Source organism: Hordeum vulgare, chromosome 6H (assembly GCF_904849725.1).
Source record: "Hordeum vulgare subsp. vulgare chromosome 6H, MorexV3_pseudomolecules_assembly, whole genome shotgun sequence".
NCBI classification, from domain to species: Eukaryota; Viridiplantae; Streptophyta; class Magnoliopsida; order Poales; family Poaceae; genus Hordeum; species Hordeum vulgare.
In genome coordinates this window covers 383695095-383767183 of record NC_058523.1, presented here as the reverse complement: position 1 = coordinate 383767183, position 72089 = coordinate 383695095, and positions in this window count along the sequence as shown.

The following is a 72089-nucleotide window of genomic DNA, read 5'->3' as shown; positions in this document are numbered from 1 at the left end:
ATTGCCTTGCAACTACCACCATGATATGTGCCACCATGTCTACATTGCCTTTGCACGATAGTAAGATAGCTAGCATAATGTTTCCATTGATGTCTATGCCATGCTAGATCATTGCCACGATACACTAGCGAAGGCATTCCATATAGAGTCATAGTTTCTCTAAGTTTTTAGTTGAAAGTGTGGTGATCATCATTATTGGAGCATTGTCCCATGTGAGGAAATAAAAGAGGCAAAAGAAGCCCATAAAAAAGAGGCCAAAGAGTCCACCAAAATAATAATAATAATAATATGAGAGAAAAAGAGAGAAGGGACAATGCTACCACTTTTTCCACACTTGTGCATTTTGAGCACCATAGCTAGTGGGAAATTCTCATTATATAACTTGGCTTGTATATTCCAATGATAGGATTCCTCAAAATTGGCTTAGGTCTTCGTGAGCAAGCAAGTTGGATGCACACCCACTAGTTTTCTTTAAGAGCTTTCACATACTTGTAGCTCTAGTGCATCATTTGTATGGCAATCCCTACTCATTCACATTGATATCTATTGATGAGCATCTCCATAGCTCATTGATATGCCTAGTTAATGTGACTATCTTCTCCTTTTTGTCTTGCAACCTCACTACATTCCACACCATCTATAGTGCTATAACCATGGCTCACGCTCATGTATTGCGTGAGAGTTGAAAATGTTTGAGAAAGTAAAGGTGTGAAACAATTACTTGGCCAATACCGGGGTTGTGCATGATTTAAATTCGTTGTGCAATGATGATAGAGCATAGCCAGACTATATGCTTTTGTAGGGATAACTTTCTTTTGGCCTTGTTAGTTTGAAAGGTCATGATTAGTTTGCTTGTTTGCTTGAATTATTATTGTTCCCACGTCAATAGCAAACTATTGTTTTGAATCTAATGGATCTGAACATTCACGTCACATAAGAGGAATTACAAAGGACACCTATGCTAGGTAGCATGAAAGCATCAAAAATTCATTCTTTATCACTTCCCTACTCGAGGACGAGCAGGAGTTAAGCTTGGGGATGCTTGATACGTGTCAAACGTATCTATAATTTTTGATGGTTTCACGCTGTTATCTTGCCTTCTTTGTATGTTTTATGTACCTTTTTATATCTTTTTGGGACTAACTTATTAATTCAGTGCCAAGTGCCAGTTCCTGTTTTTTCCGTGTTTTTGACTCTTTTCAGATCTGATTTTGGAACGGAGTCCAAACAGAAGAAAAACCCCGAAAAGATTTTTTCCCGAACGAAAGAAGACCAGGGGGCTTTTGGGCCAAGCCAGGTGGGCTCCAGGGAGACCACAAGCCCCCACTCCGCCACCAGAGGGAGGCGGCGGTGGGCAGGCTTGTGGCCTCCCTGACCGCCCCCTGACCTAGGTCTTGCACCTATATATTCCCAAATATTCCGCAAAAAATCAGGGGAGCCTCGAAAATACTTTTCCGCCGCCGCAAGCTTCCGTTTCCAGGAGATCTCATCTGGAGACCCTTCCCGGCGCCCTGCCGGAGGGGACTTTGGAGTTGGAGGGCTTCTTCATCATCATCATCGCCCCTCCAATGACTCGTGAGTAGTTCACTTCAGACCTACGGGTCCGTGGTTAGTAGCTAGATGGCTTCTTCTCTCTCTTGGATCTTCAATACAAAGTTCTCCATGATCTTCATGGAGATCTATCCGATGTAATCTTCTTTGTCGGTGTGTTTGTCGAGATCCGATGAATTGTGGACTTGTGATCAGATTATCTATGATATATATTTGAGTCTTTGCTAATTTCTTATATGCATGATTTGATATCCTTGTAAGTCTCTCCGAGTCTTGGGTTTTGTTTGGCCAACTAGATCTATGATTCTTGCAATGGGAGAAGTGCTTGGTTTTGGGTTCTGCCATGTGGTGACCTTTCCCAGTGACAGTAGGGACAACAAGGCACACATCAAGCAGTTGCCATCAAGGGTAAAAAGATGGGGTTTTTATCATTGGTTTGAGATTATCCCTCTACATCATGTCATCTTGCTTAAGGCGTTACTCTGTTCTTATGGACTTAATACACTAGATGCATGCTGGATAGCGGTCGACGTGTGGAGTAATAGTAGTAGATGCAGAAAGTATCGGTCTACTTGTTTCAGACGTGATGCCTATAGAAATAAGCATTGCATAGATATCGTCACGACTCTGAACAGTTCTATCAATTGCTCGATAGTAATTTGTTCACCCACCGTCTACTTGCTTTCATGAGAGAAGCCACTAGTAAACACTACGGCCCCCGGGTCTATTCACATCCATCGTTTACATCTCCACTTTTACTTTGCTTTGTTACTTTGTTGCTTTCAGTTCTCACTTGGCAAACAATCTATAAGGGATTGACAACCCCTTCATAGGGTTGGGTGCTAGCTTTTGTGTTTGTGCAGGATCTTGAGATACTCTTCCGCCGGATTGATACCTTGGTTCTCAAACTGAGGGAAATACTTACCGTCGCTGTGCTACATCACCCTTTCCGCTTCGAGGGAACACCAACGCAAGGCTCCAAGGCCACGAGGGAAATCCTTTGCATACTTGCCTAGGAAGTCCCTTAAGGCGTAGCCGTTGCTGAAGGATTCGTGGTACTGTCGACACAACTATTTCTGGCGCCATTGCAAGGGATACACATCAACCATCAGGGCCCGCCATCGCTTCTTCATAGTTCGAAGGTTCACTGTTGTCTAATAACATGAGTTCCATGACAGGGTTGTTGTACCACTCTGGTGCAGAACGTACCCTTGTCGACCTTCGAGGTTCAATAGCAACTTGATGTGAAGTTTCATGATCATCATCATTAACTTCATCTCTAGCCGGTGCAGGCGCCTCAGAAACATTTTCTTGTGCTGCCCTACTCTCCGGTTTGATAGGAGGTACAATTACTTCATCAAGTTCTATTTTCCTCCCACTTACTACTTTTGAGAGAAACTCTTTCTCTAGAAAGGATCTGTTCTTGGCCACAAAGATTTTGCCTTCGGATCTAAGATAGAAGGTGTACCCAATAGTTTCCTTAGGGTATCCTATGAAGACACATTTTTCTGCTTTGGGTTCGAGCTTCTCTGGTTGAAGTTTCTTCACATAAGCATCGCATCCCCAAACTTTAAGAAACGACAGCTTAGGTTTCTTGCAAAACCATAATTCATACGGTGTCGTCTCAACGGATTTAGACGGTGCCCTATTTAAAGTGAATGCGGCGGTTTCCAATGCATATCCCCAAAATGATAGCGGTAAATCGGTAAGAGACATCATAGATCGCACCATATCCAATAAAGTGCGATTACGCCGTTCACACACACCGTTATGCCGCGGTGTGCCAGGCGACATGCGTTGTGAAACAATTCCACATTTCCTTAGGTGTGTGCCAAACTCGTGACACAAATATTCTCCTCCACGATCAGATCGTAGAAACTTTATTTTCTTCTCACGTTGATTCTCCACCTCACTCTGAAATTCCTTGAACTTTTCAAAGGTTTCAGACTTGTGCTTCATTAAGTAGACATACCCATATCTACTCAAATCATCAATGAGGGTAAGAACATAACGATAGCCACCGCGAGCTTCAACACTCATTGGGCCGCATACATCAGTGTGTATTATTTCCAATAAGTTGGTTGCTCGCTCCATTGTTCCGGAGAACGGAGTCTTGGTCATCTTGCCCATGAGACACGGTTCGCATGTGTCAAATGATTCAAAATCAAGAGACTCCAAAAGTCCATCTATATGGAGTTTCTTTATGCGCTTTACGCCAATATGACCAAGGCGGCAGTGCCACATGTATGTGGGACTATCATTATCAACCTTACATCTTTTGGTACTCACACTATGAATATGTGTAACATCACGATCGAGATTCATCAGGAATAAACCATTGACCAGCGGGGCATGACCATAAAACATACCACTCATATAAATAGAACAACCATTATTCTCAAATTTAAATGGGTAGCCATCTTGCATCAAGCGAGATCCTGATACAATGTTCATGCTCAAAGCTGGTACTAAATAACAATTATTAAGGTTTAAAACTAATCCCAAAGGTAGATGTAGAGGTAGCGTGCCGACGGCAATCAGATCGACCTTGGAACCATTCCCGACGTGCATCGTCACCTCGTCCTTAGCCAGCCTACACTTGTTCCATAGTTCCTGCTTAGAGTTGCAAATGTGAGCAACAACACCGGTATCAAATACCCAGGAGCTACTACAAGCGCTGGTAAGGTACACATCAATAACAAGTATATCACATATACCTTTGACGTTGCCGGCCTTCTTGTCCGCTAAGTACTTGGGGGCAATTCCGCTTCCGATGACCGGTTCCCTTGTAGTAATAGCACTCAGTCTCAGGCTTGGGTCCTTTCTTTGACTTCTTCCCGACAACTGGCTTACTGGGCACGACAACTGCTTTGCTGTATTTCTTGAAGCTTTTCTTACCCTTGACCTTCTTGAAACTGGTGGTCTTATTGACCATCAACACTTGATGTTCTTTCTTGATTTCTACCTCCGCAGATTTCGGCATTGAATACAACTCGGGAATAGTCTTGTCCATCCCTTGCATGTTGTAATTCATCACAAAGCCTTTATAGCTAGGTGGAAGTGACTGGAGGATTCTGTCAATGACCGCATCATCCGGAAGTTCAACTCCCAACTCCGTCAAGCGGTTGTGCAACCCAGACATTCTGAGTATGTGCTCACTGACAGAACTATTCTTCTCCATCTTACATCTAAAGAACTTGTCGGAAACTTCATATCTCTTGACCCGGGCGTGATCTTGAAAAACAAGTTTTAGCTCCTCGAACATCTGATATGCTCCGTGTTGCTCAAAACGCCTTTGGAGCCCCGGTTCTAAACTGTAAAGCATGCTGCACTGAACGAGAGAGTAGTCATCACTCCGCGACTACCAGGCGTTCCTAACGTCCTGGATCGCCACGGGAACGGGAGGATCACCTAGCGGTGCATTAAGAACATATGCCTTCTTCGAAGCCATGACAATGAGCTTTAAGTTACAAGCCCAGTCCGCATAGTTTCTCCCATCGTCTTTCAGCTTGGTTTTCTCTAGGAATGTGTTGAAGTTGAATGGGACATTTGCGTTGGACATTGGATCTACAATATTTGTAAAGACAATTTTAGACTAAGTTCATCTAATCAAATTACTAATGAACTCCCACTTAGATCGACATCCCTCTAGTCATCCAAGTGTTACATGATCCACGTCGACTAGGCCGTGTCCAATCATCACGTGAGACAGACTAGTCATCAATGGTGAGCATCTCCATGCTGATCGTATCAACCATATGACTCATGTTCGACCTTTCGGTCTCCCGTATTCGAGGCCATGTCTGTGTTGGGGAACGTAGTAATTTCAAAAATTTACTATGTCACACAAGGATCTATCTCTAGAGAAACCAACAACGAGCAAACGGGTAGAGCATCTTCATACCTTTGAAGATCGCTAAGCAGAAGCGTTACTATGAACGCGGTTGATGGAGTCGTACTCGCAGCGATCAGATCGCAGTGGATTCCGATCTATACACCAAACGATGGTGCCTCAGCGTTCAACACACGTGCAACCCGGTGACATCTCCAATGCCTTGATCCAGCAAGGATGGATGACAGGTTGAGGGAGAGCTCCAGCAGCACAATGGCGTGGTGACGGTGGAGCTATGTGGTACTCCGGCAGGGCTTCGCTAAGCACTACGGAGGACGACGAGGAGGAGAAGCATGGATACTCCGTGGAGAGATCAATTGTGTGTCTCAAAAGGGCCAAAACCTCAAGTATATATAGGAGGAGGGAGAGGGAGGGCTGCCTTGGCCCCTCCTCCAAGGAGGAGAGGTTTGGCCGAGCTAAGGGAGGAGTCCACCTCCCACAAGGGAGGTGGATCCCTTCCTTTCAAATCTCCTTTTGACTTATCTCTTTATCCCTAGCTGCATGGGCCTTTAGGGAAGGCCTTGGAAAGCCCAATAATTGCTAGTCCACCTCCTCTAACAGCCCATGAAGTCCTTTGGTCGTCACACCCCTCCCGGGGGTCCTCCGGCACCCTCCCGGCACTCCCGGTACACTATCGATGAGTCTGATACTTTTCGAGTGACCAAAATAGGACTTCCTATATATCAATCTTTACCTCCGGGCCATTCCGGAGCTCCTCGTGACGTCCAGGATCTCATCCGAGACTCCGAACAACCTTCGGTAACCACGTACACTATTTCCCTATAACCCTAGCGTCATCGAACCTTAAGTGTGTAGACCCTACGGGTTCGGGAGACATGCAGACATGACCGAGACACCTCTCCAGTCAATAACCAACAGCGGGGTCTGGATATGCATGCTGGTTCCCACATGTTCCACGATGATAGCATCGGATGAACCACGATGTCAAGGATTCAATCAATCCCGTATGCAATTCCCTTTGTCTATCCGTATGACACTTGCCCGAGATTCAATCGTCGGTATCCCCATACCTTGTTCAATCTCGTTACCGGCAAGCCTCTTTACTCGTTCTGTAACACATCATCCCGTGGCTAACTCCTTAGTCACACTGAGCACAATATGGTAATGGATTACCGAGTGGGCCCAAAGATACCTCTCCGTCACACGAAGTGACAAATCGCAGTCTCGATTCGTACAACCCAACCGACACTTTTGGAGATACCCGTAGTGCACCTTTATAATCACCCAGTTATGTTGTGACGTTTGATACACCCAAAGCACTCCTGCGGTATTGCGGAGTTGCACAATCTCATGGTCCAAGGAAATGATACTTGCGATTAGAAAAGCTTTAGCGGACGAACAACACAATCTAGTGATATCCTTAGGATTGGGTTTTGTCCATCACATCATTCCCCAATGATGTGATCCCATTATCAATGACATCCGTTGTCCATGATTAGGAAACCATGATCATCTATTGATCAACGAGCTAGCCAACTAGAGACTCACTAGGTACATATCGTGATCTATATATTTACACATGTATTACGGTTTTCGGTTAATACAATTATAACATGAATAATAGACAATTATCATGAACAAGGAAATATAATAATAACCAATATATTATTGCCTCTAGGGCATATTTCCAATAGTCTCCCACTTGAACTAGAGTCAATAATCTAGTTCACATCACTATGTGATTGTAATCAATCTAACACCCATACAGTTCTGGGGTTCGATCATGTCTTGTTTCTGAGAGAGGTTTTTAGTCAACGAGTCTGAACCTTTTAGATCTGTGTTTGCTTTACAAATCTCTATGTCTTTCTATAAATGTTGCTACCATGCACCATTTGGAACCATTCCAAATGACTGCTCCACTATATGAATCCGGTTTACTACTCAGAGTTATCCGGATTAGTGTCAAATCTTGCATCGACGTAACACTTTACGACGAACTCTTCAATCACCTCCATAATCGAGAAAAATTTCTTAGTCCACTAGTTACTAAGGACAACTTTGACCGCTGTCCAGTATCCATTCTTGGATCACTCTTGTACCCCTTGACTGACTCATGGCAAGGCACACTTTAGGTGCGGTGCACAACATAGCATACTATAGAGCCTATGGTCTATGCATAGGGGACGACCTTCGTCCTTTCTCTTTCTTTTGCCGTGGTCGGGCTTTTGAGTCTTACTCAAATTCACACCTTACAACACAACCAAGAACTCCTTCTTTGCCAATCTATTTTGAACTCCTTCAAAACTTGTCAAGGCATGTATTTCGTTGAAAGTTCTATTAGGCACTTTGATCCATCCCCATAGACCTTGATGCTCAATGTTCAAGTAGCTTAATCCGGGTTTTCCTTTGAAAAACTCCTTTCAAACAACCCTTTATGCTTTCTAGAAATTCTACGTTATTTCCGATCAACAATATGTCAACCACATATATTTATCAGAAATTCTATAGTGCTCCCACTCACTTCTTTGGAAATACAAGTTTCTCATAAACTTTGTATAAAACCAAAATCTTTGATCATCTCATCAAAGCGTATATTCCAACTCCGAGATGCTTGCTCCAGTCCATAGAAAGATCGTTGGAGCTTTTTCATACCTGTTAGCATTCTTTAGGATTGACAAAATCTTCTGGTTGTATCCCATACAACCTTTCCTCAAGGAAATTGTCGAGGGAACAATATTTTGACATCCTATCTGCAAGATTTCATAAATGATGCAACAACTGCTAACATAATTCCAACAGACTTTCAGCATCACTACGAGTGAGCAAGTCTCATTGTAGTCAACTCTTTGAACTTTGTCGGAAACATCTTTGCGACAAATCGAGCTTTCTTAATGGTCACTTTTCACCATCATCATATGTCTTCCTTTTAAAGATCCATCTGCTAGTTAATAGTCTTATGACCATCAAGTAGTTGTTCCAAAGTCTACACTTTGTTTTCATACATGGATCATCCTCTCGGATTTCATGCATCTAGCCATTTGTCGGAATCCGGGCCCACCATCGCTTCTCCATAGCTCGTAGGTTCATTGTTGTCTAGCAACATGACCTCCAAGACAGGATTACCGTACCACTCTGGAGTAGTATGTGTCCTTGTCGACCTACGAGGTTTGGTAGTGATTTCATCCGAAGCTTCATGATCACTATCATTAGCTTCCACTTAAATTGTGTAGGCACCACAGGAACAACTTTCTGCGCCCTGCTACACACTGGTTGAAGTGATGGTTCAGTAACCTCACCAAGTCTCCACCATACCCCCACTCAATTCTTTCGAGAGAAACTTTTCCTCGAGAAAGGACCCGTTTCTAGAAACAAACAATTTTGCTTTCGGATCTGAGATAGGAGGTATACCCAACTGTTTTAAGTGTCCTATGAAGACGCATTTATCTGCTTTGGGTTCGAGCTTATCAGGTTGAAACTCTTTCACATAAGCATCGCAACTCCAAACTTTTAAGAAACGACAGCTTAGGTTTCTCTAAACCATAGTTCATACGGTGTCAGCTCAATGGAATTACTTGGTGCCCTATTTAAAGTGAATGTGGTTGTCTCTAATGCCTAAAACCCATAAACGATAGTGGTAATTTGATAAGGGACATCATAGTATGCACCATATCTAATAGGACACGACTATGACATACGGACACACCATCAGACTATGGTCTTCCGGGTGGCATGAGTTGTGAACATTTTTCATATTGTCTTAAATGTTTACCAAACTCGCAACTCACATATATATGTTTACCTCCACGATCACATTGTAGACATATTATCCTCTTTTCACGATGATCTCTAACTTTACTCTGAATTTACTCGAACCTTTCAATAATTTAGACTTGCGTTTCATCGAGTAAATATACTACTATCCACTCAAATCATCTGTGAAGTAAGAACATAATGATATCCACTGCATGCCTCAGCACTCATTGGACTGCACACATCAAAATGTATCACTTCCGACAAGTTACTTTCTTGTTCCATCTCACTTGAAAACGAGGTCTTCAGTCATCTTGCCCATGTGGTATGATTTTCATGTCTCAAGTGATTCAAAAATCAAGTGAGTCCAAATGATCCATCCACATGGAGTTTCTTCATGTGTTTATACCAACAGACATGGTTCACATGTCTCAAAACGTTTCCAAAACGTGTGAGTCCAAAGATCCATCAGTATGGAGCTTCTTCATGTGTTTTATACCAATATGACTCAAGCTGCAGTGCCACAAGTAAGTGGTACTATCATTACTACTTTGTATCTTTTGGCAACAATGTTATGAACATGTGTATCACTACGATCAAGATTCAATAAACCATTCATTCTAGGTGCAAGACCATTGAAGGTATTATTCAAGTAAATAGAATAACCATTATTCTCTTTCGATGAATAACCGTATTGCCATAAACATAATACAATTATGTCTATGCTCAACGCAAGCACCAAATAACAATTATTTAGGTTTAACACTAATCTTGATGGTAGAGGGAGCGTGCGATGTTTGATCATATCAACCTTGGAAACACGTCCAACACACATCATCACCTCGCCTTTAGCTAGTCTCCGTTTATTCCGCAGCTTTTATTTCGAGTTACTAACACTGAGCAATCGAACCGGTATCTAATACCCTGGTGCTACTAGGAGTACTAGTAAAGTACACATCAATATCATGTATATCCAATATACTTTTGTCGACTTTGCCAGCCTTCTCATATACCAAGTATCTAGGGTAGTTCAGTGAGTGTTCCCCTCATTATAGAACCACTTAGTCTCGGGTTTGGGTTCAACGTTGGGTCTCTTCACTAGAGCAGCAACTGATTTTCCGTTTAATGAAGTATCCCTTCTTGCCCTTGCCCTTCTTGAAACTAGTGGTTCTACTAACCATCAACAATTGATGCTCTTTTTTGATTTCTACCTTCGTGGTGTCAAACATTGCGAATAGCTCCAGGATCATCATATCTATCCCTAATATGTTATAGTTCATCACGAAGCTCTAGTAGCTTGGTGGTAGTGATTTTGGAGAACTATCACTATCTCATCTGGAAGATCAACTCCCACTCGATTCAAGTGATTATAGTACTCAGACAATCTAAGCACATGCTCAACGATTGAGCTTTTCTCCTTTACAAATAATCTTGTCAGAGGTTTCATACCTATCAACAAGGGCACGAGCATGAAATCCCAATTTCATCTCTTGGAACATCTCGTATGTCCCGTGACATTCGAAACGTCTTTAGCGCCTCAATTCTAAGCTGTTTATGCACTGAACTATCATGTAGTTATCAAAAACGTGTATGCCAGCTGTTCACAACATCCACATATGATGCTTGGGGTTCATCACACCGAGCGGTGCATTAAGGACATAAGCCTTCTGCTCAGCAATGAGGACAATCCTCACTTAACGGACCTAGTCCGCATAATTGGTACCATCATCTTTCAACTAAGTTTTCTCTAGGAACATATCAAAAACCACAGAGCCGTAGCGCAAGTTATAACATCATTTGTAAAGACCTTTTGACTATGTTCATGATAATTAAGTTCATATAATGAAATTATTCAATGAACTCCCACTTAGATTGATATCCCTCTAGTCATCCAAGTGAAACAAGATCCACGTCGACTAGCCCGTGTCCGATCATCACGTGAGACGAACTAGTCATCGATGGTGAGCATCTCTATGCTGATCTTATCAACCATACAAATCATGTTCGACCTTTTGGTCTCCCGTATTCGAGGCCATGTCTGTACATGCTAGGCTCGTCGAGTCAACCTAAGTGTTCTGCGTGTGTAAACTGGCTTACACCCGTTGTATGCAAACGTTAGAATGTATCACACCCGATCATCACGTGGTGCTTCGAAACAACGTACATTCGCAACGGTGCAAACTTAGGGGAATACATATCTCGAAATTTTATGAGGGATCATCTTATCTTTGCTACCGTCATTCTAAGAAATAAGATGTAAAACACGATAAACATCACATGCAATCATATAGTGACATGATATGACCAATACCATCTTTATCCTTTGATCACCATCTTCGGGGCACCATGATCATCATCGTCACCAGCATGACACCATGATCTCCATCATTATGTCTCTGTGAAGTCGTCACACCAACTATTACTTCTACTACTATAGCTAACCGTTAGCGATAAAGTAAAGTAATCAACATGGTGTTGCATCTCATACAATAAATTAAGACGATTCCTATGGCTCCTGCCGGTTGTCATACTCATAGACATGCAAGTCGTGAATCCTATTACAAGAACATGATCAATCTCATACATCACATCCTTTTGGCCATATCACATCACATAGCATACCCTCCAAAAACAAGTTAGACGTCCTCTAATTGTTGTTGCAAGTTTTACGTGGATGGTTAGGGTTTCTAGCAAGAACGCTTTTACCTACGTGACAGCCACAACATTGATATGCCAATGATGTTTACCCTTCATAAGGACCCTCTTCATCGAATCCGATCCGACTAAAGTGGGAGAGACAGACATCCACTAGCCACCTTATGCAACTAGTGCATGTCGGTCGGTGGAACCAGTCTCACGTAAGAGTACATGTAAAGTCGGTCTGGGCCGCTTTATCCTACGAAGCCGCCGAATCAAGATAAGACTAGTAATGGAAAGTAATTGTGTTCTACTCGTGCATAGAATCTACGCATAGAACCTTGGCTCGGATACCACTGTTGGGGAACGTAGTAATTTCAGAAATTTCCTACGTCACACAAGGATCTATCGATGGAGAAACCAACAACGAGCAAAGAGGTAGAGCCTCTTCATACCTTTGAAGATCGCCAAACGGAAGCGTTACTATGAACGTGGTTGATTTAGTCGTACTTGTAGCGATTCAGATCGCGGTGGATTCTGATCTATGCACCAAACGATGGTGCCTCCGCATTTAACACACATGCAGCCCGGTGACGTATCCAACGCCTTGATCCAACAAGGATGGAGGAGAGGTTGAGGCAGAGCTCTGGCAGCACGACGGCGTGGTGACGGTGGAGCTATGTGGTACTCCGGTAGGGCTTCGCTAAGCACTATGGAGGGCGAGGAGGAGGAGAAGTATGGATGCTCCATGGAGAGATCAATTGTATGTCTCAAAAGGGCCAAAACCTCAAGTATATATAGGAGGAGGGAGAGAGAGGGATGCCTTGGCCCCTCCTCCAAGGAGGAGAGGTTCGGGCAAGCTAAGCGAGGAGTCCACCTCCCACAAGGGAGGTGGATCCCTTCCTTTTAAATCTCCTTTTGCTTTATCTCTTTATCCCTAGCCGCATGGGCATTTAGGGAAGACCTTGGCCAGACCAATAAGGGCTGGTACACCTCCTCTAACAGCCCATGAAGTCCTTTGGTCATCACACCCCTCCTTGGGGTCCTCCGGCACCCTCCCGGCGCTCCCGGTACAGTACCGATGAGCCCGAATATTTTCCGGTGACCAAAACAGGACTTCCTATATATCAATCTTTACCCCCGGACCATTTCGGAGCTCCTCGTGATGTTCGAGATCTCATCCGGGACTCCGAACAACCTTCGGTAACCATGTACACTATTTCCCTATAACCCTAGAGTCATCAAACCTTAAGTATGTAGACCCTACGGGTTCGGGAGACATGCAGAAATGACCGAGACACCTCTCCGGTCAATAACCAACAACGGGGTCTGGATATCCATGTTGATTCCCACATGTTCCATGATGATCTCATCGGATGAACCACGTTGTCAAGGATTCAATCAATCCCGTATGCAATTCCCTTTGTCTATTGGTATGACACTTGCCCGAGATTCGATCATCGGTATCCCCATACCTTGTAAAATCTCGTTACTGACAAGCCTCTTTACTCGTTCCGTAACACATCATCCCGTAGCTAACTCCTTACTCACACTGAGCTCAATATGATGATGGATTACCGAGTGGGCCCAGAGATACCTCTCTGTCACATGGAGTGACAAATCGCAGTCTCGATTCGTATGACCAAACAGACACTTTCGGAGATACCCGTAGTTCCCTTTATAATCACCCAGTTACGTTGTGACGTTTGATACAGCCAAAGCACTCCTACGGTATCCGGGAGTTGCACAATCTCATGGTCTAAGGAAATGATACTTGAAATTAGAAAATCTTTAGGAGACGAACAACACGATCTAGTGCTATGCTTAGGATTGGGTCTTGTCCATCACATCATTCCCCAATGATGTGATCCCATTATCAATGACATCCAACGTACATGATCAAGAAACCATGATCATATATTTGTCAACGAGCTAGCCAACTAGAGACTCACTAGGGTCATATTGTGATCTCTATATTCACACATGTATTACGGTTTACGGTTAATACAATTATAGCATGAACAATAGAAAATTATCGTGAACAAGGAAATATAATAATAACCAATTCATTATTGCCTCTAGGGCATATTTCCAACAGTCTGTACATGCTAGGCTCGTCGAGTCAACCTAAGTGCTTTGCGTGTGTAAACTGGCTTACACCCGTTGTATGCGAACGTTAGAATCTATCACACCCGATCATCACGTGGTGCTTCGAGACAATGATCCTTCGTAACAGTGCACACTTAGGGGAATACATATCTCGAAATTTTAATGAGGGGTCATCTTATTTTTGCTACCGTCGTTCTAAGCAATAAGATAAAAAACATGATAAACATCACATGCAATCATATAGTGACATGATATGGCCAATATCATCTTGCTCCTTTGATTTCCATCTCCGGGGTACCATGATCATCATCATCAGCGGCATGACACCATGATCTCCATCATTGTGTCTCCGTGAAGTCGTCACGCCAACTATTACTTCTACTACTATAGCTAACCGTTAGCGATAAAGTAAAGTAATCAACATGGCGTTTCATCTCATACAATAAATTAAGACAACTCCTATGGTTCCTGCCGGTTGTCATACTCATCGACATGCAAGTCGTGAATCCTATTACAAGAACATGGTCAATCTTATACATCACATATGTAACATCACATCCTTTTGGCCATATCATATCACATAGCATACCTTGCAAAAACAAGTTAGACGTCCTCTAATTGTTGTTGCAAGTTTTACGTGGCTGGTTAGGCTTTCTAGCAAGAACGCTTCTTACCTACGTGACAGCCACAACGTTGATATGCCAATGCTATTTACCCTTCATAAGGACCATCTTCATCGAATCCGATCCGACTAAAGTGGGAGAGACAGACACCCGCTAGCCACCTTATGCAACTAGTGCATGTCGGTCGGTGGAACCAGTCTCACGTATGGGTACGTGTAAAGTCTGTCCGGGCCGCTTCATCCCACGATGCCGCCGAATCAATATAAGACTAGTAATGGCAAGCAATTGACAAAATCAGTGCCCACAACTTTTGTGTTCTACTCGTGCATAGAATCTACGCATAGAACCTTGGCTCGGATGGCACTATTGGGGAACGTAGTAATTTCAAAATTTTCATACGCCATGCAAGGAGATATCTATGGAGAAACCAGCAACGAGCAAAGGAGTAGAGAATCTTCATTCCTTTGAAGATCACTAAGCGAAAGCGTTGCTAGAACACGGTTGATGGGGTCGTACTCGCAGCGATTCACATCGCGGTAGATTCCGATCTATGCACCGAACGTCGGTGCCTTCGCGTTCAACACACGTGCAGCCGGTGACGTCTCCAACGCCTTGATCCAGCAAGGAGGAAAGAGAGGTTGAGGGAGAGCTCTGGCAGCATGACAGCGTGGTGACGGTGGAGCTGCGTGGTAACTCCAACACGGCTTCGCCAAGCACTACAGAGGACGAGGTGGAGGAGGTTTAGGGCTGCACCGAGAGAGAGAAAATTCTTGTCTTAAATCTGCCCAAAACCCCCACTATAAATAGGAGGAGAGGGAGGAGGGTGCCCACCCTTAGGGTTTCCCATCCTAAGGGTGCGGTAGCCCTAGATGGCCCTTGGGGCGGCGGCCAAGGTGGTGGAGGCGCCATAGGGTTGGGCTTTGAGGCCCAAAGTGGCCTCCCACGCCTAGGGTTTGCCCCCTCCACCCCTTGCTGCGCCTTGGGCTGCTTGTGGTGGCCCACCAGCCCACATATGGGCTGGTTAACACCCACTCTTAGCCCATGTAGCAACTTGGGGCTGATGACCCTTGCCGGTGGACCCCCGGAACCCTTCCGGTGGTCCCGGTACATTACTGGTGTCACCCAAAATACTTCCGGTGACCAATTCCTCACTTCCTATATATAAATCTTTACATACGGACCATTCCGGAACTCCTCGCGACGTCCGGGATCTCATCCAGGACTCCAAACAACCTTGGGTAACCACATACACTATTTCCCTATAACCCTAGCATCCTCGAACCTTAAGTGTGTAGACCCTGCGGGTTCGGGAAGCATGCAGACTTGACAGAGACACCTCTCCGGTCAATAACCAACAGCAGGGTCTGGATATCTCTGTTGGTTCCCACATGTTCCACGATGATCTCATCGGATGGACCACGATGTCGTGGATTCAATCAATCCCATATGCAATTCCCTTTGTCTACCGGTATGATACTTGCCCGAGATTCGATCGTCGGTATCCCTATACCTTGTTCAATCTCGTTACCGAAAGTCTCTTTACTCGTTCAGTAACACATCATCTCGTAACTAACTCCTTAGTCACACTGAGCTCAATATGATGATGGATTATCGAGTGGGCGCAGAGATACCTCTCCGTCACACGGAGTGACAAACCCCAGTCTCGATTCGTACAACCCAACACATACTTCCGGAGATACTTGTAGTGCACCTTTATAATCACCTAGTTACGTTGTGACGTTTGATACACCCAAAGCACTCCTACGGTATCCGGGAGTTGCACAATTTCATGGTCTAAGGAAATGATACTTGACATTAGAAAAACTTTAGTAGATGAACAACACGATCTAGTGCTATGCTTAGCTTTGGGTCTTGTCCATCACATCATTCTCCAATGATGACTGATGTGATCCCGTTATCAATGGCATCCAATGTCCATGATCATCTATTGATCAACGAGCTAGCCAACTAGAGGCTCACTAGGGACACATTGTGATCTATATATTCACACATGTATTACGGTTTACGGTTAATACAATTATAGCAGGAATATCAAACAATTATCATGAACTTGGAAATATAATAATAGCCACTTTATTATTGCCTCTAGGGCATATTTCCAATAGGCACACATCATCGAATAGAGAATCAAGTCAAGCTTCCAGCAGCAACGGCAATCTTACATAACATCATTCGATCTCGCCAAGGAGATGAGCGTTGGTTAGATAATCAAGCAATCAACATACCTCCCGTGAATTTTGTGGATCTTCCAGATGGTGACATTCCTCAAAATCATCAAGTCAACCATGAAGGCGACAATCTTAGGGATACAATTGCTCATCAAATGTGGGCAGATTGTCAGCGGCAACCTTAGGGAACAATGAAGCTTCGTAATAAATAGTCACTTTCAAACTTGTTTTACTTTCATCTCATGTTATAAATAGTCACTTGGATACTTGTTTTGTCCAAAAATCATTATGATTACTGCTTGAGGATCACCAAGGTTGAACCTCCTGAAAGAAGTAACCGAAAGGCGTGGAGCGTCACCCCCTACAGAGAGTGTGGAGAAGAGGAGGAGAGAGTCTCCAAAAGGTAATAAACTAGCTCTTGTACAATCTTAGATATTTCTCTAGCTATGTGAAACTAGTTAAGATAGAAAAAGGTACATTAACATGATATGTGGAATGCAAGCCTTGAGAAAGATCTCGTGGACTTGCTTCGTGAGCATGCTACACCTGAACATAAGGGTCAAAATGGATGGAGCTCTGAAGCATGGAATAAGATAGTGAAGAAATTCCACCATAAGAATCCTTATGCTAAGTACGGGAAGAAGAAGATCCAAGAAAAGGGGAAAGAGTTGAAAAGAGAATATAGGATGATTAAAGAGATAAGGAAGCAAAGTAGCGTTTCATGGGATGACCGGCGAAATCTAGCAGATCCACCACTTTGGAAAAAATATCATAGTAAGAATGTCATTGTTATTCCCTAAAAGTTTCATTGCTTTGTTGCATGCCCTAATCTCATTGTTTTGTCAATTATGCAGTCACACCCTAAAGCTGGAAAGTTCAGGACAAAAGGTTTCCCTCTTTTTGATATTTTGGGAGAATTGCATGATGGTCAGTTATCAACTTCATATATATACTCATGTCATTGTTTTATGTTTGTTTGGTCTTTTATTTTGAAATCTTATATTTGATTGTCACTTTAACTTGTAGGCCAAACTGTTGAAGGGACATACAACTTCACATCTATCGAGTTATCACAGTACTCAGCCCAAGCACAACTCAAGAATCCGGGAGGAGCTGGTGAGTATCTTCGTGAGAATCATGGAGAAACTATTGGGGAACGTTGCATGGGAAACAAAAAATGTCCTACGCACACGAAGACCTATCATGGTGATGATCATCTACGAGAGGGATATAGGATCCACATACCCTTGTAGATCGCTAAGCGGGAAGCGTTAAGAAATGCGGTTGATGTAGTGGAATGTCTCCGCGATCCAAATTGTCGTCGTCCCACGATCCGTCCCAATCTACACCGAACGGACGGCAACTCCGCGTTCAACACACGTACAACTCGATGACGACCTCCGCCTTCTTGATCTAGCAAGAGAGACGAAGAGGTAGCTAAATTCTTCGGCAGCACGACGGCGTGGCGGTGATGATGGTGGAGCTACTCCGGCAGGGCTTCGCCGTGCCGTACCGATCTAGCTACGAGGTGTCACGAAGTAGTGGAGGGAGAGAGGGCTGCACAAAGGCTTGAGGTGCAAAAACCCTCTCAAACCTCCACTATATATAGGAAGAACCAAGGGGAGGGTGCCTTGCCTCCTCCTCCAAGGAGGAGGCTTCGACCGAAGCAAGGAGGGAGGAGTCCTCCTCCAATTAGGTTTGGTGGAGGATTCCTTCCTATCTTGTCCACCTCTTTCCTTTTTTTCCTATTTCTTTTTGCCTTGGCCGAAATAGGCTTATTGGGCTGGCCTCACCAGCCCACAAAGGGCTGGTGCACCACCCATGGGCCTATTAGGTCCTCTCCTAGGTGGGTGGCCCCTCCCGGTAAAACACCGGAACCCATTCATCATTCCCGGTACTTTACCAGTAATGCCCAAAATCTTTCCGGAAGCCAAATGCAAAAAATCCTATATATCAATCTTCGTTCCTGGACCATTCCAGAGACACTCGTGACGTCCGGAATCTCATTCGCAACTCCGAACAACATTTGGTGACCAACATCAATAATTCAACTATACCGAAAACGTCACCGAACGTAGTGTGCAGACCTTTCGGGTTCGAGAACTATGTAGACATGACCAAGACACTCTCCGGCCAATATCCAACAGCGGTACTTGGACGTCCATATTGGATCCTACATATTCTACGAAGATCTTATCGGTTGAACCTCTATGTCAAGGATTCACACAATCCCGTATATCATTCCCTTTGTCCTTGGGTATGTTACTTGCGTGAGATTTGATCGTCGGTATCACCATACCTATTTCAATATCGTTACCGGCAAGTCACTTTCTCGTTCTGTAATACAAGGTCCCGTGGCTAACTCTTTAGTCACACTGCTTGCAAGGCATGTTTGTGATGTTGTATTACCGAGTGGGCCCCGAGATACCTCTCCGTCACACGGAGTGACAAATCCCAGTCTTGATCCATGCTAACTCAACGGACACCTTCAGAAATGCCTGTAAAGTACCTTTATAGTCACCCAGTAACGTTGCGATGTTTGATACACAAAAGGCATTCCTCCGGTGTGAGTGAGTTACATGATCTCATGGTCATAGGAATGTATACTTGACATGCAGAAAACAATAGCAACAAAATGACACGATCATATGCTACGTTTATAGTTTGGGTCTTGTCCATCACATCATTCTCCCAATGATGTGATCCCATCATCAAGTGACAACACTTGTCTATGGCTAGAAACCTAACCATCCTTGACCAATAGGCTAGTCAACTAGAGGCTCACTAGGGACATTGTTTTGTTTATATATCCACACATGCATTTGTGTTTCCATTCAATACAATTATAACATGGATAATAAACGATTATCTTGAAATAGGAAATAAAATAATATCATTTTATTATTGCCTCTAGGGCATATTTCCAACATAAACATCATCCAATGGTGAGAATATTGGAGGAGAAACATCAGCCAATGGTGAGAATCTTGGAGGAGAAAGGGTGCAGATTGATGACGACGTTGAGGAGGTGTTCGTGCAAGAAAATATTGCTCTTGAGCCCCATCAAACGCAACCAAGTTTGTCTAGTGCACCATAAAAAAATGGACAAAAAAGCACCAAAGAGGCGGAGGGGGGGGGGTGAATAGTGATGTGGTTGCAATGATGGAGAAGTACTTGTAAATAAGGGTGAAGCAGGTGGAAGATGAGAGGAATAAGCCAAGGGTTGTGGATGAGTACTCTATCAAAAACTGCACCGACCTGCTGAAAACAATGTGCATCACACCCGAGGAATAAGTCAAGGCTTTCCGAGTGTTCAAGATCCCCGAGAACCGAGAGATTTTCATGAGTGTCACACCGGAGACTGCTCTTATGTGGTTGAGAGCTGAAATGGAATAATTCAGGTACTCACATGAAGCTCCCTTGTTTTTTTATTTCCTTGCAAGAACATATAGAATATGCAAGAATCCTCCTTGTATCTACTTGCATGCATACTTGTATTGAACATCCAAAATTGGTGTTGGTTCTCCATTTCCCAAGTTGATACTGTTCCCTGCATCATGTCTACATTCACCACTGCTATCATGGAAAGGCTCCACCTCTAGGATTTGTATTTCAAGATCATATGCCAGTTCGTCTCTAAAAACATTTATCCTTTGCCCAACAATAGTACACCACTGGTACTTCACCCTCTGTTACAATCAGCTACACATATTGTTATTGAATAGATCTAAGCATCTGCAATGTATTCTTACACAACGTATAACACGCCATATCATTGATATATATGCTAGGTTGGTCATTTCTAATATTAGTATTTTGTGCTGCTATTTGCAACCTTCCATTGGAACATCATTTTTTGGTGGATATGGATGCGTTGTTGCTTCCCATTTGATCTATGAATTTTGGAAATCAATGCATGATTATTTCGTGATCTTTGTTTGCTACTTGTCATCAATGCATGGCTATTTTGTGACATTAGTCCTTTGATGTGGACTGACTACCCTTTATTGCCAATGCGGTGCATCAATCAATATGGAAGCGACATTGGCAAGATGAGAGTCATTTGTTCGATACGGCAAAAAGTTGATCATGCTCGGAAAAATAATAATTCTACATTAGTGATTGTTGATTAGGGTCGTTTTTGACTTCTAAATATTGAGAGTTCATGTTGTATCGTTTGAGTTGGATCTTTTTTTCTTCTTCAAAATTATCAACTTGCAGCAAGCTTCTCATATGATGTTCTGTTGATTTGGTGCATGGACTTATGAAATTTATAGCAAGTTTGTTGTCTATGATGTTCCTTTTATTTGGTACAAAGAACAACTACAGGAGGTTTGGTTGATTTGTTGCTGCAATGTAAGACCATCAATGGGAGATTGCCGGGGACTAATCGAACAGACTATGTTGTACATGGATTAGCAGGGTTCATTGGTTAGGGGATTGGGTGATGATGTGGGGAACACGAAATCCCTAGGTGTGTCTAATACCGTAGAGGTTTGGTTCCAGTGGAACCGAACAAAGCCCGAGTGGGATCTTTGAGACAGGTTGGAGTGTGTCACAACCCACCTGGTGCCAAGCCGAAGATTCCTTGACATTATGTCGAAATCTACGCAACGTTGTGATGATGCCATGCCACAACTGGTTCCTCGTCCTCCTTGGTGTTTGTCATGGCGAAATATTGGAGACTTTGAGAAGACCGTAATTGGGCAAGCATTGGTTATGGAGGGGGACATTTTGTCGAAGTCTACGCAACGTCGCGATGATGCCATGCCATGGCTGGTTCCTCGTCGTCCTTGCCATTCGTCATGTCGAAATATTGGAGGAGACTTTGAGGAGATCGTAATTGGGCATGCATTGGCGATGGAGAGAGAGCATGTCGTGGGGCGTGAGCTTGAGACTTACAGGTTTCCATGTACCTGATTGTGTTTGTTGTCTGGTGGTTAACATGAATTATGTTTATGTAAGGAGATGAGGCCTACGCAAAATATGCTGACGCCAACAACCTTGGATGCTCCATCAACAACATGAACTACCTTGCCAACGCCCTCCGAGACAACACCAAAGTAAATGACGTCCCACTTCTTCACTTGGAGATTGCCATGGGTAAAGGAAATGCAAAAATTAGAAAACAAGACATATGCAAATCAATCATTGAAAGAGTGAAATGAATAATAAGAAGAGAAAGGATGAACCTTAGTCAGCCATAAAACAAATGGCGCGGTGACGGACCAAGAAAACGACGGTGACTGCAACCTCCTCCCTAGCCTTTCCTCGATGAGACGGGAAACATCCATGGGCCGCCGTCACCTACTTTGAGTGTGTAGCGACGATTGCCTCGGCAATGGACACTAGGCTCACATCGTTACACATGGCGACTCGCGAAAAAGTTCATGGAAGGAGCTAAGCGGTAAGAGGAAACACACATGCTTCAACAAGAAGACAACATATGGGAGGCTGTGCGAAACCACCAAGCATGCGAAGTGTATTTATATACACGCGGGGAATTGCAACCGACGTTACATGTCCCATTCCACGCTAATCAACCAGGGCCCGTGATGATAAGGGCCCTGGCAGGCCAAGCCCCTCCACATCTAGGCAGGCCACCCATCCCACGCTATTCGGCCAGGGGATAGCGATATCATCGTAAGCGCCCGCCTGAGACCGGTTGTTGCGATCGAACCATCTCGATTGGTCCAACCAAACTGGCCCGATGGGGGCATAGGTGTCGCACTAGTCAACGTAGATCGGCCCACCGCACACACCCCATGCGCCAACTATATCGACCGAACTAGCCCGATGGGGGAAAATACATCAACATGTGGGTCTAGCTAGTCTGTCGTGTGCGAGCATGATTGCGATGCAAACGTCCAAATATCGATGGCCCCGACAGCGCCCGTGGTTCACACGTCATGAACCATCGAGGTGGTTTGCCTTGGTAGCCATAGAGGGCATGGGCATCACGCGAGCCGGTGCAACACACACCCCAACTATAGCAAGCAAACCAGCCGACGGGGGTGAAGACGTCGACAAGATGGTCCAGCTAGGCCGTCGTGCGCGATCGTGGGAACGATGCAAGCCCCCAATGGCCCCGGGAACGTCCAACATTCCACCCCTCATGGACCACCCAGGCCGGTCACCCGAGTCCGAGCCGTTCGACGCTCACATCGCTCCCGAGATCCCCCGCGACAAGCGATCTAGCAATAGATGTCGCAGAGCGCCTCTTCGCTCGCGAGGAGCCCATGGAGGCTAGTACTCTCGCATCCTTTATGTTAGAACCCATTTTTCCCTAAGTGGTTTTGGTGATTGATGACAATGCCCCTTGCGGACTAACCGTGTGCATTTAGGTTTCACAGAGTATCACGTGGCACAAGATAGTTTATTTCCCCTCGGTGTTTAAAGAGAAGACGGTTATTGTTTGACGATTTAGTGTTGTTGGACTTGAGTCGTAGGAAATCCATACTATCAAGAGGGGGTCCGCTTTGGAAAGGTTTGGATGGAATAATCACGTACACGGCCACCTTGCAACCCGCATTTCTTCCCAACACTTGTAGTTTCAGTCCTTCCATGCTTGAGCTGTCTAGAGTTAGCTAAGCGGTAGTACCATGCTATCCCATAGTAGTACCGCTCCAGCGGTACTACTGAAGTTCCAGTTCTACTAACACTTCCGCTCACGTTTTGTTCTTTGGTGTTGACAGGGAAGTGAGCGGCACTAGGGAGTAGTAGTACCGCTCCAGCGGTGCTACACTCAAATTGCTGCCCCACTTCCACTGCACACACCTACAAAACAAGACATAAGCGGAAGTACGACTCGAGCAGCGTGGTAGTACCGCTTCGGCAGTACTACCGGGTTTATCTACCTCTGGAACTACCGGCTTATGTTTTGCTCTCTAGACAATTTGGTTTGTTGAGTGAAAGTTGAGATGTTGTAGAGGGCGTTAATACTGCTCCAAGATGTACTTCCGTGCTACCCCTCTTTTCTACCGCAGGTTCTCCCGTTCATGCAACACTAAGAGGAAGTATCGTTGGTGGGACTACCACCTCCTTGAGCTTCTGAGTTGTACTGAATGGGAGTAACTTCCATGCCAGCGGGAGTGCCACTCTCGAGAGCATAACTACCACTTACGCACGGGCAGAGGGGCTTAACGGCTGGATCCTTCTTCCCACTATATAAGTGAGTCTTCTTCCCCTAGTTGACTTACCTCTTTTAACCCAAGCTCCATTGTTGCTCCTCAGCTCATTTTCTCTAAATCTCCCTTACTAGACATTGAATCTTGTTGATGCTCTAGGGTTTGGAGGAGAAGGCCTCGATCTACACTTCCACCAAGATAAATTTGATTCCCTCCACTAATTCCTTGCGAATCTTGTTACTCTTGGGTGTTTGAGAGCCCTAGATGTAAGAGGTCACCATGGAGACACAATCCATTGTGGTGAAGCTTTGTAGTGTTATTGGGAGCCTCAAATTAAGTAGTGGAGATTGCCCCAACCATGTTTGTATAGGTTCAGTCACCGTCTTCAAGGGAACCACTAGTGGAATCACGACATCTCGCATTGTCTGAGGGCGTGAGTAGAATACGGAGGCCCTAGTGGATTCTTGGGGAGCATTGTACCTCCACACCACTCTAACAAAGATGTACTTCCCCTCAAAGGGAAGGAACTTTGGTAAGACATCCTCGTCTCCACTGGCTCCACTTGTGCTCATTTCTTACCTTTACTTTGTGCATGCTATATTGGTGGTGTATTCTTTGTTTGATAAGTATTATTTTTGTTGTTAGAATCATATAAGTTGCTCACCTAGTTGCATATCCAGACAACCTATTTGTTGTTAAACCTAATTTGTTAAGAAAAGCTAAAAATTGGTAGTTTTCTATTCACCCCCTCTAGTCAACCATATCGATCCTTTCAATTGGTATCAGAGTGAGGTCTCTTTTAAAGGCTTAACTGCCCAAAGATTATGGTTGACGACGTGAGTGGTGGAGGGGAGAACTCCACGGCTAGGTTCCCGACCGTTGTCACCCGTGATGATTTGAATGAGGCCATCACCTCTCTCAAATCATCCATGGTGAGCGAGGTCACGGACACGCTAAATAAATTCCTTGAGAATTTTAAACTCCCCACCGATCTGAAGGATTTGGTTAACCCATTCCATTCCAAAATGGATCTTGACTCCAACAAGGAATCGGCTAGTACGGGCCTTCCCAAAACCTCTCATGGAATTAATGGATCGGGCACCAATGTCGCGGTTTCCTCTCCCCGAGCCTGTGGTGGACTAGTTCCTTCATGTCATATTAACCCTAATGCCCCCACACCCAAGCTTGATTCGATTAACTTTCCTAATTGAGTATTTGTATCAAGTCTCATTTGAATCACAACTCAACACAATTATGTAGGGTGACCGAGAAAGGCTTTAACCCTCATGATCGCTACAACATGATTCCAAGAGAAGAAGTGGGCAAAAACCTAAATGCTTCCACTTTGTTCATTCTTCAATGCGCCATGCCACCAGATGAGCTCTCCCACTTGCGTCCTTTCACCATTGCCAAAGATGCTAAGCTCACGTCAACTCATTATACAAAGGCATCTCAACATTCAACGATGAAATTTTGAGGTGGATCTATATCAATCCAATGGGTTTGTGATGAATGAAGATGAAGACCCAAGGGAGCTTTACCAGAGATTGACCACCTTGTCGTCTCTCTCCGAGATCATGGGAGCAAGGACACGGATACCACATGGGTCAAGCGCAAGTTCCTCAAGGCCATCATGCCATTAAACAAAGGCATGTCTTCCATGATCCATCAAAGACCGGACTTTCACTCCTTGTCCTCGAGCGAAGTGTTGGATGTGTTCGTTGCTACGATCATCTTGAACAAGACCGTTGACAATGCTCTAGCTCGTGTTCAACGGTCAAAGAAGCCCAACCTTGCTTTGAAGGCCAAGACAATCTCGGAGGAGGAAGAAGAAGAAGAGGAGGAGTGTTGCCCCGAGGACACCAAATATGCTTACCACGACCATATGGATCTTGCGCCTAGGCAATTTTGGGGCAACGAGAGGAATGCCAATCCTAACTTCTCCAAGAACAACTCAAGTGCTTCCAAGGGCAATCAACGAGTGAGGACATGCTACAATTATGGTAATGTTAGTCACTTTGTTGTAGATTGCCCCTACAAGAAGCGTTAAGACAATGGAGGCAAGCTCATTCACAAGTAAAAGTACAAGTCCTTCCCCAACAAGAAGAAATTCACGAAGAGAGTGCCTCCAAATGGGTTTGCGGTGCAAGAAGAGTAGAACTTTTATGATGATGATGATGATGATGATGCAAGTGGAGAAGGAATGGAAATGAACTCCGTTGCCATTGCTATCTCTTCACCAACCATGGTGTCACTCTTTGAATCACCCAACGAGGACCTCATCCCCACCACCAAGTACCTAATGGACAAAGCCTCCAACAAGGTAACCCCCAACATCAAAACTACCATCTCTACTACTCCTTCTATGGATAGTGGATATGAAAAAGAGGAAGTAAAAGTTGATGAGAGTTCCTTTGATAAATTCATGCGTAAACTCAAGGAAGAGACCAAGAAGCATTTATTTGCTCTCTTGGAACAATTAGGTGAGGCCAATGATGTCATTGACTCTGACGAAGAGACCATCAATAAGATGGAAGGGCATATCCGTGACTATGCTGATGAGATCGCGGATCTTTCTCATGCTCTTGAAGAGGAGCAAGGTCTTTGTTTAGATCTTAAGGAGTCACACAATGTTGATCTTTCTAAATTAAGGAAAGATCATGATTATGCTCAAGTTCTTTCTTGTGTGCTCAAAACCGAGAATGTTGAACTTGGGGTTGGCCATAAGAAGCTCAAGGAGGAGTTTGAGCTACTTGACAAGGAACATAAGGACTTGAAAAGTTCTCACGCCTCTCTCAAGGTTTCTCATGATCAAATACAAGCGAAACTCACTAAGTAAATTGCTACTTACCCTCCTTTTTTTAATTGATGGTGCTCGTACCTCTAACCCTTGTTGTGAGCATGCACACCTTGTGGAGGAAAATAACAAGTTAAAATAGCAACTTGAGAAGGGCCTTGTGACTTGTATACAAGGTAAGAAGAACCTCAACGACCTTTTGAGAAATCAAAAGGAAGTTATATCTAAGGAGGGGATTGGGTTTGTACACAAGTCAAAGAAGACGAACTCCAAAAAATACAAGACCAAGCAATCTCTCCCTCTTAAAGAAACATTTGTCGAAAAGGGAGAGGGTGCTCCTAAGGAGAAGAAGAACAAGGTGATGGGTAGTGGTAAGGCCAAAAAGGGGCAATGCCACTCATCCCAACAAAGCCAGTGATTTTAACCCTTCCTATGTTTTATGCCATGCTAGTGATGGGCAATGTTTATGCCAAATTTGTTGGTTGTCCTTATGAGTACATTTGAATGGTCTATTTGGGTTCCTAAGACCCTTGTTACTAACATAAAAGGATCTATGCGAGAATGGGTATCTAAAACCAAGCATTGATCTTATGTAGGACTTTGCTTCCGGAGGAGGTTCATGGATGCTTGATAGTGTAGCAACAAATCATATGACCAAAAGAAAGGACTTGGTGGTGGACGTTCAAACCAACTCATGTTTGGCCACTCAAGTTCAATTTGGTGAGACTACAACATCAAAGGTATCACATCTTGGCAGGTGGCGATCTCTCCGGATTTAACCGTTGAGAAAGTCATGCTTGTTGAGACATTTGCATACAATATACTTTCCGTTTGTCAACTTGCACTCATGGGCTTTTCTACTTTCTTTGATATTGATACAGTGGCCCTCTTGTGGAGCAAGACTCTTAAAGTAGTTGATGTTGGATATGTTGAGAATGGTCTCTATGTGGTTAACTTCTCTAAGGAGCCCACTAAGACCCCAACATGTCTAGTGCCTAAAGTTGATGTGGGATGGATTTGGCATCACCGTTTATCCCATGTTAATATGAGATATTTATATCGTCTCCTCAATGGCGACCATGTACGTGGATTAAAAAATGTTAGTTTCTCCAAAGATCGTGCTTATAGTGCTTGTATCAAAGGAAATCTTCATGAGACGCCTCATCGCTCCACGACTACCATTTACTCGAAGAGGCCCTTAGAGCTCCTCCACATGGATCTCTTTGATCCTCCATCCTTTGATAGTCTTGGAGTAAGAAATTATTGTTTGGTGATTGTATATTATTATTCAAGATAAACATGGGTATATTTCTGTTGGAAATATGCCCTAGAGGCAATAATGAAGTGATTACTATTATATTTCCTTGTTCATGATAACCGTTCATTATCCACGCTGGAATTGTATTGATTGGAAACTCAAATACATGTGTGGATATATAGACAACACACTGTCCCTAGTGAGCCTCTAATGGACTAGATCATTGATCAAAGATGGTCAAGATTTCCTGGCCATAGACATGATTTGTCATTTGATAACGAGATCACACCATTAGGAGAATGATGTGATGGACAAGACCCAAACTATAAACTTAGCATATGATCGTGTCAGTTTACTGCTACTGTTTTTCTGCATGTCAAGTATCTATTCCTATGACCATGAGAACATAACTGGGTGACTATAAAGGTGCTCTACAGGTATCTTCGAGGGTGTCTGTTGGGTTGGCATGAATCAAGACTCGGATTTGTCACTCTGTATGACGGAGAGGTATCTCTAGGCCCACTCGGTAATAGAACATCATAATGAGCTTGCAAGCAATGTGACTAAGGAGTTAGTCACGAGATCTTGTATTACGGAATGAGTAAAGAGACTTGCCAGTAACGAGATTGAACTAGGCATGGAGATATGACGATCGAATCTCGGGGAAGTAACATACCGATGGACAAAGGGAATAGCATACGGGATTGATTGAATCCTTGACATCGAGGTTCGACCGATAAAGATCTTCATGGAATATGTAGGAGACAATATGAGAATCCACACCCCCTTGTTGGTTATTGACCGGAGAGTGTCTCGGTCGTGTCTGCATAGTTCTCGTACCCGCGGGGTCTACACACTTATGGTTCAGTGACGATATAAGCATAATTGAGTCATTGTGTTGGTGATCGAAGGTTGTTAGGGGTCCCTGATGAGATCCCGGACATGACGAGGAATTCCAGAATGGTCTGGAGGTGAAGATTGATATATAGGATGAAGGTCATGGGAGTCTGGAAGTGTTCCGGGGTGCATCGAGGGAATGCCGGAGTGTCGAAAGGGGTTTCGGGAGGCCCCGACAATTGTTGGGGGCCTCATGGGCCAAGGAGAAGGGGACCACATCCCACCATGGGGCTGGGCGCAGCCCCTCACCCCTGCACACTTCAGCCGAAGGGGAGGAAGCCTCCTCCTAGGGCACCGCCAACCCAACTTGGGTGGCAAGGCACCCAAGTGGAGGGGCCACCAACCCTAGACGCCGCCCCCTTGGCTGTCGGCCCCTAGGGGAAACCCTAGGTCGCCCTCCCTTGTCCCTTCCCCCTACATATAGAGAGGTAGAGAGAGGGAAGCAACACGACAAGTTGCCGCGGTGTTGCTCATCCTCTCCCTCGTAGTTTCTCTCCTACATATACCGCACGACGAAGCCCTGGTGAGCTATCACAACCCATACCTCACCACGTCGTCGTTCTGTCAGAGGACTCGGGCTGCTACTTCACCATCGCTCGTTGAATCGAGGAGGTGAAGGCTTCACCAAGGTTTACGTGTGTTGAACGCGGAGGTGCCGTCCGTTCGGCACTTGATCAGGACTTTGTGGGACGGTTCCTGATTGGATCGCGAAGATGTACCACTACATCAACCACGTTCTTGAACGCTTCCGCTTAGCGATCTACAAGGGTATGTAGATTCAATCTCTCCTCTCGTAGATGGTCATCACCATGGATAGATCTTGTATGTGCGTAATGAATGTTTTGTTTGCCATGCAACATTCCCCATCAGTGACATCATGAGATAGGTCTATGAGTAGATGACATCTCGAGTATAACACAAATGAGTTTGTGGGCGTTGATATTTAGATTGCTTCCCTCCTTAGTCTTTTCTTGATTCAGTGGTATTGTTGGATGAAGGGGCCCGGACCAACCTTACTCGTCCACATACGAGAGATTGGTTCCATCGACCGACATGCAACTTGTTGCATAAAGATGGCTAACGGGTGTCTGTCTCTCCTACTTTAGCTGAATCAGATTCGACAGAGGCAGTCCTTGTAGAAGGTTAAATAGCGACTTGCATATCACCATTGTGGTTTTTGCGTAGGTAATAAACATTCTTTCTAGATACCCATAGCAGCCACGTAAAACACGCAACAACAAATTAGAGGCCGTCTAACTTTGCAACAACAAATTAGAGGTCGTCTAACTTGTTTTTGTAGGGTATGTTGTGATATGATATGGACAAAGACATGATGATATATATTTGATGTATGAGATGATCATGTTGTAATAGTTAATATCGACTTGCATGTCGATGCTACGGAAACCGGCAGGCCCATAGGGTTGTCTTTAATTATTGTATGACCTTTGGGTCACTAATTAAGCACTATGTAATGTTTTTAATTTACCGCTAAACGGTAGCAATAGTAGTACACACATGGTTGGTTGGACAACCTCGATGGAAACACAATGATGGAGATCATGATGACGGAGATCATGGTGTGGTACTGGTGATGATGGAGATCATGGTGTGGTGCCGGTGATGATGGAGATCATGCTGGTGCTTTGGAGGTGGAGATCAAAAGCACAAGATCATGGCCATATCATGTCACTTATGATTTGCATGTGATGTTAATACTTTTTATGTACCTTGTTTTGCTTAGTACGTCGGTGGCCTTATAAGGTGATCCCTCACTAAAAGTTCAATATAAAATTGCATTCTCCCCGAATGTGCACTGTTGCGAAAGTTCGTCGTTTTGAGACACCGCGTGATGATCGGGTGTGATAAACTCTACGTTCACATACAACGGGTACCAGACAGTTTTGCACATGCGGAACACTCGAGTTAAACTTGATGAGCCTAGCATGTATAGACATGGCCTCGGAACACAAGAGACTGAAAGGTCGAACATGAGTCATATAGTTGGTATGATCAACATGAAGATGTTCACCATTTAAACGAGCTCATCTCACGTGATGCTCTGACTTGGGTTGGTGGATTTGGATCATGTGTCACTCTAATGACTAGAGGATGTCAATTTGAGTCGGAGTTTCTAGTAATATGATTGACTAAACTCATTATCTTAAACTGTAATCTTTGCAAATTTATGTTGTAGATTAATGGCTTGCGCAGTAGCACCCCTGGATTTTAATGCGTTCCTAGAGAAAGCCAATCTAAAAGATGATGGGAGAAACTTTGTAGATTAGGCCCATAATCTAAGTCTTGTCCTCATGCTTTCCCAAAAAAGCTATGTCCTTGATACACTGCTAGGTGATGCATGCCTCTTCCCGGTGGCTGAAGACGTTATGAACGTTTGGCAGTCACGTCTAGATGACTACTCAGTAGTTTAGTGTGCAATTTTTGTATGGTTTAGAACCGGGACTTCAAAGACGTTTTGAACCTCATGGAGCATATGAGATGTTTGAGTAATTGAAGTTTATCTTTGAGAAGAATGCCTGAAACGAGAGGTATGAGACCTCCGATAAGTTCTATGCTTGCAAGATGGAGGAGAACGGGTCTGTCACTGAGCACGTACTCAAAATGTCTGGGTACTCCATCCATGAGGCTGAGTTGGGAATCGTTCTCCCGCTAGAGGCGATCACTGACAGAGTTCTTCAATCACTGCCACCTAGCTACAAAAGCTTTGTCATGAACTACAACATGCAAGGGGTGAATAAATCAGTCGCCGAGCTGTTTGCGATGCTGAAAGTCGTTGATTTAGAAATTCAAAAGGAACATTATGTGTTGATGGTCAATAAAACCACCAGTTTCAAGAAAAATGGCAAGGGAAAGAAAGGTAACTTCAAGAAGAGTGGCAAAGCTATTGCCCCTCCGGTGAAGAAACCCAAGGCTGGACCCAAGCTACAAACTAAGTGCTATCATTGCAAGGGGACTGGTCACTGGAAGCGGAACTGCCCCAAGTATCTGCCGACAAGGAGGCGACCAACGCCAAACAAGGTATATGTGATATACATGTTATTGATGTGTACCTCACCAACTCTCATTGTTGTGCCTGGGTATTTGATACCGGTTCGGTTTCTCACATTTGCAACTCAAAAGAGGAACTACGGAATAGATAAAGGCTGGTGAAGGATGAAGTAACGATGCACGTGGGAAACGGTTCCAAGGTTGATGCGATTGCCGTCGGCACGCCCTCACTTCAATTACCATCGGGATTAGTGATGAACCTGAATAATTGTTACTTAGTTCCTTCGTTAAGCATGAACATTATATCTTGATCTTGTCTGCCGCGAGACGGTTAGTCATTTAAGTCAGAGAATAATAGTTGTTCTATTTATATGAGTAATATCTTTTATGGTCATGCACCCAATGTGAGGGTTTTATTCTTATTGAAACTCGATAGTAATGACACACATGTTCATAACATTGATGCCAAAAGATGTAGAGTTGATAATGATAGTACCACTTTCTTGTGGCACTGCCGCTTAGGTCATATTGGCGTAAAGCGCATGAAGAAAATCCATGCTGATGGACTTTTGGAGTCACTTGATTTTGAATCACTTGACACATGTGAACCATGCCTCATGGGAAAGATGACCAAAACTCCATTCTCCGGAACAACGGAGCAAGCAAGTGACTTATTGGAAATCATACCTACTGATGTGTGCGGTCCGATGAGCATTGAGGTGCACGGTGGATATCGTTATTTTCTCACCTTCACCTATGACTTGGGTAGATATGGTTATATTTACTTAATGAAACACAAGTCTGAAACGTTTGATAAGTTCAAGCAATTTTAGAGTGAAGTGGAGAATCATCATAACAAGAAGATCAAATTCCTATGATCTAATTGAGAAGGAGAATATTAGAGTTATGAGTTTGGCACTCACTTAAGACAATGTGGAATTGTTTCACAGTTGACTCCACCCGGAACACCACAGCGTAATGGTGTGTCCAAACGTTGTAATCGTACATTATTGGATATGATGCATTCTATGATGTCTCTTGCTGATTTGCCGTTATCATTTTGAGGTTATGTATTAGAGACAACTGCATTCACTTTAAATAGGGCACCGTCAAAATCCATTGAGATCACACCATATGAACTGCGGTTTGGCAAGAAACCAAAGTTGTCTTTTTATAAAGTTTGGGGATGTGATGCTTATGTCAAAAAGCTTCAGCCAGAAAAGTTGGAACCCAAAGAGGAGAAATGTGTCTTCATAGGATTCCCAAAAGAGACAGTTGGGTACAGCTTGTATCTCAGATCCGAAGGCAAAGTGCTTGTCGCTAAAAATGGAACATTTCTTGAGAAAGAGTTTCTCTCAAAAGAATTGTGTGGGAGGAAGATAGAACTTGATGAGGTTGTAGAACCTTCACTTCAACGAGAGAGTAGCGCAGCGCAGAAAGATGTTTCTGTGGAGCAGACACCAGTTGAAGAGGAAGACAATGATGATGATCATGAAGCTTCGGATCAAGTTGCCGTCGAACCTCGTAGGTCGATGAGGGCACACACCACTCCTGAGTGGTACGGTAACCCTGTCTTAACAGTCATGTTGTTAGACAACAATGAACCTACGATCTATGCAAAAGTGATGGTGGGCCCAAATTCCAATAAATGGTTAGAGGCCATGAAATCTGAGATAGGATCCATGTATTAAAACAAAGTGTGGACTTTGGAACTATTACCTGAAGGGTGAAAGGCCATTCAGAATAAATGGATCTTTAAGAAGAATACGGACGCCGACGGTAATATCACCGTCTATAAATCTCAACTTATGGCAAAAGGTTTTTCAAAAGTTCAAGGAGTTGACTACGATGAGAGTTTCTGACCCGTAGCGATGCTTAAGTCCGTTAGAATCATGTTAGCAATAGCTGCATTTTTAATTATGAAATTTGGCACATGGATGTTAAAACGGTGTTCCTTAATGGTTTCCTTAAGGAAGAGTTGTATATGATGCAACCGGAAGGTTTTGTTGATCCATAGAATGCTAACAAAGTGTGCAAGCTCCAGCTATCCATTTATGGACTGGTGCAAGCATCTCGGAGTTGGAATCAGCGTTTTGATGAGGTGATCAAGGCGTATGGGTTTATACATATTTATGGAGAAGCTTGTATTTACAAGAAAGTGAGTGGGAGCTCTATAGCATTTGTAATATTATATGTTGATGAAATATTGCTGATTGGAAACAATATAGAATTTTTGGGAAGCGTAAAGGATTATTTGAATAAGATTTTTTCAATGAAGGACCGAGGAGAAGGTGCTTTCATATTAGGCATCAAGATCTATAGAGATAGACCGAGACGCTTAATAAGACTTTCACAGCGCACGTACCTTGACAAAGTATTGAAGAAGTTCAAAATGGATTAGTCCAAGAAAGGGTTCTTGCCTATATTGCAAGGTGGGAAGTTGAGTAAGACTCAATGCCCAAGGACTACAGAAGATAGAGAAAAGATGAGTGTCGTCCCCTATGCTTGAGCCATAGGCTCTGTCATGTGTGCAATGCTGTGCACAAGACCTGATGCCAGCCTTGCCATAAGTATGGCGGGAAGGTTTCAAAGTGATCCAGGAATGGAACACTGGACAACGGTCAAGAATATTCTGAAGTACCTTAAAAGGACTAAGGAAATGTTTCTTGTGTATGAAGGTGATCTAGAGCTCATCGTAAAGGGTTACGTCGATGCAAGCTTTGACACTAATCCGGATGACTCTAAGTCGTAAACCGAATACGTATATACTATCAATGGGTGTGCGGTAAGCTGGTGCAGTTCCAAGCAAAGCGAGGTAGCTGATTCTACATGCAAAGCGGAGTACATACCTGCCTCGGAGGCGGCTAAAGAAGGTGTGTGGATGAAGGAGTTCATGATAGATCTTGGAGTTGTGCCAAGTGCATTGGATGCAATGACTCTGTTATGTGAGAGCACTCGTGCCATTGCTCTAGCCAAGGAACCAAGGTTTCACAAGAGGACCGGACACATAAAGCAACGCTTCAATTCCATTCGTGATTACATCAAGGAGGAGGACATAAATATTTGCAAAGTGCACACGGATCTGAATGTTGCGGACACGTTGACTAAGCCTCTTCCACGAGCGAAACATGATCAACACCAGGATTGTATGGGTGTTAGATTCATTACAATGTAAATCACATAGTGATGTGAGCTAGATTATTGACTCTAGTGCAAGTGGGAGACTGTTGCAAATATGCCCTAGAGGCAATAATAAAGTGATTATTATTATATTTGCTTGTTCATGATAATCGTTTATTATCCATGCTGGAATTGTATTGATTGGAAACTCAAATACATGTGTGGATATATAGACAACACACTATCCCTAGTGAGCCTCTAAAGGACTAGCTCATTGATCAAAGATGGTCAAGGTTTCCTGTCCATAGACAGGAGTAGTCATTTTATAACGGGATCACATCATTAGGAGAATGATGTGATGGACAAGACCCAAACTATAAACGTAGCATATGATCATGTCAGTTTACTGCTACTATTTTTCTGCATGTCAAGTATCTATTCCTATGACCATGAGATCATGCAACTCCTGGACACCGAAGGAATGCCTTCTGTGTATCAAACGTCAAAACGTAACTAGGTGAGGTGCTCTACGGGTATCTCCGAGGGTATCTGTTGGGTTGGCATGAATCGAGACTGGGATTTGTCACTCCGTATTACGGAGAGGTATCTCTGGGCCAACTCGGTAGTACAACATCACAATGAGCTTGCATGAAGTGTGACTAAGGACTTGGTCACGGGATCTTGTATTACGAAACGAGTAAAGATACTTGCCGTTAACGAGGTTGAACTAGGTATGGAGATACCGACGATCGAATCTCGGGCAAGTAACATACCGATGGACAAAGGGAATAGCATACGGGATTGATTGAATCCTTGACACTGAGGTTCGACCGATAAAGACCTTCGTGGAATATGTAGGAGACAATATGGGAATCCAGGTCTCGCTGTTGGTTATTGACCGGGGAGTGTTTCGGTCATGTCTGCATAGTTCGCGAACCCGCAGGGTCTACACACTTAAGGTTCGGTGAAGATAGAAGCATAATTGAGTCATTTTGTTGGTGCCGAAGGTTGTTCGGAGTCCCGGTTGAGATCCCATATGTGAAGAGGAACTCCGGAATGGTACGGAGGTGAAGATTGGTATATAGGATGAAGTTCATCGGAGTCAGGAAGTGTTCCGAGGTGCATCGAGGGAATGATGGAGTGCCAAAAGGAGTGGCAGGAGGCTGTGAAAATTGTTGGGGGCCTCATGGGCCAAGGATAGGGGCACCACAACCCGCTTAGGCACAACCCCTCACCCCTGCCCACTTCGGAGGAAGGGGAGGAGGCCTCCTGCTAGGGCTCCATGAGCCCAACTTGGGTGGCAAGGCACCCGAGTGGTGGGGCCACCAATCCTAGCCGCTGACCCCTAGGGAAAATCCTAGGGCGCCCTCCCCTCTCCCTTCCCCCTATATATAGAGAGGTAGAGAGAGGGCAACCACACGACAACTTGCAGTGGTGCTGCTCCTCCTCTCCCTTGTAGTTTCTCTCCTCCATATACCGCACGGTGAAGCCGTGCTGAGCTGTGACCACCCACACCTCACCACGCCATTGTTTTGTCGGAGGACTCGGGCTTCTACTCCACCATCGCTCGCTGGATTGAGAAGGTGAAGGCGTCACCAAGCTGTACGTGTGTTGAACGCAGATGTTCCGTCTGTTTTGCACTTGATCGGGAGTTTGCGGGACGGTTCGTGATTGGATTGTGAAGACGTACAACTACATCAACCGCGTTCTTGAATGCTTCCGCTTAGTGATCTACAAGGGTATGCATATCCATATTTCCTCTCATAGATGGTCATCACCATGGATAGATTTTGTATGTGCATAGGAATTTTTTGTTTCCCGTTTAACGTTCCTCATCAATTTCTTCAAGAGGAAGAGCGAGACCCAACAAACCGTCATGTACTTTGAAAATAAAGCTCAACGACAACATGAAGCAAATATTTTGATGATTAGAAGTGATGAAGGCTCCAAGTTCAAGAACTATACCTTGGATGTGTTTTTGAGTGGTCGGGGGATCAAGCACCAAGTTCAAGAACTATACCTTGGATGTGTTTTTGCGCCGACGCCATCAACACTGCGTGCGATGCATCGAGTCTGCTCTACCTCTGCAAGGCTTGAACAAGACTCCATATGAGATACTTACCGATAACAATCCCAACCTTAAGTATTTTCAGGTGTTCGGGTGTAAGTGTTCAATTCTCAAGAAAGTGGCACGTTTAGCTAAATTTGATTCTAGAGCTCATGAGGGCATATTTATTGGTTATGCTAGAAAATCTCATGCTTACCTTGTCCTCAACAAGTCCATCAGACTCATTGAGGAGATGTATAACATGGAGTTTGATGAAATAATGGCTCCCAAGTGGATCAAAGTGGTCTTTGTGATATTGGTGATGAAATTCCTCCCCAAGTCATAAGAATAATGGGTGTGGGATAATTTCTACCCGTTGAGGAACCCCTTGTGGTTGAAGGAGAAGGACAATGTTCTACGCAAGTGGAACCATCACCAACACTTGACCCACATGCTTTCAAAGAGCAAAGTGAAGGCCCTCAAGGAAATGAACAAGATCAAGGGCAAGATTAACCTCATGATGATGGTGATTCGCCAAGTGATGCCCAAGATCAAGTTCATGAATCCGAGCAATCTCAAGATCAAGAAGAAGAGCATGGTCAAGATGATGCTCAAGATATTGTTCATGTGGCTCCCCAACCTTCCTTGGAGGAGATTTTGGAGCGTCACACTGCCAAAGTAGCCTCCACTATACTACGTGTGCAACATATTTTGGAGAGTGTCTACGGGAGGTTGATTAAAGGGGATAACCACTCGTAAATAATTAACAAACTTGTCTAAGAATCACCCATTTTTTTCTTGTATTGAACCCCTAAAGGTACAAGAGGCACTTGAGGACACATATTGGCTTGAAGCCATGCATGATGAACTCAATAACTTCGATCACAACAAGGTGTTGTAATTAGTTCCAAGGCCGAAGGAGAACTATAATGTCACTGGGACCAAATGGACCTTCAAGACAAGCAAGATGCTAATGATGTTGTCATTCAAAAGAAGGGCAGATTGGTAGCTCAAGGATACTCCCAAGTCGAGGGTATCGAGTACAGTGAAATCGTTGCCCCCGTTGCCCACCTTGAATCTATTCACATGTTTCTTGCATATGCTTCACATGATGATTTGAAATTGCAACAAATGGATGTGAAGAGTGCATCTTTAAAAGGTGCTCTTACTGAGTTGGTGTATGTCAAACAACCCCCGGGGTTCGAGGATCCCAAGTTCCCCAATCATGTATATAAGCTCGATAAAGCGCTCTATGGCCTTAAACAAGCCCCACGTGTGTGGTATGAGCACCTTACCGAGTTGTTAGTAGATCGTGGGTTTGTAATTGGGAAAAACAATCCCACTTCTTTTACTAAGAGGATTAAAGGGTATTTGTTCATTTGCCAATCATATGTTGATGATATTATATTTTGTCCTAACAAATCTTTCAATGACGAGTTTGTCGCACTCATGACCAAGAAGTTTGAGATGTCTATGTTGGGAGAGTTCAAGTTCTTCCTTGGATTTGAAGTTAAGCAACAAAGACAAGGAACCTTCATCAACCAAGAAAAATACACGCAAGACATGTCCAAGAGGTTCAAACTGGATGATGTCAATCGACCAAGACACCAATGCCACTAAAGTGCCAACTTGACATTGATCCCATGGTAAAGCCGTGGATCAGAAGGTATATCGGTCCATGATTGGATCCTTGCTTTACCTTTGTGCATATAGACCGGATATTATGTTGAGCATGGGAGTGTGTGCAATATTTCAAGCCACGCCTAAGGAAAGTCACTTTGTGGCCATCAAGCGAATCTTTCGACATTTGACTCATACCCCAAACTTTGGCTTATGGTACCCAAATGGTGATTCATTTGATCTCATGGGATACCCGGACTCGGATCGGGCGGGAGACCGTGTTGATAGGAAGTCAACTTCGAGAGTGTGCCAATTCATTGGTCGCTCTTTGGTAAGTTGGTCTTCAAATAAACAAAATTTTGTTTCTCTCTCTACCATTGAGGCCGAGTATGTAGCCACCGCAAGTTGTTGTGTGCAATTGTTATGGACAAGACAAACTTTAGAGGATTACAAGGTCAATTGTGGCAAAGTGCCTCTTTTCCATGACAATGAAAGTGCTATCAAGATCTCCCACTGTGACACCCTGGATTTTGGCCCTTTCTTTTTCTTTTGAATTTCATTAAGATTTTATTTGAAATTGTTTTTGTGTGGCTCTGTGGTATGGAAACTTGGGAAGATCATCTCTTCCTAGTCTCTAAAGTGGCTTGTCATTCTCAAATTCTTCCCAAGATCATGTCATTTTCTATCTTAGCCCTTAGTTCTTTTTGGTGGGAATATTCCTTTTTCTATTAAAGAGTAACCCTATTTGCTCTAGGTTGTGAAGCAACCTATATTTCTTTCTCTTCCAAATTCCCAAATAATTCTCATAAATTGTTTGGGTCATATCTTCCTCTAATATATCAAAATTCTTCCTTGTCTAGTTCAAAAATAATTCAAGGATATTCCTTTTCCTATTCTGCCCTGAATGTCACTTTGGGTCGGAAGTGTCATTTCGATATTCTTGATTTCCCTTAAAATGTTTGTGGACTCTTTCCTATCCATATTAGGGCATCATGCCAAAATTCAACTTCATTTGCCTAGTGAATTTTCGTCACATAATTTCCAAAGTTTCTGTCGAGAAAGGAACATTGTGAAGGAGGTATAAGCTAGGCATATCCAAATGATTTGAAAATTTGACATGACCTTCATATGCTCAAATAATAGCTTGCCTACAGATTTAGTCATTTCTCCATCATCCATGTGAGCCCACCATCAATCTTAGTTTTTGGTCAACTTTTTAGTTTGTGAAGCAACTATATTTTATATTGATTCATTATTGCTGAATATTGATGAGGACCTTATCATTCCTATATAACGTCTCTCCATAAAATTTGGGATCATTTCATTGAGCAATACTTCTCTAGATTTTTTCTTAAGATTCTATCACATGGAAGCATTGTGAAGCAAGTACCACTTTGGTGTATCTAGTCGGTATGAAATTTTTGCAGTGTCTCCATATGCCTAAATGATTCGTCCCCTCTAAATTTCAGTTCAATCCAAGCAAGCATGTGAAAGCCCCTTCCTAATTTGCATTTCTGTCCAGTGGGGTACATTGTACAACAAGTGCTATCTAAATTCGTCAAATTGAGCCAAAAATGTGCATAGGTGATCATCTTAGTGATTGATCACTCTCAGCCAAAGATCAGATTCTCTCCCAGACCAATCTTTCTCACGAAGCAAAAAACACCTTGCTGTTCTGTTGTCTTCAAGCTCTTTGTGTTCACATCTGTGACCACTATGCTTGTTCACTTGCTTCTTGGCATTCTCCTCTGTGTGCGTGAGCTGCCAGACATGGTCTGGACGAACGGAGCGCGTATCACCGCCGCGTTCATGTGGTGACCACACGTCTGTGTGACAGCCCGAGACCGACGTTCCAGAAGATTCCCCCTTATTTCCGTTTTCGTCGTGTGGCTTATTTCATTTGTCGCATCATCATCTCATCATGCGCATCATCAGCATTGCATCGGCATCCTGTTGCCGCCAGTTTTCAAACTTGCATCCGTTAGTAGTTGCCGGTTCTCGTCGTTGTCCGTTCTGAGCCCGACCGCACACGCACGCGCCCGCGGCATCGTCAAAATCCTGTTTTTAAAAGTGTGTGTAAAATATTCTCTCATTGAGTTGAAACTTGGCATGCGGTCGAATTTAGTTATAGGTAGGCCGCTTGTCAAATTTCGTCGCAATCGGAGTCCGTCTGGTACCCGAACGGTCAACCGTAGCGGCACCGTATTCGGTCTATCGTCGGACGTTTTATCGGTGTTTTAAAATCGCGTTGCCGCACCGCACTGTTTCCCTCTCTTCCCCAGCTAGCCTACTCTACACGGTCACTTAGCCGACCCCGCGTTCGAGTCGTTCAGTTTCGATCGCGTGAGCGAAAACGGGGCCGGATTCAGATAAACCTACGTCTATAAATAGGCACCCACTCTCTCTCTCTCTCCCTCGAAATTCGTGCCCACTAACCCTAGCCGCCACCCCCCCACAACCTGCCTTCTCCCTCCTCCAGCCGCCGGCCCGCGGAGCCCGCGTTGGGCCTGCCCGAGCCCATCCGGACCCGAGCTCCCCGCAGCAGCAGCTCCTCCCACGGGAGTTCCTCCCAAGCCTCTCCTCGAGCAACCCCCACCGGTCGGAGTTCCCCGAGCCACCGGAGCACAGCCGTCGCCCCTCGGCCTTCCTGTTAGATCCGCCGCCGGCCCCGCGTTGTGCCTCGAGCCTCGCCGCCCCGCGCCGGATCCCGCAGCCGCCAGATGCGCCAGCCGCCCTCGTGCGCAACCGCCGCCGTGGAGCCCACATCCCTCCGCGCAGCACCGTCCCCAAGTGCCGCCTGCCGCAGTGCCCGCTGGCCATCCCCGCCGCCCCTGCCGGAGGCCGCTGCGCCAGCCTCCTGTTGGATCCCCGCCGACTCTTGCCTCCTCGATCCAGGCGGGATTGGGGGTGCACGACGAGGAGCTCGCCCGCTCCTTGGCCTCCTCCACTCGCCTCGCCTAGGCCCAGGATGGCATCGCCTCCCGGCCCAGCAGCGCCCCGACCGGCCGAGGAACCGCCGCCCCTCCAGCTCCTCTCCAAGCCTCTTGGGCCGAGCCCATGGTGAGAAACCCCGAGACCTAGTTATTTTTTCGCCCGGTTTGCATCTTTGTTATATTGCGCCATGCCCTGTTCAGGCCTGTTATAATATTTAGGATTTTTCTGGTTTATTATCTCAAGAAATATATAGATATTTCAAACGCCCGTAGAATCTAAACCGTGCGTCGGATTGCAACGAATTATATATGTACCTCGTGTAGAATTTCGTGTAGATATTGAATTTGCATCTTGCATGCATGTTTGAATAGTTTGATCCGCCGAATGCATTGTTTTGCATGCTGTCCCAATAGGTTAATTGCCCCGTATTATTTTTCGTGCGTGTCCGGATTGCTCAAACCCCATAGATGAAATTCTCATGATTTTAGGGACCCTTTGCCATGTATTTTAGAGTAGTTGGTTGTATTTTTGCATGTAGGATCCCGTCGCTAGTTTATTATACCGTATTTAGGACATATTCTCGCATATACGTGTGGCGATATTTTTGTGTTGCAACCCCACATGTTATATATGTTTTCGGGGTAGAAAAATCCATAGAATTTAACTGTGCATTTAGTTTTAGCTTTTGAGCAAGTTAGTGCACGTGATATTTTGTCATGTTGCCCTTTTGTTTATTTTGTGGGATTTAATCCGTGCATGATATGATTGAGTTGTCAACTAGAGATATGCCCTTGGATATGTAGGCTAGCCTTTGGTAATTTTGGTTGCAATAGAAATTCATGTTTAGGTGTGGTTTGCTGGCTCTCAACTTGCTAGGAAATAGTGCTGATTTGTAGATGCTGAAATATTTCTAAGTCTGAGATCTGTTATATTTTGTTGTTGTCTTGTCATGAGTTTATCTGGTGATCTATAGCTCTTTTGAGGTTGGTGGAATGGAGTTAGTTGTAGACTTTAGGATTCTGTAGCATGCTGTGAATTGTCATGCCATTTGGATTCCTGTAGCTTATGGTTTTGCTGCTGTCAATATGCCTTCAGATCAAAAACTGCACTTTCATATACTGTGTTTTTCTCTAAGTCTGAAACTGTGTGTGAGATGCATTTTGTGACTTCTTTTCCTAGTGTTCAGTGCTTCCATGCTAGGTGTTGTTAGTTGTATGTTGTAGTGCTTCTTGCCCTCTACTGTCTCATGCCTTGTATGAGCATATTGGTTACGTGTAGGTCGTAGTTGTGGGGTGTAGAAAATGCTATGTGGCTGATTTTGGCAGATTGTAGTGATTTCTTGTTTAGCTCGTAGTTGTGGAACCGTTGCTCCGTTTTGATCGTGCCCTATATAAAACTTGCTTAGAATCTCGTGTAGTTTCATAATATCTTGCTGGTTGTGTGTTTTTAAATGCTTGTGACCGTCATTGTACACATATTGCATTCATGGCATCATATCTTGCGGTGCTTGTATCTTTTGAACCGTAGCTCCGTTGGAGATGTTCTCTATGTGTAAATTGCTTGTAACGACACATAGAATCACGTGAACCTATTTATTTTTCTGTTTAACAAACATTTAAATGGGTTAGTTCAGATCTGGACAGAATTGTAAATTAACATGTGAGGTCGTCTCGGAGGTGCTATATGTCATTTCCGACCTGATTTAAAATGCCTAGATAGGTAGTTTAATTACGCTTCACCTCTTGCCATGTTTAACCACATTTAATATTGCCGAGTACCTAATCGGGATAGAACTAAATAATCCGTATGTGGAGTTTCGTCAATATGCAACTCATTGCATATTGAACTTCACTTAATGTGTAGTGTTTGATTGTTGTGAGTTCACATGCCATGTCTTGCATATTTTCAGCCGTTCATGCATCATATGTGTTGTGCATCGTGTGGTGAATATCGTATGTTGATTCTTGTTTCCGGTTTCCTTCGTCTCGATAGAGTTCCGCAAGCGTGTCAGATTGTGAGGACCCGTTCGACTACATCGGTTCGTCTGCTTCACGGAGTCATTCTTATTCCAAGCGGGATCTCAGGCAAGATGACCATTTCCCTAGATACCATTACTATCATTGCCATGCTAGTTTTACCGTTTCTATCATTATGTATCGTTGCCTACCACATGTTAAATATCAGCCTCCCAACATTGCCATGAAAACCTTCAACCTGTTCACAACCTAACAAACCACTGATTGGCTATGTTACCGCTTGCTTTACCATGTGTTAGTGTTGCTAGTTGCAGGTGCAGTTGCTTTCATGTGATAACATGGGTTCCTTGTTATATCACCATATTAAATGCTATCTAAATTAATGCACCTATATACTTGGTAAAAGGTGGAAGGCTTGGCCTTTCTAGCCTGGTGTTTTGTTCCACCTTTGCCCCTTAGTTTCGGCTACCAATGTTATGTTCCATAATAGAGCGCTCCTAACACAATCGGGGTTGTTATGGGGACCCCCTTCATAATTCGTTTTAGATTAAAGTTGGTCTGGCAAGGCCCAACATTGGTACTACATTTGCCAACATAATAATTCTGTTAATACTAAAAGCATAAGGTGTCATGAACCCGAGGAGTAATTTTACATAATACAGGGAGGGCCAGTGTGTGATGGTGCTGGTAAAAAACAGAGCAGCTTACTAACGCTACCCGGGGAAACTCGACGTATGGCGTGGTAACCATCACTCATCCGTCGTGTCCTGAGAACGAGATACGCGCCTCCTATAGGGATCGTCGACACGCCTGGCGGCCTTGCTGGATTAGTTTTACCTTTGACGAATGTCTTGTGCATCGGGATTCCGGTGATGCTTTGGGTAATCTCAGAGTTGAGGTTTTCCACTAAGGAGTCCGACGAGATCGCGAGTTTCGTGATCGAGGATTTCTATGCGGCTTGTGGTAATTTGTGATGGATTAGTTGGAGCACCCCTGCAGGGTTAAATCTTTCGGAAAGCAGTGCCCGCGGTTATGTGGCAACGTGGAAACTTTGTTTAACACTGGTTCTAGACAACTTGAAGTTAACTTAATTAAAACTTGCCAACCGAGTGCGTAACCATGACTGTCTCTTTCGCGAGTCCTTCTCTGATCGAGGACACGGTGAGGTTATGTTTGACGTAAGTAGGTGTTCATGATCATTCATTTGATCATCAGTAGTTCATGTCCGTTATGCGTAGACCCCCCCTGTTTCTTGTACTCATAAGTTAGCCACCAAATATATGCTTAGTCGCTTGCTGCAGCCTCACCACTTAACCATACCTCACCTATTAAGCTTTGCTAGTCTTGATACCTTTGGAAATGAGATTGCTGAGTCCCCTGTGGCTCACAGATTACTACAACACCAGTTGCAGGTACATGTAGAGGTTACTTGACGCGAGCGCGTTGATTGTTCATTTGGAGTTGCTTCTTCTTCTTCTTCATCGATCTAGGATGGGTTGCAGTCCGACAGCCCGGGATAGCAAGGATGGACGTCGTTCTCTTTTCTCGTTTGTTTTCGTTCGTAGACGGACCCTGCTCTTCTTCGTGATATATATGTATGTACTGATGTGACTCTAATGTAGCTTGTGGCGAATGTAAGCCAATTCGATATATCTCTTCTTTTCAGTACATGTACTTGTAACGATATCCATTCTTGCAAAACGACGAGATGCGCTTCTATCCCTGACGAGGCCCTCGTGCCAAATTAAGGATAGGGTCACATCTTGGGCGTTACAGTCTGGCATGCCAATGCCGCGCTCTCGCAGTAGGACCCTTATGTTCTTGTCAATTTCCTCCTCCTCTCAATGCCTCGTCGTGTCATGGACCTTCCCCGTGATCAAGTCGTCCTGCCTCTACCCTGGCCCCTACCCATCTCGCCATCGTCAAGCGCCGGCAGCCATGCCCGTGAACCCGTCGGTTTCCCATGCCATGGCGTGCTGCCCAAACTCGTTAGAGCTCCCCCGGGTCCTCTTGCAGCTCATCGACCTCCCAAACCCCTTCCCCAAGCCCTGGAGCCCTCTAGACCGGCAATGGCCGAGACATCCACAACTGTCCCCCTAGGCCATGCCCGTCCCTGCGGCCCCTCCCTCCCTTTCCCCGGTGTCACAGAGCCCTGTGGAAGGCAGCAAGCCGCCGCTGCCCTCCTCTCCTCCGGGGAAGCTCCATAGGCACCGTTCCCCCGAAGCTCTCGACCACCGCGGCTCGTTCCTCTCAAGGCGGTGATGTGGGCCATCCCAGGCGCCCCCGCGAGCACCCCTAGTGGTGGTTGGAGGCGGCCATGCACCCTCACCTTACTACCGGTCCACTAGAGCGGTGAGGCAATGGCCCTGTCGGTGCTCGAGCCCTCCCCTGTGCTCGGTCGGGAGGTAGAAGAAGTAGGCCAGGAGGAGAGAGATGGTGTTGGTCCCCCGTGTAAGTGACCATAGCCTTGGGCCCGCGCAGATAAGTGGTGGCATATTTTCAAAAATATGCTTTCGAAGTTAGAAAGCGCATCCTGCTTCTTCTTTAGCTGAACGTGCATTTTCTTTTGAAGAAGGCGTATTCTCCCGGAAGGTGCCTTCTGTCTAGGCAGTCACGGGCTAGTTTGTAGATATTAATTTTATAGATTAGTCCCTGGTTTTCAATCGTCCATATCTTCACACTCGTAACTTCGATTCACGTGATTCAAAAGCCCTCGTTTTGGTATCATCAAGACTCTTCTATCGGTATCATTTTCACTATGTTCTCCCAGACTGAAAATGACCATTTTGCCACTGCCCTTGTTTAGCCCCATCTGAGAGAGAAGTTTTCCGATGATTCGTTCTGTGAGTTTCTCGCACTTCTCCCCAGTGAATCCTTCATCCCCAGGCAAGCCAAGAAAACCACTTGCATCATGGCCTTGCAGTAGCCATGGTTTCCACATGAATGTTTAATAATTGTTTGCTCAGTTACTGCTGTTGTTCCTATTTCGGCTGTGCTTGTGGATCCATGCTCTTATGCAGCCTGTTAGTTTTGTGATTACTTGTTAGTACTTGTTTGTATTATTCTCATGCTTGATATTATTACATGCTCGTGATAGTAGAGTTCATCTGATGCATGATTATGGTAAGTACCTCTGATTTGCATGATTAAGTGGTTATACTTCCCATCCATGCTCATGCTGATATCATGCTGATATGTCTTGTCATTTCATCCTATTATTTTATCACGACTCAGCTCATTACTTTTCAGTTTTAACCGAACATTAATTGAACTTGAACACATGTCGGCTAGGTCATAGTGCAATCGAGTCGAGCTGACTAGTGAAACCGCACTTGCCTTTATGGGAAGGCCTTAATGCAGTCTATTTTCATGCCTCTCGCTGGTTCCTCCAACTAGGGAAGGTTAGGTGTGTGCGTTACCCTCATCAGGTAGGCGGCCATAAGCCTTGTGTGCCCGTGTTGGTATTGAGCTCATGTCCCTGTTTGGGATCGTGTTTGTTTTGCCACGATGGTGGCCATTGGATGTCTAGTGTGGCATCGAAGCCACGCATGACTTAGCCCAAAGGGGAGTTTATTGGAATTGATGGGAGAGTGTCATGCAATAGATTGGTTTTTTCGGAACGATGTTGGTCCACCCGAATGGGAGCACGAGGCCTTGGGTTCCATGGTGTGGGTACAATGTACTAACCTCTCGAGAGTGTGTATAATCTATCGATAGCCGCGCTCGCAGATATGGGCCTAGTTTGTAGTAGGTCACACTATGAGTCGATAGTAATAATAATAATATTTTTAATAAATAACCTTAGTTCAACGAGAAAGAAGTTGGTTGATCTTTATGTAATCAAGATAGGATCAAAGTGGTATCATGGATACCCAGGTGGGTTAATATTTTGGATACATGTGGTGCTTACGAGATAACCCCTATCATAGTAAGTTGAAATATGATAGTTTAAACATGTTGCATGCTAGCATCATCTTTTTTTATGCCTTGGGTAACATGTTCATGCCATGCTCATCTGATGTTGTCCTAGCGGTATTTTGTTCACTGTGTACATGCCATGTTGCTCTAGTGGTATCATGTTCATTATTGATCTTCAACCTGTAAATGCCATGATGTTATTTGTCTTGATTGCTTTGGTTGTTGTGAGTTTGCGAGTACATTCAAAGTACTCATGTGGCATGTCATGCCAGTTCTCATGTCATGCCATGATTGATTTCTTGATGCGTTGGCGATCTAGGATAAGCATTCCAGCCAAAGTCCGTGCGGAGTGGAGTTCACCAGCGTCGTCGTTGTTCCACTGCTAGAAGTTATTCTGCTGCCTCAATGTGTGCTGCTCCGAGCCTAGATCTACCTGAGAAGGCGTAGTATCTCCGTGTTGATGTAATTCAATGTTATATCGGAACCCTTGTATCCCCGGATATTTTTAATAGAGAGCTGATTTGTTCTATGCCAAGCAGTGTCGTATTCTAGAAGACTTTATCTCTATGCTGAAATACGGGGCATTTCGGTCTGTCTGATTCGAGGTTCCATAACGGTAGTATCATAGCAGGTCTGGCTGTAGAACGCCATAACCCGCGCGAGCATTAGAAAGCTGTAGTAAAGAGTCCACTGTGTGTGCTGCATTTGGTTGTTGCATTTGTTTGCTGCATAACATGCATATAGATTTTTGTCTTATCGCTATCGGTTGATCTTGTGAGTGTAGGTGGCACCGGTTGTGATCCACTACCTGCACCCTCCAGCTTTGTATACCTGCTTTTCGGTGTTTGGCATCACCTCTATCCCAGAAGAGTGATGCCGAGGTACCCAGTGTTCGAGACACCATCTGAAGGATTGACGCTCAGGTATTGCATAGATGTCTTTGTGTCAGCCCCACACATTGTCTCGATGATAGTCACATTTCTATCCCAAATCGTGTCATCCAACCTACCACATTGGCAACCCTTACTAATCTTTGCTATCAGAAAACGGCAATGCCAGCAAGCCTTGTTTTCACCACAACCCTACCCTGACACCCATTCTGTGGACGTGTACGGTTCCCTTCCGTCCGATTGATGATGATGTGGTCGTGACATCCGTGTCTTGCTACATGATCACCAAGCCCGTCCTCATCCTTGAGCCCATCTAGATGCAACTGATATTAAGCTAGCGGTAGGTGTAGCTTTGTTTTAATTAACTCCTTCCATGCGTAGATTTACTTTCGTACACACCGCCACAACATATTAGATTGTAGAACTGGAGTTCTTGCGAGATTTGTGTGCTTAAGTATGCATGCATACAATTGTTGTGAATAGGAGTAATATGTGATGTTGCTTGAATATGATACTATTTGTATGCCCTGTGTGCTTTTGTTTCATTTGTTTACTTTGCTTATTTCTTTGAGCCCTCAGTGTTACCTTATTTCACCCTTATAAAATTGCTCATAGACCGACACCGGACCCGAAAAATCGGTGAGGAGTTCAAATATTTGGAAGCTCGGTTAAACATTATGGATTTCTCAGCTGACTACATTATATTGGGAATACTGGTCTAAATACAAATGATACTCTGGCTTGATTATCAACACCAAGTCTACCTCAATGTACATTTTTCGCAACAATAATGATGAAATCAGCCGGAAGGCAAATTGTGTGCAAGACAAATCATATATTTCAAGTCAAAGGTATGATTCATATACAAGATTTGATTCTATTGTGAGTACGACTAGAAACATGCTATACCCCGGAAGCAAGCGAGAATGTGATATGAATTCAATACTCATCAAGAAGGGTAGTCGAACAACCTTTTTCATACAAGTATCCAGTAGAAGGAATATTAAAGGGTATATATATTGCATTGAGTCAACATATCACACAAAGAAGTTTCTAGTATGAGGAACTCCAGTTTTCCTCTGCAAGCTACGAGAGAAGCTTACGATGCAAGATTCCTCCTTCTCCCTCAGTATGATATGTGGATGACTTATCATGCAAAATACTTAGGCTTCTTCAGTAAGCTACCGCAAAAGCTTCGACCATAAGGTACTAAGTCTTCCCCAGCAAGTTTTTAAGTGGGGAAGCTTCTGAAGTATGATACCCAACCTTCCTCAACAAGATGGTTGACGAAAGCATTGACCGCACACTATTCAGTCTTCCTTAGGATGATACTCTCGATGGCTTGCAACACAAGCTGTCCAACCTTCCTCAGTACGACACTGGTGCAAGATATTACATAATGATATGGTAGTATATGGAAGTGCATCCCAAGAATTAGACCCACAATTATTTGGTCAGAAGCAAGAAATCAGTAGGGACACAAGTCCACCTTAGGAATCAGATACTTCCATATACAGTGTGAGCATGGTGCCAAATTCATGAAAATCACTCGTTCGATGATGAAATCACAGTAAGAGTCCGACAACCCCACTAGTTATGCAAGAGAAAGAAAGCCAGTGATACACTTCAGGGAGTGATGCAAGAACCGACGAGCTTTTTTAAAAGACAACATGAGAAAATGATTTTGGCAGTGCTTATCTAGGCTAGCTTCCTCACACCCGACAAGGTGAAATCGTTAACTCTTGTCGCCAACTTTTATGATGGACGACAACAATGAGCTCCGTATAGCATATATCCTATGGCCTGAGTCATGAACAAGGTCAAGGTATGATGGCCAAAATATTGCATATGAAAGCAAATCTGGTCACCCGAAGGATTGAATATATATATATATATATATATATATATGTATGTATATATATACATTTAGGGTCGCGCTATTCGTCACCCTGGATGAGGAATAGTTATTCTTCACCATCCTCTATTTTTAATACCAATGCACCGTAATTTTACATTTCGTAAATTTTGTCTTATTTTATATGTAAAAAGAGATCGTAAAAAAATATAATCAATATAAAAATATTTTATGTCATGTAAAATTACGAACATAGAAAAATAATGCAAAAAATATAAGAAATTCAATTTTTTCTGGTCTTCTGACCTATGTTTTTGTTTTTCTTTAGTCAAATTTTACGTTGTGCATCAATATAAATGTAACTATTTGTATTTCAAAAGTATTTTTTTTTGTAAATTGATCGTAAGATTATCTCGGGTGAAGAATAAACTATTCTGCTCCCTGGGTGATGAATAGAGTTTCTATATACATACATACATATATATATATATATATATATATATATATATGAATATATATATAATATACGGACAAATTCTTTTAGCTAAGGCTCCACACAAAGGAAATAATAATGAAGAAGCGAGACCGACAATACCGCGTATGATAACTGTTGCATGAACAACATAGTACAAACACCTAGGACAGTGTGATTCAGTATCGATCACCATGAATATACGCCTAATGGGGGTTTATTCCATTTTGGTAAGGACGTCATATCAAGGTAACCCGCTCAGCCTACTGTTAAGCGCAGAATTGCTAGTATTGACTATCCAAGTCTGTCACGTCAGACCAAAGGCCAACTCAACAGATTAACTCCATCGAACATTGAAAATACGTGGATGTCGCCTAGAGGGGGGTGAATAGGCACTTTAAAACACTTACAGTTTAGGCTTGAACAAATGCGAAATAATACTAACGTTTAATTTGTCAAGCACAAAACCTCAAACAACTAGGCTCATATATGTGCACCAACAACTTATGCTAAGCAAGATAAACAACTAAGTGATAGCAAGATATATAACAAGAAACAATATGGCTATCACAAAGTAAAGTGCATAAGTAAAATACTTGGATAAGAGATAACCGAGGCACGCAGAGACGATGATGTATCCCGAAGTTCACACCCTTGCAGATGCTAATCTCCGTTTGGAGCGGTGTGGAGGTACAATGCTCCCCAAGATGCCACTAAGGCCACCACAATCTTCTCACGCCCTCGCACAATGCAAGATGTCGTGATTCCACTAAGGGACCCTTCAGGGCAGTCACCGAACCCTTACAACAAGGTTGGGGCAATCTCCACAACTTAATTGGAGGCTTCCAACAACACCACGAAGCTTCACCACAATGGACTGTGGCTCCGTGATGACCTCAAATGCTCAGGGCAATCTCCGATAGGTTTACACCACAATGATTGAGCTCCGAGGCACCACCAAGCTTCTAGGACGCCAAAGGATCCACGAAGAACAATTTCTAGGGTTCCAAGTACTGAGGGGTAATAAGCTTCTCAAACTTCACTTCCACATATCACCGTGGAGAACTCAAACCTATGCACCAATTGCAATGGCAAGGGCACACGGAGTGCCCAAGTCCTTTACTCCGAAATCCCACCACAACAACAAATGCTATGGTGGAAAATGAGAGGAAGAACAAAGAAGAACCAAGGGGTTCCCCTCACATAGAGGAGAAAGTGTTTGGTGGAAATGTAGATCTAGATTCGCTCTCTCTTTTCCCTAAAAAAGGAGCAAGAATTATTGGAGGGATTGAGAGTTAGCAAGCTCTAAGAAGGTCAACAATGGGGGAGGGGGGAAAGGAGCTCAAGAGTTGGGGAACCATTGGGGAAGAAGACCACCTTAAATAGACCCCGACAAATCTGCGTATTATGTATGGAAATACACAGGGGCGGTACAACCGGTCTATGTAATATAGAGGTACAACCGGCCCACAACTGCCCAAAAACCGCTCCAAAAAAGAACCTAGTCCGGTGGTAGAGCGGTACATGGACGGTACAACCTCCGGACCAACTCTGGAGCGGTACAACCGCTCCAAACACCTGTTGTACCGGTCGAGCGGTACAACCTCTATTAGCGGCAGTACAGCCTATGAGTGAAAAACAGGTAAGACAAAAAAACCATAAATTCGCATACGAGCTCCGAATTAAGAAAAATAAAGGTTGTTGGATAGCAGACGACAAGTACTATTCAAACAACGAATGGTTATAACAAGAAGAGGTAGTAGAAAAATTTCAATGACATAAAGATGTGAAACCTCTATGAATGAAGAACCGGCAAAAACACCAACATCGAAAACATAATAGAAGATGCACATGAACTCCGTTTTCGATGAACTCGAGCTTGTCATAAATATGACCATAACCTCTACAACTCACAAAGAGAGACACCAAACAACAACCAAGAAATATGATGCAAGGATGCAGATGGTTTCATCTCTGAACGAACGATACGATCAAGCTACTCACTTGAGAGCTTCCCTTGAGAGTACAACAATCTATCCTACAATAGAAAACCTATAAGGAGAAACCTATACCTTGTGCATCATCAACTTGAGCTAGATGATGACTATGTTGTCCTCCTCAACATGGACCACCTTTATTGATTGCGCTGGCTCGATGAATACTTGTAAACTGCTCCCACATACTCCACTATGGGTGAGCCATTCTTCAACACATCTCCACAAGTCCATTGCCACCATAATGGACGACAAGCTTCAATCATGATATCTTCGTGATGCTTCATTTGAACTTGCACACTTCAAACATGATGACGATCACCACTTGAAGCCATCCTCCATGGGTTGTATGAGATCTTAGTCTTGAAGCAAGCCAATGAAAAAAATCCTAACCCCACATAGAACTCTCACGAAGACCATGGGTTAGTACACAAAGTGTAATGGACAATGCTTACCATACCATGGGATCACTTGATCCCTCTTGATACATCTTGTACGCTTTTGTGTCTTGATCAACTTGATTAACCCTTTGACTTAGTCTTAAGCAACATTGTGTCTTTATGACCAATCTTTGAATAAAACCTTGAATGCCACCTTGGTCATCATATAAACTCCTTGAAACCAACAGATGGACTTCAAGAAGTGCCTTTGGAAAAATTCTACAAATATAACTTAAGGCAACCATTAGTCCATAGGGATTGTCATCAATTACCAAAACCACACATGGAGAAATGTGCTCTAACAATCTCCCCCATTTTGGTAATTGATGTCAATCACTTTCAAGAGAGTTTATATAAGGAAATAAGCATAACCAAGCACACACATGCAAAGCAATAATGCATGTGTTCGAGATGGAAATGCTTAATCAGTTAAAGCAAAACTCTCTAAACATATCCAAACTAAACTTTCTAAACTTCTCCCCTAATGGCATTGATTGCCAAAATGGACGAAAAGCTTAGAAAGCCACTATAATAGGTGTTCCTCCAAAAAGTGTGTACTTCTCAACAAATGGTTGCAAATAAATACACATATAGAATGATAAGTAGTTCGAGGAAAACAAACTATATTGAGGACCCAAAGATTGCAAAAAAAATGATCGTATGGCACAAAGACATACAAAATAGAGAAGGAAGAAATCAAAAGATACCAAAAGGAACAAACAATCACATGGTCCTTCGAACCACATGAGTAAGAGATATTATGATATGGGCAAAGGAGTGTGTTATCGAAACTAGAGAAGCTCCCCATGATTTGTGCACTAATAAGATTTTTTTTTGTATTTGATACAAGTGCAAACAATAGGATCGTTGCTCCCCCAAAATTAATAAAAAAACACAAGTGCAAGTAGGTAGATAAGACAATAAGCATATCATATTCAGAAAACATATGGTTGAGCAATATGTAAAAGTGGCAACTTAAGAATAGGTTCAACGAATATGATGTGTGTGAGTCATGTCAAAGCACTTGAGAAGACTAAGATAAGCATGGTCATTACTCATCAACATAGTCTTGATGAATTTAGACACAAAGTGCAAGACATATCCTTCCCACACACGCTACTAGAAAATGGGTTCACAAGCTTATTAGTAAACAAATTAAGAACCAACGCTTGTGACAACCGATGGTGAAGAAAGGAAATAATAGCCTTGTCAAGAGGAGGGATACCAATCGAAACGACAAATCCTCGTCAAGATAAGCATGAGGAAAAATTAATCTTCACCAACAAAGAGTCCATCAAGATGCAAGGATATAAGATTCACACCGAAGACAAATACTTCCACGAAACCGCCAAAAACTGAAAAAGGAAATGCAACGGTGGACGTGAAAGAAAATAGGATATCAATTAGAGATGTAACTTCTCTCATGTGTAAAATATTCTAGGTAGAAGACAATCATGATGATATATATCCACAAAGAAGGATGTACACACAAAATAGTTACAAGAAGGAACGAACAAGATATTCAAACGGAAGTCATAAATAGACCAATAAGATCTTTGCTTGAAAGCATAGCACATGGCTTAATATTTTCTTATTGTACATAAATGAACTTCCAACATACGAACATCGAAGACATCACAACTAGCAATAAGACATCATCGCTGGGATGCTTTTAGAAAGGAAACAAATGCCACAATAACGAATCAAGAAATTCATGTCATGTTGCAACCTACAAAAGGTTGAATGCAAGAAATGTACGCATGAAGTATATACTTGTTACCGATATAACATTGGATTGATGTAGTAGATAATTGTTCGTTGATCATCCTAACTTAGCTCCAGTAAGCACATGGTGTCAACATCTTCCTTGTAAGTGAGCCAAGCATCCAATACATTTCCAATTGTTCCTAGAACAACAATACAAAAAATGGTGCGCAAACTCATTGGGACCAAAGAGTTAGATAACCAACAATACATAGGACAAACTCTACATAAATATGTGCATATTGATAAGAATTTGAATTTAATGCACACTTTAGCCAATTTATGACAAGGTGGAGTTTCCCCTATATATTGGGTCAAATAAATAAAGCATGCCAAAGAGATTACATATAGTAAATAAGCATGCTCAAGGCTTTCGAGAATCAAATCAACACATAGTTGATAAGACACCAAAGGACAAGGTGACAAGTGATGATAAGATACCAAACGAAAAAAATCACTTGAAGGTTATCAATTAAAAAATAGATCAAGGAATGGGATATCCATTGGCACATGCCAAAGAAAAGGAAACACGATACCAATTGAAGGAAAACAAACACGAGGTATCTAGTTTCCAAAAGAGAGCTAGGTTCGAAACAAACCAAACCCTCGAATTGTTTTATGACGGTATAAAGCACCATAAAGAGGAATAATCACCTACCATCAACGCACGCTTGATGGGGATTAAAAGATTTTATGATAAACGCATAAAGAGAGTGTTCTAAAGAAAATAGGATAGCTCCCCCAAGATGGGATCATCACTTTTAATATATATATATAAACACTAGCCATGTTCAGAAAGATCCTTAAGAGGCAAGGAGGACAAACGATACACAAACTCCAATGTCAAGATGATTAGCAATTTATACCACATGAAGGGAATACCAATTGTCATAGCACAAGAAGTAGTTGGAACTCATTCCCATTGGTAGATTAAAATAATATCCAACATCATCTTTACACCAAAGACACAAGCAAATAATACTTGTAGAGCTAACATGCCACCTAGGAACAAGATAATTTACAATATCAACATTAAGTGGCAATATCTCAAATGTACACATTTTCTAGGCTTGTTATATGCACATAACATATTACTCGCCCATAATGCGATAACCCAACATTATTAACAAGTGGCAAATGAAAACAAACAAGAGATAGTCAATGGACCATTTAGAATTTGAATTTCACATGAGTAAGACATACCACATAGAGACTAGATAATCTTGTAATATCAATACTAAGTGGTATTCCTCATGTACACACATATTTAGGATCGTGAAGTGCACAAAGCACATCACTCCTCAAAATCGGATAATACATTAATATCTCAAAAGAGCCAACAAAGATACAATAATATTCAAAAAAGGCTAAACACAAGACTCACATGTACATGATCTGCAAACCAATATACACATACTTGATTACTCAAGATAAGCAAGTTGGAAGCACAACATACACAAGCACATGAAAGGTACAAAACTACAATATGCAAAGGGGCAAGTAACTAACAATGTAACCAATTTAAGTACAAGTTATCGTAAGGAGGCACATTGGATACAAGATAGTAACTCGACAATCCAGATGACTTGGCTTGAGATAATATGAATGACGAAGATCCATCAATTCTTCATAATTCAGCAAAGTATCCAATGCCCTCCGACATCACCTATTGATCAAGTTTGAGCTTGTGGGTCCCCAACCAAGTTGGGTCCTAAGAGGTTAGTCACAATAGGCTTGGCTACCCAAATGGTTCATTTCTTGACACCACTTTGAGTACCAACAAACTTGTCAAACACATTGCCAACCTTATCCTTCCCAAGACAACATATATCATCAATAATGATTGGGTTGGATAAGTTACCGTTCGTGCAACAAGAAGCGAAGTGACCCTCCTCATGACATAAGTAGAAACACATGCCCTTTACTTTCTTCCCAATTGATTTCTCAACTTGAGGAGTGTTAGCTTGGGTCTTCTTGGGAAGAGGCCTTTCTTCAACTTGTAGTTGAGTGTGTGATTGAACTTGTGGCCGCTTCCCTTGTTGCTTGTGACTATGGGGCCTCTTCTTTAATGGGCAAGATCTAACATGGTGCCCTTCCATTTTGCACTTGAAGCAAATAATCTTGGCCGAATTCTTGACTTGTTCTGGGCCCTTCTTCTTGAAGCTTTTGGACTTGTTCTTCTTGTTGGAGTTGAATCCAAGTACACCCTTGTCATTTGGGGATTTTTGCCCACACAATATATTGTTGAGTGTGGACATACCTTCATGACTCTTTTCCAAGTCTTTCTTCAAAGAAGTGAGTTGGGCCTTGAACTCTTCAATTTCCTCTACATGGTTAGTATCAGGACAAGTACTAGAGGAAGTATAAGCTTCATTGTTAGAGAAATGAGGCAAGGAAAGTAATTCCTCACAAGATGTAGCAACATTATGAGTAGATGAATTACGAGGACTAGCACATGGCAATATAGCATTTTTTTACTAGAAGTAGTGCTAATGTCCACATGAGGCTAACTTGATGTTACCTTGGTAGTAATAGCCTCATGAGCTAATTTTACCACATTATGGGATACTAGAAGATCCTCATGAGAGCTTGTGAGCATTTCATGACTTTCTTCCAATTTCCCATAATTACTATATAGCAACCCAAGTTGAGCCCTTAGCTCAACATTCTCCTTTAATATGGATGCTTCACAAGAAATAGAGTTAGTAGAACAAGCATCATTATAGATAACAAGAGGAGAAGGCAACTTGGCAAGCTCTTTAGCATATGAGGCTTCAAGTTGAGAATGAGACTCGGTGAGTTCGATGAGCGAACTCTTAATAGCCCTTGAGCCATTTTCGAAGTGCTCATAGTCCCCAAGGAGTTTAGCATGTGCAACTTCAAGCTATCCATTTTAGTTCTAAAATCATTTGCCACCTCGAGAGCTCTATCATGGGATTCCATTAATCTAGATAATTCTAGAGCAAAGGTTTCCTCAAGAGATTCCTTGGTGGTCTGTTCATTTTCAAGAGATTGTGATAGCTCCACGATATCATCGGCATAATCACGCACATGACCTTCCATTGTCTCAATGGTGGTCTCATGCTCCTCAAGATGATCTTCGAACTCCTCAATGTATTTCTTGCCCTCAAAAGCAATAGACATGATTTCCATGAAGTTGGAACAAGCAAGTTTATTCTTATAAAGAGATTTAAAAATCATTTCACCCTTAATTTTTAAGGATGCAATATTATCACTGTCTTCATCATTATCCTCATCGTCATTATCATCCACATCATCATCATGAGATATATTGGGATTCGAAGTAGGATATACCTTTGAAGCCTTAGCCATAAGGCAAAAGTGAGAAACAATAGATGATGATGTGGATCCCTTGAAGCAACATTCAAGGCCACATCTTTGTTCCATGATATGCAAGGGCTATCAACACAAGCATGTAAAACACAAGCATGTAAAACACTTATAGTGCTTGAAGTGTTAATGGCCAAAGATGAAGCATTGCAATAATATAGTAATGAAGGATCATCAACAATAACCCCACTATCATCATTGCAATGATCACCACTACTCAGCATATCATATTGTAGCAATCCACATGTAGGTCAAGTAGATGAAGTTGAGAAGACCACACGACCAGAGGTGGAGGGAGAACAATCATCCCTACAAATCTTGGACACACCATATTTATCTTGAAGCTTTGTCCACAATTCATGAACATCCCGAAATGGCATGAGTTGAAATATAACTACATTGCTCAAAGCATCAAAAAGCACATTAGAAGCTTGAGCATTGAGATAAGAGTTTTTCTAATCCGCTAAAGATATATTTTGAGAGTCGTTTGGAGGAGAAAAACCCATATCTACAATTCTCTTTAAATTTGGGTCCATGACCCTAAAGAGATTAAGCATACGAATTACCCAAACATCAAAATTTGTGCTATTGAAACTAAGAGTGTTAGAGATCCTACTCCCCTAGTTAACATCCTTACTCTCTAGGTGGTAAAACCTAGTAATGAGAGACCTAGCACTAGTACCAATTGAAAGTACGTGGATGACGCCTAGAGGGGGGGGGGTGAATAGGCTCTTTAAAATAATTATGGTTTAGGCTTGAACAAATGCGGAATAAAACTAATGTTTAATTTGTCAAGCACAAAACCTCAAACAACTAGGATCACCTAGGTGCACCAACAACTTACGCTAAGCAATATAACAACTAAGTGATAGCAAGATATATAACAAGAAATAATATGGCTATCCCAATGTAAAGTGCATAAGTAAAAGGCCCGGGTAAGAGATAACCGAGGAACGCGGAGACGACGATGTATCCCGAAATTCACATCCTTGCGCATACTAATCTCCATGTGGAGCGGTGTGGAGGCACAATGCTCCCCAAGATGCCACTAAGGCTACTGTAATCTCCTCATGCCCTTGCACAATGCAAGATGTCATGATTCCAATAAGGTACCCTTGAGGGCGGTCACCGAACCCGTACAAACAAGGTTGGGGCAATCTCCACAACTTAATTGGAGGCTCCCAACGACACCACAAAGCTTCACCAGAATGGATTGTGGCTCTGTGATGACCTTAAATGCTCGGGGCAATCTCCACAACCTAATTGGAGACCCTGAAGCTTGCCCGGAGCTTTACACCACAATGATTGAGCTCTAAGGCACCACCAAACTTCTAGGACCCCAAAACATCCACGAAGAACAATTTCTAGGGTACCAAGTACCCATGGGCAATAAGCTTCTCAAACTTCACTTCCACGTATCACCGTGGAGAACTCAAACCTATGCACAAAATGCAATGGCAAGGGCACACGGAGTGCCCAAGTCCTTCACTCCCAAATCCCACCACAACAACTAATGCTATGGTGGAAAATGAGAGCAAGACCGAACAAGAACACCAAGAACTCGACGAACTAGATCCAAGGGGTTCCCCTCACATAGAGGAGAAAGTCATTGGTCGAAATATGGATCTAGATCTCCTATCTCTTTTCCCTCAAAAAGGAGAAAGAATCATTGGAGGGTTTGGGAGCTAGCAAGCTCTAAGAAGGTCAACAATGGGGGGGGGCGACAGGCTCAAGAGTTGGGGAACCATTGGGGAAGACGACCCCCTTAAATAGCCCCCCACAAATCTGCCAGTTATGTGCAAAAATACACATGGGCGGTACAACCGGTGATGAAGGCGGTACAACCGGTCTTTGTAATATAGCGGTACAACCGGCCCACAACAGAACCTAGTCTGGTGGTAGAGAGGTACATGGCTGGTATAGCCGACCAATTCTGTACAACCGGTCGAGCGGTAGACGGGCGGTACAACCGGTCGAGCGGTACAACCTCTGTTAGGGGCGGTACAACGTGTGAGTGAAAAATAGGCAAGACAAAAACAACCATAACTTTCGCGTACGAGCTCCAAATTGAGCAAAATCAAGCTTGTTGGATAGCACATGACAAGTACTATTCAAACAACGAATGGTTATAGCAAGAAGAGGTAGTAGAAAAATTCCAATGATATAGAGATGTGAAATCTCTATGAATGAAGAACCGACAAAAACTCCAACATCGAAAACATCATAGAAGATGCACATGAACTCCGTTTTCGATGAACTCGGGCTTGTCATGAAGATGACCATAAGCTCTACAACTCATAAAGAGAACCACCAAAGAAGAACCAAGAAATATGATGCAAGTATGAAAATGGTTTGAGATCTCAACGAATGATACGATCAAGCTACTCACTTGAGAGCTTCCCTTGACAGTACAAAAATCTATCCTAAAATAGAAAACCTATCAAGGATAAACCTATACCTTGTGCATCATCCACTTGAGCTAGATGATGACTATGTTGTCCTCCTCAAAATGGACCACATTTCTTGATTGCGCTGGCTCGATGAAGACTTGTAAACTGCTGCCACATACTCCACTATTGGTGAGCCATTCTTCAGCACATCTTCACAAGTCCATTGCCACCACAACAGACGACAAGCTTCAATCATGATATGTTCGTGATGCTCCATTTGAACTTGCACACTTCAAACTTGATGATGATCACCACTTGATGTCATCCTCCATGGGTTGTATGCGATCTTAATCTTGAAGCAAGCCCATGGAAACACTCCTAACCCCACATAGAACTCTCACGAATAGTGCAGCCATCCAAGATGATTCAGGAATCCCTGTGAGAAGTCAGACTCTGCCATGAGAATGGTCATGATTCACATCATTGTTTTGAACCCGGAGGACATGCAGGTATTTGACTGACCCATTGCAAGGAAGAAAAGATTCGGTGTCCACCGAGAAAACTTCCATGGAGTTGTGAATAAGTTTTCTCGGAGTTGTGAGAAGGGGATATATCTCAGTCATGATAATCTATCACACCCGAGCTAAGCCGACAAATATGAAAGAAATGGGAGTGAGTGTAAACCTGAACATGTGAGGTAATGCCAGTTAGAATAATGATACAGTGAAGAAAGTCGTCCCAGGACCAGCCAATCAGTCATATGAAGAACTCTATGGGAACATCATATAAGGAAAAGGATGCCTGAGTTGGATACACTTTCCTTAAGTCAGAATATTCCTACTTGTTCCCTAAGCAACCAAATCTTGAGGACGAGATTTCTTTAAGTGTGGAAGGTTAGTGACACACTCGATTTTGACCCTTTCTTTTTTTCCGAGTCTCTTTAAGATTTTATTTGAAATAGTTTTTCTGAGGCTCTCTGGTGTGGAAACTTGGGAAGATCATCTCTTCCTAGTCTCCAAAGTGGCTTCTCATTGTAAAATCCTTCCCAAGACCATGTAATTTTCTATCTTATCCCTTAGCCAAATTCTTTTTGGTGGGAATATTCCTTTTTCTATTAAGGGAATAACCCTATTTTCTCTAGGTTGTGAAGCAACCTATAGTTCGGTCTCTCCCAAAAATCCCAAATAATTCTCATAAATTGTTTGGGTTATATCTTCCACAAATATGTCAAAATTCTTCCTTGTCTGTTCAAAAATAATTCAAGGCTATTCCTCTTCCTATTCTGCCCTGAATGGCACTTTGTGAAGGAAGTGTCATTTCTATATTCTTGATTGCCCTCAAAATATTTGTGGACTCTTGCCTATCCATATTAGGGTATCATGCCAAAATTCAACTTCATTTGCCTAGTGAATTTTCCTCACCTAATTTCCAAAGTTTCTGTCGAGAAAGGAAAATTTGACATGACCTTCATATGCTCAAATAATAACCCTCCTCTAAATTTGAGCATTTATCCATCATCCATGTGAGCCGAGTATCAAATCTTAGTTTCTGGTTAGTTTTTCAATTTGTGAAGAAACTATATTTTATATTGCTTCATTATTGTAGAATATATACCAGGACCTTATGCTTCATATATAACCTCCACAACATTTGGGATCATTTAATTGAGCCAATATTTCTATAGAATGTTTCTTAAGATTTAGTCTAGATGGAAGCATTGTGAAGCAAGTACCATTTTGGTGTATCTAGTTGGTATGCAATTTTTGCAGTGTCTCCATATACCCAAGTTATTCATCTCCTCCAAATTTCAGCCCAATCCAAGAAAGCATGTGAGTTCCCCTTCCAAATTTGCATTTATGTCCAATGGGGTACATTGTACAACAATTGCTATCTAGATTCATCCAATTGAGCTGAAAATTTTCATAGGTGATCATCTTAGTGATTGACCAGTCCTAGCCAAAGATTAGCGTCTCTCCCACACCAATCTTTCTCAGGAAGCAACAAACACCTTGATGTTATGTTGTCTTCAAGCTCTGTGTTGTCAGATTTGTGGCCTACTTCTTCATTTGCTTCTTGGCATTCTCGTGTGTGTGCATGAGTTTCCAGAGACGGTCTGGACGACCAGAACGCGTGTCACCACCGTGTTCATGCAGTGACCATACGTTTGGCATGCCAATGCCATGATCTGGCACTAGGACCCTTGTGTTCTCGTCTGTTTCCTCCTCCTCTCAAAGCCTCACTATGTCCTGGAGCTCATCCATCATCAAGCCGTCCCACCTCTACACTGGCCCCTTCTCATCTTGCCGTCGTCAAGCGCCGACAACCGTGCCCGTGACCCCGTCGGTTTCCCCTGTGATGGCATGCCGCCCAAGCTCGCCAGAGTTCCCACCGACCCTAGTAGTTGCTTCCCCGGGTCCTCTTGTAGCACATAGACCTCCAAAGCCCCTTCCCAGAGCCTTGGAGCCCTCTAGCCCGATAATCTCTGAGGCATCCGTCGCCGTCTGCCTCAGCCTTGCTCGTACGTGCAACCCCTTCCCTCCCTTTCCCCCACGCCTAGAGCCCCGTGGAAGCGAGCAAGCCGCCGCTACCCTCCTCTCCTCTGGGAAGAACCGTAGGCGCCGCTCCCCTGAAACTCTTGGTCGTTGTGGCTTGTTCCTTTGGAGGAGGTGATGTGGGCCACCCTGGGCACCCCCGCGACCACCCATGGTCGTGGTTGGAGGCGGCCATGCCCCCTCGCCTAACCGCCACCCCTCTGGAGCTGTGTGGCGCCGGCCTTGCCGGTGCCCGAGCCCTCCCGTGTGCCCGGTCGGGAGGTAGAAGAAGCAGGCCAGGAGGAGAGAGAGATGGTGTGGGTTCCATGTGTAAGTGACCATAGCCTCGGGCCCGCGAAGATGAGTGGAGGCGTATTTTCAAAAATATGCTTTCGAAGTTAGAAAGCGCATTCTGCTTCCTCTTCGGCTGAAAGTGCTTTTTCTTTTGCAGAAGGCGGATTCTCCCGGAAGGCGCTTTGTGTCTAGGCAGTCAGGGGCTGGTTTGAAGATATTTATTTTACAAATTAGTCCCTGGTTTTCAGTCCTCCATATCTTCGCGCTCGTAACTCCGATTCAGGTGATTCAAAACCCTCGTCTTCGTGTCGTTGAACCCGTTTTGTTGTTATCATTTTCACTATGTTGTCCCATACTGAAAAATGACCATTTTGCCCTTGCCCTTCTTTATCCCCCCTGAGAGAGAAGTTTTCTCGCGAATCTTTCCGCGAGCTTCTCGCACTTCTCCCTAGTGAATCCGTCATCCCCAAGCAAGCCACGAGAACCACTTGCATGACGGACTTGCAATAGCCATGGTTTCCACATGAATATTTAATAATTGTTTGCTCGGTTACTAATATTATTCCTGTTTCGGCTATGCTTGTGGATCCATGCTTATCATCATGCTATGCTCTTATGCACCCTGTTAGTTATGTGATTACTTGTTAGTATTATTCTCATGCTTGTTATTATTACATGCTCGTGATAGTAGGGTTCAACTGATGCATGATTATCGTCAATACCTGTGATATGCATGATCATCACTATGCCATGTTCATCTGCATCTAGTAGACTAAGTGCTTTAATATTGTTGATGCTAATGCTTCACATGTTAAGTGGTTATACTTCCCATCTGTGCTCATGCTGATATCATGCTCATATGCCTTGTCATTTCATCCTGTTATTTTATCATGACTCATATCATTAATTTTCAATTTTAACCGGACATTAATTGAACTTGAACACCTGTTGGCTGAGTCATAGTGGCATCGAGTCGAGATGGCGAGTGCAGCCACACTTGCCTATATGGGAAGGCCTTAATGTGGTCAATTGTCATGCCTCTTGCTGGTTCCTCCAACTAGTGAAGGTTATGTGTGTGCGTTACTGATGACCCATAAGTACATGGGGTCAATTGTAGCCTTCTCGATAAGTAAGAGTGTCGAAACCAACGAGGAGCAGAAGGAAAGGACAAGTGATTTTCAGCAAGGTAATGTCTGCAAGTGCTAAAATTGTAAGTAGTGGAGTAGTTTGATAGCAAGATAATTTGTAACGATCAAGTAACAATAGTAGTAACAAAAGTGCAGCAAGGTAGCCCAATCCCTTTGAGGCAAAGGACATGCCAAAACGGTCTCTTATGATAAGCAAAGTGTTCTTGAGGGTACACGGGAATTTCATCTAGTCACTTTCATCATGTTGACTTAATTCATGTTCGCTACTTTGATAATTTGGTATGTGGGTGGACCGGTGCTTAGGTGTTGTTCTTACTTGAACAAACCTCCTACTCATGATTAACCCTCTCGCAAGCATCCGCAACTACGAGAAAATTATTAAGAATAAATTCTAACCATAGCATTAAACTTTTGGTTCCAATCGGTCCCTTACAGAGTAGCGCATAAACTAGGGTTTAAGCTTTTGTCACTCTCGCAACCCATCATGTAGTAAATACTCCACAATGCATTCCATTAGGCCCAAATATGGTGAAGTGTCATGTAGTCGACGTTCACATGACACCACTAAGGGAATCAAAACACACATATCATCAAAATATCAAACACACATCAAGTTCACATGATTACTTGCAACATGATTTCGCCTGTGACCTCAAGAACAAAAGTAACCACTCAAAAATAATAATCATGCTCAAGATTATAGGGGTATTAAATAGCGTAATGGATCTGAGCATATAATCTTCCACCAAATAAACCATATAGTAATCAACTACAAGATGTAATGAACACTACTAGACACCCACAAGCACCAATCTATAGTTCTGGTACAAAGATTGAACACAAGAGATGAACTAGGGTTTGAGAGGAGTTGGTTTGGTTGAAGATGTTGATGAAGATAGCCTTCCCCAAGATGGGAGAGTTGTTGGTGATGATGATGATGATGATTTCCCCCTCCGGGAGGGAAGTTCCCCCGGCGGAATCGCTCCGCCGGAGGGAAAAATTGCTCCTGCCCAAGTTCCGCCTTGAGACGGCAGTGCTTTGTCCCGAAAGTACTCTCCTCCTTTTTTCCAGGTCAAAATGACTTATATACCAGAAGAAGGGCACCGGAGGTGGCCCTGGGTGAGCACAACTCACCGGGGCGCGCGTGGGCTCCCTGGCTCGCCCAGATGGGTTGTGCCCACCTGGTGGGACCCCATCTGGTACTTATTTCCTCCAATATTCCTCAAATATTCCATAAACATTCCTCATAAAGTTTCAGCTCATTTGGAGTTGTGCAGAATTGGTAGCCTAATGTAGATTATTCAGGCCCAGATTTCCAGCTGCCAGAATTCTCCCCCTTTATGTATACCTTGCATATTATGAGAGAAAAGGCATTAGAATTACTCCAAAAGGCATTATTATACAATAAAACAACATAAATAACAATAGGAAAACATGATGCAAAATGGACGTATCAACTCCCCCAAGCTTAGACCTCGCTTGTTCTCAAGCGAAAACTGAATCAAGAAACATGTCCACATGCTTAGAGAGACAGGTGTCGATAAAAACAAAATATGGACATAGCAGCATCATGTAACTTATTATAACAACAACAAACTTTAACATAAAACTTTTATCATAGAACTTTTATCATAGGCTTCTCATGAACAAGTGATAATTCATCACAACATCGAAGTATAAGTATAAAGAATAAACTCCATTGGAAACCAATAAACTATGTTCTCAGTCAACTTTGCAACTACAATTCATCATATTTTCAGGAAGGGTCACATATCGAAGCCTTTAGGCAAGTCCACATACTCAACAATCATTTAGTCTTCTATGATTGCTAACACTCACCTCATACACATGAGCAAAACATTTCAACCGGACCCATAGAAAGATAGGGGCTTATAGTTTCGCCTCCTAACAAATTCACCTCAAGGGTGATGTCAACAAGAATAACTCATGCTACCCATATTCAACTGGATATATGTGCCTAGATCTTTCCTCACCACATGATTCTTGCCAAAGGAGAAAATAAAAAGGAATAGAGAGAAAAACTTTGACTCTTGCATGAAAGTAAATACATAAAAGTAAAAGCTAGGCCCTTCGCAGAGGGAAGCAGTGGTTTCCATGCGGTTTTTGTTTGTATGCTCAACCCCTTAGTGCAAGAGAACGTCATGTTATATTGCCCCTTGTGATATAAACCTTTATTATGTAGTCTGTCGCTTTTATTCTTCACCATCACAAGTTCGTACAATGCTTAATTTCCCCTTACACTAAATGATATTACACTTTTAGAAGAGATTTTTATTGCCCTTTTTTCACCGCTGACAACTTACTTGAAGTATCTTACTCAATCCATAGGTAGGTATGGTGGACTCTCAAACAAGATTTGGGTTTAAGGGTTTTGGATTCACAAGTAGTATCTCTACCTAGCGCGGAGTTTTTGGTAGAAAAGATAGGGGTAAGCACCACATCTTGAAGGATCCAAGACAATATAACTTCTATGTGAATATGAACAAACATAATTCATTATGTTGTCTTCCTTGTCCAACGTCAACAATTTTGGCATATAATATGTTGATGGGTGCTCATAATCACAGAAGATTTCCAAGCTAGTGTATTTGGATGTGAATCTTCTCTTCTCTTATTAATTCTTTCATGAGTTGCATCATTGACCAATTCTATGTTTGTCAATCTACAATAAAATTTTCTACTTATAATTTTCCTTGTGTAATGTCATCACTTACCATAAGATTAGCATATGATATTTTTCATTTATTTCCTTTCTTTTTATTGAAACAAGAAAGTAAAGAAGGCAAAACTCAAAATAAACTTTATTATATATCTCGCACATGATTGCATAGATTGATCACTAAGCAAACTCTTGGAAAGAAAGGATCGAACTAAACTTTTATTCATCTAAAGAAAAAGATAACCATGGATTGAACTAAGAAAAGTAAAGGCAAAAGATAGTGGAGATGATACGATACTGGGGCACCTCCCCCAAGCTTGGCGAAAGCCAAGGGGAGTGCCCGTACCCGATACTCAATTTTATTTTGGTGATGAAGAAGGAGGTGATGGTGATGAAGTAGAAGAAATCTTGTCCTCCGGATTCTATGGCAGAGGCTCACCATCATAAGAGGAAGAATGAGCCTCTCGGATCCCGCAACTGGCAGCAAAACTCATACCTTTAAACCTTGCCTCATATTAAAAGACTTGGCTTTGAAGGTCGTGGATCTGGCTATGGAGGAAGTTGAGTTGCTCGTTGAGGGAGAAGACGATGTCCTTCATGGACTTGCCATCCACCTTGAGATCACGGGTGTAGTTCGCGATCCTGAAGTGATTGGCATTGAGCCCACGTTCCACCATCCCCTTGCACCGGAAGACTTCCTACTCCATAGCTTCGAGCCTAGCCTCCATGGATCTAGTCCCCTTGGGTACTTGCACATCGCGGATGTGCAGCACCCCATTGCGCATCTAGATAGCTTGAGGGTGCTGCATCACTTCCCGCATATATGGGTTGATGACGTTGTTGAAGAACTTGTCCTTGGAGGAGCTTGAAGCAGCCATGGTGGATTGGATCTGACAGAAAACAACAAGAAAAGAAAACAGGAGATTTCTCCACGATACTGTGGGCACCCTAACTTACGAGTCGAGATCGCCGTGCTCAGTGATCCCAGAGATCAATGCTCACCGAACACAGATACCGAATAAAAGAGTCTTACATCCGAATACCGATTATTACAACACATGACTGAATGGTCAAGTTCACAAACAGGGCCTAAGGCCAAATCACACTGATACATCTAATAGCGGTGCCCATGCCATCAAGCCTACACTAACAGACATTCTGACTCGGAAGCGTCCTAGTTCATAGGGGCGTGTCCGAAGACGTACTCATCTCCAAACTCCGGTCCTTCCATGTCTGGTCAATAATATAACCAGTGGCAAGCCAATGAGTACTCTTGAATGTACTCGCAAACATCCCATGATATGAACAATGAAAGTGAAGGATAATAATATCATGCATCTTTGGTGTAACTCATCTTGGTGGAATGATCATGTATATGCATCAAATTAAAGAATTACTTTTGAAGAACAGGTTACAAATATCAGTATATCTGTCGAGGGGTTAACCATCCGGGTTCACCCTATATGCCAAGTCACCAAACTTAGTCATATCATTATTTTCATAATAACACATTTTTCAACACAACTCACACACACTTGGTTTATGCGGAAACGACTGGACGTAGTTTAAGCAGGATTACCCAACTGTCCTTGACCGTTGACACGGCTGTTCGGATAGTTTTACACTCTGCAGAGGTAGTACGCTGGTCCCACGAGATCCGGGAAACTTCCGTGTCATCCACGACTCACGATATATAACATACCTGAGGTAAGTACCCGATCAATGCCTTTCCTCTGATGATACTAGACAAAGAGGTCCACTCGATTGGTACCCAGCCCACATGTTGTACGTCTTACGAGCACTAACTCTGGACAGTATCAACCATGCGGGGACCAACGGTGTGCCTGGAACTCATAAAAATGGCATAGTCATCCTGCCTGGCACGACCCCATCACGAGAGTGACCACACATCACTCCCGCCACTAGTAATGTGGCTCTTTGCTAGCACCGACCAGAGTAATTAACATAGCCCCGTCCCATAAGGGGTAACGTGGTCGTACTAGTAAGGTTGGGACGGTTGACACATCATAAATCTAATCCCATTTCCGAAACCATACTCACTCAAAATACCCGGTGCACCACTTCACCAAAAGTGGCCACCTTGCTCATCATCACCCTCGGGCATTAGTGGCACCCGACGGGGTTTTCATAAACTCTTGACTTATACCAACAACATGCTCATGCTATTTTTCTAGTATTACTTGTCAACATGATGATAGCATGATCCTCAAAAAGGGGTAGGGTCAAGCTCAATGCATGTGCTCCGGAGGAGCCATCGGTAACATCATATCAAATGATTTACCGGCACTTATGATTGTATGCAACATAAATACTTGATATTTTATCATGCAATATAACAGATGCTCAGTCATGGTCAAAGGGTCGCTTGCCTTGGTCTGCAAGGTATCCGGGATCTTCGAGGTCTTCCGCTCCGATTCCCTCGTCACACGGATTTATATCGTCGTAAGAAGAATAAATAAGAAATAGCTCACTCAAAAACAGATCACAAAGTTATTTAAAAAAATTATATATTACTGATAAATCTAAGTTGTTATTTTGAAAATTATTTGTCTCTGATTCCAATGAAGGAACATTTTTAAAATCAACCAAACAGAAGCAAAACTATTCCAAATTATTCCTTTTTATTATTGTAAAACAGAATAGTTGTTGAGAAATTCATCCATTGGTCTCATTAAATACTACACATTTTTAGACGAATAACAGTGGAAAAATTATATTTTTACACTGGTTAAATATTTTTATAAAAATCTTGGAAAACAGATTTTAAAAATAAAAGAAAAAGGGCTAAATCCCTGCCTCGGCTCGGCCTGGAACTGGGCCGACCCAAGGCTAGCCGACAGCCTGCCCAAGTGCGCGCGCCGTCAGGTTTGAACCTGACACGCGGGGCCCTGTGGTCAGCGGCTGTGGGCAGCGCGGGGGAGGAGGATGGGCCACCGATAGGTGGGGCACACCTGTCAGGGTCATCTCCTACCTCCAGCCAGAGAGGAGGAGGAGCACGCCGGCAAGGCTGCCGACGTCCTCAAGCCCAAACAAGGACATGAATCGATTCGGCATGGTGCCGCCTACCTGCTGGTGGTCGGAACAACGACGAAGAGGCAAGGATTCGCCGACGATGAGAAGGCCGCGGCGGAGGAGTTTCGGGAGGTGGTCGAGGAGGTAGCTAGGGGCAATGAAATGCACGGGTGAGTTGGGGGAAAGCTTCCTGGGGTTCAGGGCATCAGTTTGGCGGGTCAGGGGACGTAGGAGCCGCCGTGTAGTCGGAGATCAATCGGAGCTCCGAGGCAGAGGGGCCTCGGTCGATCTGAAGCACCGGGGTTCTGCTGGTTTGCTGGAGAGGCTAGGGAGGTGCTAGTGGTCGCGGTGAAGCTATCTGCGAGGTGCAGGAGCGAGGCGGAGGGCTATTTATAGACCCGCGACGGTGATCCGATTCGGGAGCGTCGGTGACTCACCATGGCGTGCATGGGGGTGCAGGGAGGAGCTGGGGTCGAAACCATGGTCTTAGGATGTGGTTTTGGACCACCAGAACCATCTGCAACAGAGAGAGAGAGAGAGGAGTCGAGCATCCGTGGCCACGCAACCTTGGCCGGTTCTGGTGCGCGCGGGCACACGTCGCACGAGCTCTAGCGCGGGAGAGGAGGGGCCCTGGGGGTTGCTCGATGCAGAGGGGTTGTCGGGGAAGAGGCTGGACACCTCGGGGGAGGCTGGAACTGGCCGAGAGCATCGCCCCCACCTTGGTGGCTTCCTGTAGCGCGCCCAGAGCGCAGTTTTGGCATGCCACGACATGTTGGTGCTCTCTGAGGCACTTTGGACGTGTCTAGCATGTCCTGGCACTAGCTGGGAGTGTGGCTAGCCGTTTGGGTCTCGTGGGAGCCATGGCTGGTCAAGGGAGACAAGGAATACTAGTGCTGTCAGCTTTGAACTAAATCTTAGATTGGGGTTTTTGTCATTTCTACTTTGAACCAGTGAGGGGCCAGTTGACTAGGGTTGGGCATTGATACTCGCCACCTAATCTGAGAGTTTGGAGCAAAGGGGTTGGGTTTAGCTGTGGGGTAAAGGGGCTGTCAGATGGTGCTCGATAGTGGTTTGAGGGTGTTGCACCCCACCATTGGTGCTGCAACTTAACATGTTTGGGTTTGGTGCTAAAACATGGGGTTTCACCAAGTTTGCGCTCCATTGGACAAGTTTAGCTTTGTAAACTTGAAAACACCACCATTTGGCCAGATATGTTCCTTCCAAAGAGAGTGTGGGTAAATTTAGTCCCACAAATCCCATTTTTGGTGTGGAACCCTCATTTGAGGTATTAGGCACTCCTGCAAAGTTTCATCATCATAGGACAAACTTCGTTGTGTAGAGTTGCTCTAACTCCAATCTGGACAAAAAGGGTTTTAGGGTTATTTGGGGTCCTTAATCACCCTGGATCAAGGTGATTTTGTATGTGGACACCAAATATGGCTTAGGGATACTACTGGAATTTTCTCGGATTTTATTGAGAATATTTCCTTTGGAAATATTTCAAAAGGTCAAAACAGACAAATATGGTTTTCAGGAGTTTACTCAAATAATTAAAATATAAATAGGGGTTTAAAATTATATGTATGGAAAATATATGTCCTTCTGATCATCTCCAAATTTAATCAGATTTTTCTAAGGCAGAAAAGTATTTTTCCAAGTAGGAATACCAATTCTGGCCTCAGAATTGGACATGTAAATTAATTAGGAAAGTAATTTTAAAAATAATTATTTTGTGGGTTTGAAACACTAAAATGAATTTAAAATCAAATTACCAACTTTGAGTAGAAACACGTCTTGCCATCAAGGGCATGTAGTGCAACACAAGGTAGGGT